Genomic DNA, 67616 nt, shown 5'->3' on the forward strand with positions numbered 1-67616 from the left:
GCGCCGGAGTCATCCTGACAGGACCAGGGGGGCTGAACGTGGAATACGCATTGAAATTCAACTTCAAGGCCTCCAACAATATGGCGGAGTACGAAGCACTCATCGCCGGCTTACTCCTCGCCATCGATTCAGGGGCTGACAGTGTCAACATCTTCAGTGATTCCCAGTTGGTCGTTAACCAGGTCAATAGCAGCTTCCAGGCCAAGGACCAACAGTTAGCGGCATACTTGGGGTACGTTAAGACACTCCTCAAGAAATTCAAATTTCATAACATCACACAAATCCCCAGGGAAAAGAACGCCAAGGCTGATTCACTGGCAAGACTGGCAACCGCCCAGCCACATCAGAGTCCAGCGGACACAAGAGTGGAGTGTCTTGACAAGCCAAGTATCACAAAAACCCTGGCGGAGATCTTCAACATTGAGGTCAATACCAGCTGGATGGACGAAGTCATTGAGTACAAGCGCAACGGCACATTGTCGGAAGACAAAGTTAAGGCGCGACAACTCAAGCGGAGGGCAACCCGCTACAACATCCAGAACGGCAAGCTGTACCGCCAGGGATTCACCCATCCCAACCTCCGCTGCCTAACCCCAGAGGAGGGAAAGGTTGTTCTGGCGGCAATTCATAGCGGAGAATGCGGAAACCACTCAGGCGCCAGATCCTTAGCCAATCGCACAATGCGGCAAGGCTATTTTTGGCCTACTCTCGGCGATGATGCCCACCAGATGTCGAGATCATGCCACAAATGCCAACAATTTGCTGATCTCCCACATGCACCGGCGGAACCACTATCGGTCATCATCGCTCCATGGATTCACTCAACTTGGGGCCTGGATCTTATGGGAAAATTTCGAACCGCCAAGGGCCAGTTCAAGTACATCATAGTTGCTATCGACTACAACAGCAAGTGGATAGAGGCGGAGCCACTAACGGCAATAACTATCGCCAAGGTAATTCACTTCCTCTGGAAGAACATCTACTGCCGTTACGGTGTCCCACACACAATAATCACAGACAACGGCACACAGTTCAACAACAAGGAGCTCATCTCTTTCACCGCCAACTTGGGTACCAAGATGAGTTTTTCATCTGTCGCCCACCCCAGACCAACGGTCAGGTCGAAGCAGCAAACAAGATAATCAAAAAGCTGCTGAAGAAAAAACTCGACAAAGCAAAGGGTCTATGGGCGGAGAAACTCCCGGAAGTTCTATGGGCCATCAGAACAACCCCAACTTCCGCAACTGGTGAAACTCCTTTTTGCATGATGTTCGGAACGGAGGCTGTCCTGCCTATTGAGGTTACTCAACCTACCGCCAGAGTCGAGGGCTACCGCCCAGAAACCAACACTGACGGCATCAACCTGGACAAGGACCTCCTGGAGGAAAAGCGACACAAGGCCCACTTATGCAACCTGCAAAACAAGCAGCGGGTATCGCGTTTCTACAACGCCAGAGTCAAAGCCCGGAACCTCCAACTGGGGGACTGGGTAATGAAGGAAGTCATTCCACCGCCAACAAAGCTTCGCCCAACTTGGGAAGGTCCATACAAAATTGTGGAAGTCGTTAGCCCAGGCACCTTCTACTTAATGGACAAGGATGGCGTCACAACGACCCACCCTTGGAATACCGAACACCTTCGGTATTATTACAAATAGTCATGCCGCTACCCAAAGGCATCTTGACTTAGCTAAATTTTTGTTCAATATTTAGCTAAGGGAAGCTACCCAACGGGTACTACCCCTCTTTTGTAAACGCTGATCAGTCAGCTATCAATGAAACGAGGAATTATTCAAACCATTGTTACCAAGTCTAGCACTGAGGGCAACTGGCAACGCCAGGAATCGTCAGCGGACCACGTCCGCTACGTTGTGCACTTGGACCAATTTTAATTCCTTTAATGTTTCATTGCTTGGCAAAAGAAAAATCTCTAAGTCAAAACTCTAGCGGTACAAACATATCATGACAAACATCAAACTTTGAAATTTCATTTCAGGGCTGAGACTCCCCACCCAAAATTGTTCATTACTTCAAAATGTCGAAACTCAGCCAACAACAACAAAAAAAAAAAAATAAATAAATAAATAAACAACACATGTAGGAGCTCAGCTCTTCGGGTTGGCTTCAACATCTCCACCTTCCGCAGGCGGCTGTGGTTGTGCGCGGCTTGTCTGGTCAGACCCTCTGGCGGTAGGACTTGGAGTCTCTATGGTGCCATCCGGACGAGTGTGTGCCGCCAGGAAACCGGCACGGGACACCTCCGACTGGGTAGGCAGAGGAGTCTGCTGAGAACCATCCGCGGGCTGTGCACCACTTTCCCCGCTTCCCGAGCGAACACCTTCAGGCTGGACAGGAACCGCAGCTTGCACCGACGGAGCATTTTGGACTGGCAGAACAGGTGGCTGGGACGCCTTCGCAAAGTCAATGGCGCCCCTCTGCTTCAGCATCTCCACGTTGGCTAGGGCGCCGGCCTTCGCCGATTCAGTCATCGCCTTTTTGTACTCCGCCGACTGTTTGAATTTCTCCACAGCGGCGACAGCGGCACGGGTCCCTTCGTCCCGCAGGCGAGCTACCTCAGCCTCCAGTTTCGTCACCGCTGCTTGCTTGGCGGCAGACTCCCGCTGCAGGATATCAATTTTTTTCTCCTTAGCGGCCACCCGCTCCTGCAGCAGAGACATGTCTTGTTCCATCCTGGAGATGTGGTTGTTCCGTTCCACGTCCCGCCGGATTGCCACTTCCAACTTGCCGCGAGCATCCGCGGCGTCGCAATCCGCCTTCGTCAGGCGCCGCTCCACATCCGCCAGCCTGTCCTTGGCGTCCCCCAGCTCTCTCTCGAGACCGCTGATCTCGTCCCTGAGCTGCCGCTCAACCCCGGGCTGCTTCTGCGCCGCCATGAACATCTCATGCAGCCCAACCGAAAGGTGACCAAAAGCTGAACTGAAGGGTGACCCGTCAATCGCCGTTGGGCGGGAAATCCCCGCCAGACCACCAAACCCCAGTATCTCGCAGAGGTGGTAGAGAAATCCCCGTTCATTGTCAGTCATGAACTCGGCATAGGCGGCAAACGAGTCCAGGTCACTCGCAGGCGCCTCTTCTGCAGCGGCCACTGGCGCCTTCAGCGGAGCTTGGCGGGCCTTCTTTCGCTGGCGGACCCCGATAACCTCAGCATCATCATCATCCTCCTCCTCGGAGTTATCCTGCCGACGCTTCCGCAACAACCGCGTCTGTCCAGCGGCCGCAGGCCGTGGCCCCCGTTGCTGTTGACCCACCGTGGCGGCAGCCCCCGCCGGCCGCACCACCTTCTGTGGCCCACGTCGCACGTTGGGCACTCTCTCTGTCTGCGGCGCGGCGCCAGACCCCTCCTTTCCACCCCCCACATTGGCACCTGTCTGAGCAACGGGTAGGCCGTCGGCTCCAAGGTGGGAGTGCAGCGGCATTGGCAGCACCACCGGAACCTCGGATGGGCTCACCGCCAGCGTCACCGGGTCTATCACTGTCTTTTGAGCCGCATCCCCTGAGGCATACATGGCCTCCAAAAAGTTGTCAATCTCCGCGCGGTCCATGGCTTTGGCAAAGGCGTCACGGCTCCTAGCGTTACCTGGCGGCGTCTCTAAACAAACAGAAAGCAACTCAGTCAACCACAGGGCCAAATTAACTAAGTGTACAAGGTAGCGAAGATTTCTTACCAACGGCGCGGGTCAATCGTTGATCGACCAACAGCTCCCAACCGGTAAGTAGGCGAAAGTCCAACAAATTGCGATTCCGCCAGCAACCTTGAATGCGCGCCACACGACACTCTTCTTCACGAGTCAGGTTGTAGCGCAAGCCCACTGAAAAACAAGGGTAAACGTTAGCAAGATTCAAGACTAGGCACAACGTAAACCGCCAGCAATATTCAGCGGAGACCGACAAACCACCTCGGATAGGTTGGAACTCTGACTTAATCCTAAACGCCGGTTCCTCGTCATTGGATTCCGCCTGATATTCCCACCCCGTCGTGGCAACGCAAAAGGTGTCCCGCCAATACGACATAGAATCCCTCAGGTTCTCTATCAACTTGGGGGCTCCCTGGCGGCGACTTAGGTTCACTTGACCTCCACAGCCCTGACGCTTCACATACGTCAGCTCATAGAAATGAAGCACCTCCGCCACGGTTGGTCCCTCACAGCCGGACAACCGCCACAGCGAAGTCATCGCCAACATCAATCGCCACATGTTGGGGCAGATTTGCCCAAAGGCTAGGCCGAACTCGCACACCAAGATCTGAAGACTGGGCACGAGCGGTAGTGTCACTCCCTGGCGGAATATTGCCTCATGCACAGCGGCAAACCCCGGGCGAAGAATTGAAGCCTTTTCATCCACCGTCGGTGGACGCAGTTTAACCGCGCCGGGCAACCGAAACATCCGCTTTATCCGGTTGACATTGGCAACGGTCATCCGCCCTCCCGCCTCGTCAATAGGAATCCCATCCGGAAGAACCCATGCCGATTCGGTATCCTCCCCTGTCGCATCTCCCCCGTCAGCGGAGCCACTGGCAGCGCTGTTACTTGCCAACCGCTCCTCACGCTTATTCTGAGCAGCGGCGGCCTCCCTGGCCCTAGAACTCTCGGGGCGCGAAGCACGACCCATTACTATTTCCCAGGGTATGGTTTGTAGCGGCTCGATGTCTAGCGGTTCTGGCAGTGAGGTTCCTGCACGGGCAGACGAACGCAACAAGTCAATAAAATTCCTATCCGCCGCGCTGAATGACACGTCAGACCCGGAATCCTCACTGCTCGAAATCTCTACGACGCTAGCCATCCCAAACCCTAAAACCCAAACCGGTCAGTTTACACAAGATCTAGCCTTTACCTATATTCGTTTAGTGCAAAAACATCAAGGACAATTACCCAGAAAAATACCAAAACAAGAACAAACGCACACTCAACCCAGATTTGACCATCTAGCAAAACCCCAACTCTCTGTCAAACACCATAACCTCCCTCAAATCTCTCTCTACACCCTCAGAGAACACCAAAGAAGCAACATCACACCGTTAACAGAAGTAGCAAAACCCAGAAACCACCATTGCAGATTCAATGAAACAGGAAAAGGATTCGAAATACCAACCTCACGTCGAAGCTGTGGCGTGCAACTCGTCTTCACTGACAGATATTTCGCCCTCTCGAGTCCGACAGCTCCACGCAAACCGGGGAATCTTCTTCGCAATTCACAGACGAACAAGGCTCGAAGGAGGCGACTCAGATTTGAAGATTTTCCAGAAGTGTCGAAACTCGCTGAGTTCCCTCCCTTTTATGTCAACATCAGGCAATCCTGAGCCGTCCGCTAGAAAACGACATCACGTAGCAACCGTACACGTGTCCCACGTCTTCACTAACTCCCCGGATTAACCGAGGCGTCGCCTCGGTTACGAAATCCATCATTACTCGCATTAATGACGAGAAGACGGCTAGGCTGAGGAGACAAGCCTCCAGACGCTAACCCTCTAGGAGTTGGCCACGTGTCAACCGTCGTCTCCTTTAGCTTCCAAGGGAAGTAACCACTTGAGAAGAAAACCCCCAACCAAGTGGAGTCTCCGCTGAGCGAACCCCGCCAGCGGATCTTCACTTGTCATCCTCCAAGCGGAGTCTCCGCTGAGCGAAACCCCGCCAGCGGATCTTCACTTGTCATCCTCCAAGCGGAGTCTCCGCTGAGCGAAACCCCGCCAGCGGATCTTCACTTGTCATTCTCCAAGTGACGGAGTCTCCGCTGAGCGAAACCCCGCCAGCGGATCTTCACTTGTCATCCTCCAAGTGGAGTCTCCGCTGAGCGAAACCCCGCCAGCGGATCTTCACTTGTCATCCTCCAAGTGGAGTCTCCGCTGAGCGAAACCCCGCCAGCGGATCTTCACTTGTCATTCTCCATGTGGAATCTCCGCTGAGCGAAACCCCGCCAGCGGATCTTCACGTGTCATCCTCCAAGTGACGGAGTCTCCGCTGAGCGAAACCCCGCCAGCAGATTTTCTCACTTGTCATCTCCCAGGTGACAGTCCACTGAGCGAAACCCCGCCAGCGGAACTTCTCTTGTCACCATCGAAGTCTCCAACGAAACTTCTCTCGTCATTCGGTAAACGGGGCGTCCTCCGCTACACAGCAAACCGCTAGCGGACCCCCCTTTCTCATCTGACAAGCTGCGTACTTTATTCAGCGCAATACCGCTCAATAAAATACCACCAAGCACGTCTACTTGACGCTGCTTCCTGCTACATCTAGCGGGGGGACTTCCGCCAGCGGCGGATCCCGAGGCCACGCCTCTCTGACAACGCCGCCACGCGGAGTTACGGTCAGAATGTCCCTACGGGACACGGGGACTAGTCAACAGTCTACGACAGCCCTGATCAGGTACGTTGACCCCCGTCACTTGGGTGCTAAGATTGGGCTCGCAACCCAACACCCTCTGCCCCGTGCAGCTCCCCCTCAACAAACAATAATAGCGACCATCCGGAGGTCCATCTTAGCCGGGGAGTGGGGGACTCCCTGGGGGGCCTAGCAGGGGCCCACCCGAAAGGGCACAAAGCGTTTGCTCAGTAAATCCATGGTTGACGACGCACTGACGCTAATTATGCTTCTGCAAAGTCTAGCGGGAGAAACGCTTCAAACCGCCGATCAACTCCCCAACCAAGATTGCCCTCCTTGACTGGGGATTTGGGGGACTTGTACATACATGTGCATTTGCAAGCATAATTAGCTATAATGAGCCACGCTCATTGTACCGCCAGGGGTACCAACGCCCACCATATAAGTGACTGGCATAAAGACAGCTAGCCGGGTTACCGCTTGAGCCCCGGATCAACCCCAAAGCACCGCCGACGCGCCACCACGCGCCGTGTCAAGTTAGCATCAGAAGCTACTGAAACTGGGAACTGAAGCACATCAGTCCCACATCGAAAACAAGGAGAAGATCATCCTCTTCCTCACCTATAAAAGGTCCTCTCCTCTCTCCTCATTAATTACGCATTTTACTACTCATTATTGTTATGCTGCCTATATGCATTGACTGACTTAGGCATCGGAGAGTTGAAGACCGCCCAGCGCGGTCTCCCTCTAACGCCCTGTCTTGTGTTTGGTAGCTAGCAGTAATCCTCAGAGCGGCAGAGTAGCGGTCCGCCTGCCGGACCAGCGTTAGACCAAGGTTTGGCTACCGCCAGACTTTTGAGCATTAACACACACATTACGTCAATATCCTTCAACAACAATCATGCACAACAGAAGGAGAAAATTAAAGAGGATTTCTTGGCTTTTGCTATGTCCTTTTGGAGATGCCATCAACCGGCCACAAGGTATATTTACTTCATTAACTTTAATCTGCAGGTCACAGCAGGACCATAAATTTCATCCTAGTCAAAGAATCCCTTTCCAAAAGCAAAAATGGTGGACCATAACATGCAATTCTGCCTCCCAAAGTGGCTCTTGCTTTCATGATTTACTATTACTACTTTCAGCTGACCCTGTCTTCTCTTGGAGTAGTCTTGTGTTTTCTGTACCATTGTACGTATAGCATTCTTGGAAGTTCAAAGCTCAGCTAACTATATGATTTCATTTATTTTCGACAATTTGTTCAACTTGCAGAAAGAAATTGCAATGTGCTTTGATCACCAAACCCAAACAATAGAGTCCTATATTTTAAGAGAAATCAGAAATCTACAATGCCACAAATTTCTTCTTCGTTAAGTAGTTGCCCTTTTGCAATCAAAAAAGAAAAAGCACTTCCCTTTTGAAAAGCTTAAAGTGGTGTGCGGTGACATGGATGATGGGCCCTTCCAGACTCATGGTCTTCTTCTTTAACTTGAATTGAGGGTGATTCAGAGCATATGGTAGCAAACAAAGATTTATCACTGGGAGTTGCTCACTCTGAAATACTACTACGTTGTAGCCTTTCAGAACTCGAAGCACTGCTGCAAAACAGAACAAATTTTCAATATTGGTAAGCTCCCAAAACAGAACAAGTTTTGTGTATGGTATTTCTCTATTTCTTATAATTGTTTAGACTTTAGAAAGACTCCTGAATTCTGTTTCTGGGTCAACATTCCGTATTTGCATGTGACATTTTATTATTGATTCTACTAGGTGTAGTAGTTTTAGTTTAGGATTTTGGACCCTGAAAAACCATTAGTTTTTCCTGTTTGTTACTTTATTGCGTTTTAGTCTTTATATCTGATGTAAGAACTTTACTTCAAGCTCGATCATCTTCATCGCTTCAATTTAAGCAGGAAACAACATATATTCTTGTACCAATTGCTCATGGAGTTAATTTGAACTAGGAAACAATAACAAAGCTGAATTTACATCTTATCTTCCATGGCTCAAGAAGTATCAGATGCGAGGAATATCAGCTTGAAGGCATTGGTGGACAAGGGAAGAAACAGAGTAATCTTCGTAGAGGCCGATAATGATTTCATTGATGTTCTCTTCAGTTTTTTGACAATACCAATGGGAAAAATTGTCAGGCTTGCTCGCGACCATTCAACAGCACTGGAAATAGGTTGCATAAACAAATTGTATCAGAGTATTGAGAAGCTTGATGTGCAGGTTTTCAGGTCCAATGTATGTAGAGACGTGCTGTTACTTCCGCACTGTGCAGCTAACTGTCATTGCAAGAACCTCAAATTGAAAATTATTGACGATGTGGAGCCAACACGGTTTAAGTGTGATAATTTTGATTATTTCCCTTGGTTAAGTTATTTTGCAAATGTTCCTTGCCCTTCCTGCTCACATACCTTGGGTTCTGAAGTATATCTTTCAGTGGACGATTCTCAAGTTGGAGGGGTATTTGTAAAAGAAGGCGCTAGTGTTATAATTACTGATGATTTACAAGTGCTACCCCAATTAAGTGCAGCTAGCATTTCCCTGTTTACCAAGCTTGGAGCCACGAACAGCAATACCACTGAGGAGCTAACTTTTAATATTGGAGTCGAGCAGGTAATTTTTTAGCATGCCTCATTTTTTTGTTACTACTATACCTGTGCCATGGTTTCTGATGTTAAAGTATTTTCCAGGTTTTGAATTTGCTTGTGAGCTCATTTGTATCCAAAACTCCATTCACTGAAACTCTGCTGAAGCCTAATCCTGTACCAAAATTAGGTTGTGTGAATTCCAGTCAAGGAAAATGTATTGAATCTCAAATGTCGGGGGACTCCATAGACGAGGAAAAAGAAAAAAACATCTCTGTCAAGCTCATAGTGAGTAAATCAAAGAATGTGGTTTGCTATGCAGAAGTACGAGAGGATTTTGTTAATTTGATCTTCAGTTTCTTGACTCTTCCACTTGGGTTTATATTAAAGCAGATGCTGGATTTCCCTTGGAAAGGATGTATTGATCAGTTGTGCAAGGGTGTCCTGGATTTTGATGAGCAATTTTTTAAGTCAAATCACCACAAGGAATTGCTATGCAATCCCAAACTTGTTCCTGGGTTCAGCTTTGAGAACAATCTTTTAGGAATTGAGGAGGCCGTGTACTATAGGTTTTATGATAATAAGTATAAGTGGACTTCTGATAGTTCCATTATCCCTTCTAACCAGTCCTCAGTCGAAGTTAAATTTTTGGATCCCAAATCCCATGGTGATAAAGATAGAAATGCTAGGGGATTCTTAAAAGAACCAGCGATTTTCACAGTAACTGACAATTTGGATGTAAGGCGAGCATCTCCAATCTTTCAACTGTCTGTTCTTAATGATTTGAAGGTACATTTCACTGATATTGAGGACCGAACTGTGCATGTTGGCAAGAACGAGGTGAGTTGAATAAAATTTTCTTTTAAACTCTAATCTAAGCCATTAGCTAGGCTGATCAATTTATTATAAATTGTTATCCACTTTGCAGGCTTTGCGTCTTTTGGTGGCTTCTGTTGTTTCTGACTCAGTTCTAACCAATGCTTTCCTACGGAAGCCACAGGAGCCATCGATTAAGCAAGAGCAATGAGGAGTACTTAAGAAGAGGTGTTGCTTTTGTTGCTACTACCTCTAAGTACGCGTTTTGGTTTTTAAGAACAACTTCAATTTGTAGTGACCTGCATAGTCTGCATATTTAGGGGCGAACTCTTTGGTCATGTTTTCGTTGCGTTACTTTGTGTTGTAAGAATATGTATTTCGCTATTTTGTCGAAACTCGAGAGCTCTCTCTGTGCGTCTCTCTGCTTTCATCAGTACGTAAATATGAACTTGTACTGGCTATTATAACTGAAGACTTGTTAAGTTGTGTTCTAATCGTATCTAAGTACCTTTGTTCCTAGATGGTTCTTGATCAGCTAGCCATGATATGCTCAAAGAAGAAAATCTCTTTTTTTTTTCCTTTTTTTTTTTTTTGAATAAATCTCTTTTCTTTTCAGTCACTTATATATGAGATGCAATTCACCTCTCTCTCTAGAAATAGTGGTGTGGATTGTGTTGTGTTGATTCACAACAAAATATTTCAGACCTTAGAAATAGGACTTGATTCCCATGTGCAAGATCAGTTTGCATCATTCTGAACTTTTAAGTAGGACTTGCTTCTCATGAACAGATCACATTACATCATCCTAAAACAACTTGGCCTTTTTAATTTGTTAAAATTTCCATCTCATTCACTTCCTTCAGTTATTTTGCTCGGTGTTGTTATTCCAGGCTTTGCGTCTGTTGGCGGTGTCTTTTGTTGGTGATTCTGTTCTTACTGATGCCTTCAAAAGGCAGCCCCATGTAAGAAATGAAGAAAGCTTGGTTATCTAATACAAAACAGAACCACCAACATGGATATTGTGTTTTGCACTACCTTCACTGAGGGTTTGGCTTCGGCATGCTTGTAGTTTAAGCCAAATGTTATCCGATGGTGTATTTAAAATGCATGCTTTCTACTGCTTAGCCAGTCACAACCAAGTATTTATCTCTGTTGATTTCACAACAAATATGCACACAATGTGGTATTTTTCAGATTTTGATATGTAAAAAAAAGAAGAAGAAAGGTTTTTTCAAGGCAGCTGCGCGTTCTCTCTCTAAGCACAACTAGGGTTAGGGTTTTCTCACCGTCTGCAGCTTTTTCTCTCAAAAATCAATGGCAATTGATGCAATGGCCGCACGTCGCTGCTTCTCTAGCTCTCGCGGAGGGGAAGAGGCCCATGGACTTGCGTCCGTCCAAGGGATTACGACAACAGGAAGCTTTCATGGTGGGAAAGCTACTCACAGCGAGAGACTACACTCGCCGCTCATTCATGGGGATGTTCTGATCTGCATGGAGGGTGAATGACACTCTTAGGGTTGAGGAAACTGGAGAAGATGATCGAGTTCTCTTCTTTTTTTCGGATCCAACTGACAGAGCTAGGGTTTGGAAAGGAGGACCATGGGGCTTCAATACGGCTCCTATAGCAATTGCAGAGTATGATGGTGTCGGCCAGATCTCGGCGGTGCCATTAAAGATGTCGTCATACTGGATGACGTTATTGGGTGTTCCCCCTGCCTTTCGATCTGAAATGATTATGAGACTCATTGGCAGTACCTGGGGTGATTTCAAAGAATATGATAGAACCGCTTTCTGGCAAAGGGTACTGCGTATAAGAGTTGAGATCGAGTATGCTAAGCCATTGTTATTCAAGCAGCGATTCTGGGTTGAAGATGATGTGTAGTTTCTGGTGAAGTTCAAATATGACAAGGTTTTTGGGCATTGCGGGCGGTGTGGCTTTGTTACCCACGTTGGCCTCCCATGTTCCTGCTCGAAGTTGGAGGAGGTTGCAGGTGTGGTGGCGCAACCATCTGCACTAGCGGTGTTGCGAGATGAGCCAGGAACGAGTTCAAATGCAACTAGGGTTTTGGCAAATAACCAAACCCAAATATTCAAGGCCAAGTTACCTATCACCGTCCCTGATTTCTGTCTTCCTGCGGCACTGGCAGCAGCTCGAAGGGAGAAATGACAGGTGCAGATTTGAGAAATCACATAACCGAGACACCAGTTTAAGCCTATTCTTGGTCAGCGTCAGGCTAGGGATGCTGATGAGGTAACTATTTCTCCTAAAAAACTGAGATTGAGTTTAGCTATTGGCAAAAAGAATTTGGATGCAGTGACTATGGGAATATTGGAGGGGCCAGCTGAACATGTTGAGCAGCAGAAAAGGAAGAGAGGCTGGCCTATTGGAAGCTTGAATAAATTGCCTTATGGTATGGCGGGGAAAGGAAAAAATGGCAAGAATGAGGATGACTCGGGTAAGAAGGTTCCAAGGAAGAGCAGGAAGACCAACTTGATGCCGAGGTTGTTAGCTGCTGAGAAGACTGACGAGGGTACTACCTCCAACCCTAAGGGGAAGGAGATAGTACTTTCCTAGATTCCTATGGTGCCTAGACATCTGGATGAAAGTCTTTTAAAGTAGGAATGATCTCTATGAGCTTTTCTAAGATGTTTCTAGTTTTTGTTTGTACCACAATTGAGTGTTGGCAAATTAGGCTAGATGATTGATTTTTCCTTAGGAAGCGAGTTATTCTTGCTTAATTAGGCTTGCTCTCCAGCAAACGTCCCTTTAGACTTTAATGAGTTTAGTATAGACTTAGATAGAACATTTGGTGTTATACCAGGTTCTTAAATAAGTGCTTGTTAGACTCAGGCCTGTTTCATGACTTTGATTTCTAATAATATCAAATCATTTTCAAAAAAAAAAAAAATGAAATAAATAAAGCATGGTGGGTATTTGTAGGGTTACAGAAGGTTCCTAGTCCAAACTCATTGATGAGGCAATCAAAATAATAGCATTGCAGACTCCTTAGATAATCAATTGCCACAACAACCACAAAAAAAAAAAAAAAGGCTCTTAGATGATCACATATGAATGATTCAGTGGGAAAGATTTAGCTCCATATCAATTGTTCATTTGATCAACAACATTGCCAAATGCCAAGAATCTACATATTTATACAATCTAATAATTAATTACAAGAGTCTAATCTAAATGGGGATCATTCCCCCCAGAGCTTAGAGTTCATTTATAGGTCTGTGTGAGAAAAGGCAGGACTCAGAGTTTGGGAACAAAATTTGAACGAAACAATGAATGTCGACCTTCAGCTATAATCTCCCCAGTTGCTTTGTTTTTCAGCACCACTATTGTTCCAAAATAACGTCCTCTTTGTCCTAACCTCTTTGAGGTGATCTCTAATTCATCCTGCAATTCGACACCAAGAGATGTAGCTGTTACAGGTTTCTTTGGAAAGTCCAATAACATAACAACGTATAGACATCATAAGTATCCCATATATAGCAGCAAAAATCAAATCCAAATGCAGACCATATGCTAATTACCGTGAACATGACAATTGAGGCAAATCCCACTACTACAAGATAATAACCAAAGTCTGGAACAAAGTTCGAAGATCAAGAGATATCAGAATGCTAATTCCAAGAGAATTACTACTAATCCAGGAAAGGTTGTTATATAAGTACATACATGTATGACAATGACCAACTCAGAGGCTGAAATGGACCATATGGGGATATTAAGAGGAAAGCTGCTTACATCGATCTTTGCCTTTGACATATACGAGATGGACATGTCTATTGAAACATTCATAGGGCGACCGAGACAATAAACTGTAGAATTACCAACTACATCAACAAGGTTTGCAATTGCACCAGTGGCAAAATTTCCAGCTCTGTCCTGCAATAAACCTTATAACTTTAACCGGAGTCTTGAAGAGGTCTAATAATTAGCACTTCAACATAGTTACATTAGTCATTTAGTTCAACCAATACGAGATGATCCAAAGCTTAGACACACGCATTATCCACATAATAACATCCAAAGCTTGGCTTGTTATAATTAACGGGTGATTCCCCTTTGTACAATCATTGTTATGAATAAGAAATTTTTTTTTGTATGAAATTTAAAAAAAAAATTTCGACACACGTAAGGAAAATATAAATACGAACTAAAGTTACTAAGCAAAACAACACTAAACTTCAAACAACGTAATCGAGTAGTGAAATGACCTCAAAGAACCTGTCTTTCCCTTCATTTTTGAGCATCTTGAGTTTTCTTTCCACCGAAATTTGGGGATGAAATTTAAATGTTAAACAACCTCTTATTTTAGAAAACCCAGAAATAAAAACTGTCCAAAAAGAAAAAGAAAAGATCCAAAGAAACTTGGGAAGCGAGTGAGAGATGTAGAGAGTAGGAGACTCACGGTGAGGCGGGGAGGGACCTTAAAAGAACAAACGACGAGTCCGGGTTCGACTCGGTCGACTCGGATGCCTCGAAGAGCGAAGACCTCGTAGAACTCGACCCCGGCTCGTTGAGCTGCAATGTCGAGTTGCGATACGGCCTCTGAGTCGTGATCGGTCAGATCCAGGTACTCCTTGGCCATCTGCATATTGTGGGATCCGTCCCTGATCGACTCACTCACTCCGACGTGAAAGAAGGGCATGCTGCCTCGAACTAACTCTCTGTACGTCAATTTAACGATCGACGGAAATGTGGGCCTGATGGGCTCCAAATGTTTCCGTCATGGGCTGCGAATAAGCGCAGGATGTTTTTTTTTTTTCGGCCCCTTCTTCCTTGCTTAATTTAAGTGCAATAATGAATCTTTTAAGTGCAATAATGGATCTTTTAAGTGCAAACACCCTCCTCTTGAAGGCTTGATTTTGTGTTCTGCCTTTGGGTTGTTTTATTCTTTGTAAGTTGATTTTCGGTTTGTTTTAGGCTTGTTGTCTCTGTTTAGTTCGTTTAGGCAGAGAATTCTTATTTTGTTCCTTATGTTCTTCTAATAATCTTGATTTTCTAAAAAAAAAAAAAAATGTTTCCTCCTAGCAAGGGAAATGGATGATGCAGGCAATATGTGCCTCACACCAACAGTAACACTTATCTAAAGACTTTTTTAAGGCAATTGTGATATGAATTACACACAAGTTAGGCCATTAATTTAGGATACAAATTACATACAAGTTAGGCGCCACCACTAGAAACCATGTCAAAGAAAGAAAAAGAAAAAAAATAATCGATGTCTCCATAACATCTATTCAGCCATGTGTATGAGAACGAAACAAGGAATGTCGACCCTCTGAAATAATCCTTCCGGTTACCTTGTTTCTTAGAAGAACTATTATTCCAGAGTAACCTCCTTTTTGTCCTAACTCCTAACAACCTTGAAGTTATCTCTAACTCATCCTGCAATTTCACAACAACAAAAATCTAACACATTAGAAATTCAAAGTCTTGAGAAGCATTCAATCTCTATTTATTAATGTTATGAAAGTCGCTAAGCGGTAATTGTACGGTGGGAAAGGGGCCTAGCACCTAGAAACTTAGGTAGGCATGTAGGTTGATGTTTATTTTATTTTATTTTATTTTAATTTTACTGTTATTACACAACACAAAAATCAGTGCAATTAAATATATATATATATATATATATATATTTAGCACTATAATTAATTGAAAATAATCAAATATAGGAAAAAAGTTAAACATATAAATATATAATGAGTACTTAGAAATAAAAAGTCATTTATTCAAAAAAAGAAATAAAAAGTCATAGCTTTTTAATATTAAGGAATAAATATTTTGAACATTTTTATAAACCCGTCTCACTTAGGCACTGTCCAGATTAATTGAGACGGCTCACCGCAATTTATATGGGGCATAGTAGCCGCCCACAGACTAAAATGTTCTCCGCATTATTCAATACTTGAAAAATGTCGAATTTGAGTAGAAGGAAGAATGCTTACATCAAGCTTTGCCGTAGACAAATACGATATGGACACCTCCATCGTGACATTCATAGGTGCACCGGAAACATAAACCACGCAACTACCAACTACATCAACCAGGTTTGCAATTGCACCACTTGCAAAATTTCCATCTCTATCCTGCAAAAACAAACCAAAACAACACCAAAATCTCAAAAAGTTTCCCCAAAAGGCCAAAACACTAACTCCAAGTAAACTTTCAATAGATCTATGTTTCACACTTACAAGGAGTCGTAGAGGGACCTTGAAAGTACACACAACCAGCCCTGGTTCGACTCGGTCGACTCGGATGCCTCTTAGAGCCAAATGATCATAGATGGTTGCCTCACCGAGCCGGAATTCTGGTAAGGCCAGTCCCGACACAGTCTCCGACTCTTGCTCGCTCAGCTCCAAAAACTTCTTTGCCTCGTTCTCCATGTTGACTTTCTCACGTTCTTCTTCTTCTTCCTTCAGATTCGTATCTATGGACAGACACTCACTCCAACGTGTTAGTAGTAAGGAAGAAATCAATGACCGCTGAATGTTACTAATATATATAGTAGCAGTACCGAGAATGCAGCCCCTGCTTTGTTAATAGTCTTTCTAAAAAATCATCTCACAAATTGAAATATAATTAAATAAATATCAAAGATCAAGTGAATTGCCAGTGCATAACGTACAACGTGGTACCCTTTATGATTTTAAATGAGATTATGAGCTGAGCATGGATGAGGATTGGCTGTTGTACTTTGAAATCAGATTAAACTAAATTGGATCCTGACCCAAAAATGTGGATGAAATTATCTCCTCACTGCTTAAGTATTTATTAAGCAATAACTTGTGTGCGCCTTGATTGTCTTTCATTTGAAACCATAACCATAAAAATGTGTCTGTAAAATTGGAAAATTATAATAGAACTGATCTGTTAAACAAAAATCCGGAATTGTCATGAAGCCTGTGAAAATAGTACTGAATTTTCCGGTTTCTTGTGCTCAAGTCAAATTTTAATTCATAACAATTGAAGATCAGCTTTTGATAGTTCCATATAGCATTAAACAATATAACCATTATCCCAATCCCGCTTGTAATACAGATGGTGATCAAAGTGCGTGTGATAATCTCATGTATAAGAGATGTTTTTAATCGGCTAGCCAACACTTCAGCAGGAATTAATTTTGTAACATTATGATATGGGGTAAATGTAATTTCAGCATTTCTTCATGAGGATCCAAAATAACCTCTGCTACTACATACCTAGACACACCTAGTTCTGAATCCAACCACTCAAGATTAGTAAAAACATCATAGTACGTAACCAGAGGTTAAAGAGAGGTCTGTGTCTACAAGATGTAGCGAACCAGTTACAAGGAGCTGTATCAACCGATCACACTCCCAATTATACAGGCTATATTAAAAGAGTAGAGACATTTTTTTATCTCCTCAATAATTAATTTTGGTCCATGACAATCCAAAGCAAAATTAACATCAAATCTAATCCATCACAGAAACGTTGATGCCACAAAGGGCCAACTACAGTCTGCAGACAACAAACTCTCTCAGCATTACGTTGAAGCCGAAAGCAACATGGTCTTTGCTCTCTTTGTGGAATAGAAGCAGTCCTTGCTACTTAATGACACATCAAGGTCAGATGCTTGATCCTCATCATGTAACAGGCTGATGATAATTAATTACACACGTCTAACCTAATGGGATCCAACCCCAACTTCCATCATATAGAGTTCCTTCATACAACCGTCTGCCTGTGGAAAGGACTAGGAAGACTAGAGTTTGGGAACAACTTTTGAAAGAAACATTGAATGCCGACCTTCAGCAATGATCTCCCCAGTCGCTTTGTTTCTCAGGCACACAAGTATTCCAGTATAACGTCCTCTTTGTCCTAACCTCTTTGAGGTGATCTCTAACTCATCCTGCAATTTGACATCAACAAAAATTAGCCGTCATATGCTTCTTAATTTGGAAATCTGTTAGCACTCGAACGACCGGGAGATCATATGTACATAGCCCGAACTATCATATCCAAATGCAGACCATATACCAATTACCATCAAACACCAAACGACAAGTACAGAAACAAATTTCTGAAACCAGATGTGAAGTAACTTTTAGTTACATAATATGGAAACGAGGTTATATACAGAAACGATAACGACAGATTCAAAGGAATACATAACACTTGAGACGAAAGCTTCGGTTGCTTACATGGACCTTTGCAGTTGACAAATACGAGATGGAGATGTCTACTGAAACATTAGCAGGTTGACCCACAACATAAATTGGAGAGTGAGCTACTATATCAACAAGGTTTGCAATTGCACCATTAGCAAAATTTCCAGCTCTGTCCTGCAATCAACTTTCCCAAAATGAAATAAAAGCTAAACCCTTCCACCAGAACGTACAACCAAAATTGTATCGGGCACATAGTTGAACCAATATGCAAATGGCAAGCTTGAATTTTAGAGAGTGAGAGACAACTACTCACGGTAAGGCGGGGAGGGACCTTGAAAGAAGAGACGACGAGTCCGGGTTCGACTCGGTCCACTCGGATTCCCGTAGCAGCGAAATAATCGTAGAGGCTTGACTCGTCTGCGAGTCGCTGAGCTTCAATGTCGAGTCGAGACACGGCCTCCGTCGACTCTTGTTGGGTCGTCGGCAGCTGCTGCAGAGACGCGTTGACCCGCGTCTCCATATTCGGATCCATTTCTCCTCGTCAAGACTTTTACTGCAACTAGTCAACTAGTAAAGCAGGACGGAATCTGGGCCTTATGGCCCAAATTGTTGAGGCATTGGACCTGATAAGACCCTTTTTGTTTTTAGAAGAGCGAACTTCATTAATAAATTTGCTACCCTAAGTTTTAGTATAGTGCTAATTTGCTACCCTGAGTTTTATTTCTGTTAATTTATTTCCTTAAGGTGGTGTTTGTTACACGGGATTAGATTGGATTGGACATTCTTATCTAGTCCAATCCCAGTTATCCCATGTTTGGTAGCAAGGGGACTCTTATTAATGAGACTCCACAGTCCCAAAAACCACCCCGACACCGTCTACCACAAACCCACCAAAAACCATGGGATTGTGGAAGCCACTCTCACTCGATCTACTCTTCCCTTCCGTTCGTCATTCTCTCATCATTCTCAACCTGCAATTCAACGTCAACCCATCTATTACTTCATTCCCACACCCCTATGGCGGCGCCGTTACTAGCCACCCAACCAAACACAGCTCCCACGTAGACTGGGTGATGGAAAACCTCAAAAAGGATCCCGAAATTGAGCCCTCAGCAGTGCGATTCTCTCTCCACACCCACCAATCGGACCAGCTGAGGCTAGAGGCATGTCGGTGACCAGAAGACGGATCGAACCCAACAGGTGCACCTACCCGAGGTGGCCTGACGGCAGAGTTCTGATTAGGTCATCGTTCGGAGCTTTGCTGGTTTTGCAGGTTGGTGGTGTTGAAGCTTTGCTGGTGTTAAAGGTGTTGCAGGTTGGTTATATATTTAATCCTGATGGCACCAAACATGGGTCAAGGCACTCTATAACATAACCTGGCTTGAAGAGTGGAGGACTCTAAAACAAATTAAGCTGGGGGTAACACAATCCCCCCTAACAAACGCGACCTAAGTTTTTAAAATTAGCCGACTCTTGTTGGGTCATCGGCAGCTGCTGCAGAGGTTCTATGACCCACTTCTCTATATTCGGATCCATCTCTCTCCAAAAGAAATTAGTGATTCAATATATGGAAAAAATTATCCGCTTCAAAATTTTATATTAACATCTGGCTACGTTGAGAGTTTTTCATCCAATAGATCTCTTTTTTATTTTTTAGGGAAACGAAATCAAGTTCCATTAAATAACAATGTCACTGCGTTAAGCTAGAGAGTTTCAGGAAACCACTAATAGTATTTTAGTTTCAAGAAAAAATGACCCCGTTGTGCAAGAAGCTTGCAGACCGCCTCGCAGAAGTCGTCTCACCGCCGTTTCTGGTCTGGGGACCTCACGGTCGCCGCTACCGCTCGAAGTCTAGGTTCACCTCTCAAGATCACTCCGTAAACTATTGAGGCCTCGTGAAAGAGAGAGAAAAAAAAACATTAAGATTCCCGTCCTTTTAACTTCATATGAAATAGCTATATCCAATGAGAAATTTTATTCACACATCCCTAAATACTTAATACACACCTCTTACTTAATACACCACCCTTTTGATTTCATATTCTATCATTTTATTAAATACACCACTCAAACTACCTGAATTATCCTCAAATCTCAAAAGTCTATATGAAATCACTATATATAAATTAATATGAAAATCATCATGCCAATCTTTATCATAATCACAACATTCTATATATATCATAATGAATTTAAATGCGTTTAATTATCAAAATCATCATAATAATTTTAATTTTCTTTCAATTATTATCATAACACATGTACGATCTTAACAATTTTGTTATTCAAAATTGCTGGTAGTCAAGATTGTTGAAAATAATCAAGAACACATGATGAGGATCCCAACTAGGTTTATAACTACATTGTTGTTATTTTCTCTCCATTAGTTCTCATGAAACAACATATACAATCATAAGGATTTTGTAATGCAAAATTGCTAGTAGTCAAGCTTGTAGAAGAAGATTCCAATTAGGGTTTATATATATCATACTAGTTTTTATTTTCTTTCTATCTATTAATTACCATGAAACAATATGAACAATCATAAGAATTTTGTAATGCGTAATTTATAACAATATTAAAAGCTATTAAACATATTCCAAATATAGTTCCTTTTCTAATATGGATGTTTTTTTAGTCATTTCATATACCAATATAATCTGATTTTAAATGTAGAAAAATTTCAATGTGTATTAAATATTTAGGGACGTGTTAATAAAATTTCTCGTATACAATAGATCTCTTGTTGATTGCTCAACATTTGAATTTACTTAAAATATGACCCTAATTGAGAATTTTGGTCAAATTGATGCCTTTACAAAGTCCTTGCAACCAAGGCATTCAAAGAGTCAAATCAAGCACAAAATCTAATTAACTCAAGGCCTTCAAAGAAGTCAAATCAAGCGCAAAATCTAATCGACCCTCCCCTAGCCGATTGGCTGCAAGTTGGCACGCTCGTGTATAAATTGAACTGCAAATCACTCGACCGCCATATCTTGGCCAAAGAGGATTTTGAGACAGATACAACATGATAAATCAAAAGCAGCATTTGCTAAGAAAGAAAAAAACAAAAGCATATGAATCTTACAGCTTGCAAGGAAGTTCCTATATATAATGACATTAAAGTTTGATTTTTATTGGTCACCACTTGCTTAATTTACTTGCTTATGAGGTGGAATAACTAGTCCAATCAATCAGATCACAAATTAAATCACTATACGATATCCAGAATGTATTCTGTATTTGATTCTTCAGCTAAAAAAAAAAATGATTTTTTTATTTATGCCTTTATCTTGTATCATGTGGTTCGGGGTTTAAACGCCACCTCTCCCAATTCAAGATGCTTTTGTTATTTACATTATTATTTTTTTTTGAATAAATTGTTATTTACATTTATAAAAGAGGAGAGATTTTTTGCTTTGCTTGGACTAAAGAAAAGAGCCAAGATGCTTAAAATTTTATGCCTATAACGTCTCTCAAGTTTACAATTTATGCTTACTAGTGTACGATCCTCCACATGTCTCTCTATAACTTCATTGTAACATTCAGGAGAGATTTTCCATCCCTCTTCTAGTTGTTTCAACTTATTAAGCATTCTGTTCTTGTTTCGACTCTTGACTCTCTTGAGTAGGATCGATGGCTGAATATCTTACATTTGCTGTCCAAGAAATGCTCATTAACAAAAGAAATTAGTTACAAACTTACAATCTGAGTTTAAGACATCTCTGCCAAGACAGGGGAAGAACAATGCATCATCGGGAACAATTGTAGTGTTCACGAGCCTCCATGGTCACTGGTCAGTATGACAATCTTTCTAGCCTCATGGAGTATCAGAGAATTTGTAGCTCCATTAGTAAGTTGTGTACATGTCATTTAGTCTGACGTTTGTTACAGAGTGACCCGTTAGTGACTTCTATCTGTATCATTCATACATACGCCACTGATTGACATGGAAGGATCCACACCATACTCCCCAGAGTTTATAAGAATGCTCCCTCTGATTGCTTTTGCTAACATTATGATGGCATTGATGGGGGTAATTACTTGATCAGTTGATCTCAAAGAAGGTGATGTATATATTTGTAAAGAACTTAGAGTTTGTGAGTAGACCGTGGACGAAACATTGAATGACGGCCCTCAGCAATAATCTCCCCAGTCGCTTTGTTTCTCAGAAGCACTATTGCTCCATAATAAGCACCTCTTTGTCCTAACCTTTTTGAGGTGATCTCTAGCTCATCCTGCAATTTCATATCAGTAGATATCATGAGGTGTTGTAGATTTGTTTGGAAAACCCCGAGAAAACATTCGATATATCAGATGCTATATGCATGTAAATGAGCTAAAAAAAAAAAAAAATTAGTGAAATAAAAATACCAGGGGATGAAATATTTATTCTGGATTCAAAGTTTCAAACCAGATTCGAAGTGTTTTTGAGCCACACATTCAAGAAAGTTTGTTCACTTGATGAACATTGACATGGATGATGACTATGATCAATTCAAAGGCTGGCTGCTAAGAATCACCGCGTAAATGTCAAATAATTGAGAGTTGCTTACATCAAGCTTTGCAGTTGATATATAGGAGATCGATATGTCTACTGAAACATACATTGGGAGACCCTCAACATAAGTTACATAACCACCAACCATGTCAACAACATTTGCAATGGCACCTTTAGCCAAATTTCCAGCTCTATCCTGCCAAAAAAAAAAAACTCATGAACACTAAAGGATATTTTGTTTTTTGTTGGAACAAAACATTTTATTACCAAACTCTCAAAGGCAAATATACAACGGATATAAATACGGTAGAATATCATTGTGGTCCATTTACATACAAACATGAAAACTAATGGATATTAGACTCACATTTCTATTACAAAAAGAAAGAAAGAAAGAAAAAAGAAGAAAGAAGAAGACACCTTTTCAATGAATCTCTGTTTTAAGAGATTTTTGTATCAAAATTAAATAAATAATATCACAAATTGCAACTGAAGTCTGGTCTAGTGAGAAGACACCTAATAATAAGCTTCAATTAGGCATATGCTATATTCCAATTTCCATGCTCTGAAAATTTGTGATAGACTTAGAATGGTAAGTTACAAGCTAATTCATGGTGTTCCCTGAAGGACATTACTTTAAGAAGACTGCTTTTTCAAACAAAGAAAACCAGTTAAGGTCATGACTCTCTCTACAGCTGAAATTTTGACAAATTAAATTACAGATCAAAGTTAGCAAACCAGTTAAGTATCTACTCACGGTGAGGCGGGGAGGAACCTTGAGCGTACATACGACGAGTCCGGGTTCGACTCGGTCGACTCGGATGCTTCTGAGAGCGAAATCCTCGTACAAACTCGCGGTGCCTGGTCGCTGGGGTGGAACAACGATTCGTGACACGGCCTCTGACTCGTCCTGGCTCAGCTCCAGAAACTCCTTCACCTTCTTCTCCATCTAGCTAGCTAGCTCTATCTCTCAAAAATGTCACTCTCCTCAACAATTAACCGAGTAGTAATATGCTGAAGGACCACTACCAAGTACCAACAGAGACTACGGTAGCCATACTAGATTTTTGTGGTTGTGGGATGGACCAACACCAGTCATATAACTCTGACCGAATTTACACGTTTGTCCCTCCCCCGTCTAGGTAGTGTCTTTCCTTTTTTTTGTTTTGCATGTGTTCCGTACCGTCAACTTTGCTCCACCAAGTCAATAATGGCCCCAACCCTGTATTCAAGCAGTTAATTTGCATTCTTCTTCGGTAGATGATATTTCAGATTCAAATTATTAATGGAAGTCTTCCCAGTTGCTTTGGTTCGCAAAAGCACTACTGTTCCAGAATAACATGCATCTTCTTCTTTGTAAACTTTTCAAAATGATATCTGACACACTCTGCGATTCGACTTCGATCAATAGATATCAGATGCTTGTTATAATTTTCTTTGGAAATCCGTGATAAAATTAAACTGATACAAAAATCTTTTTTGTTGAAAATATAAATCTCACATAGAAAAATGAGAAATTTGTTTATGAGTTTATAAGGATTTGGGTCAACTTGAACAATTGCCGGTTGGTTTCGGACGTTAAACTCATCATGGTATGTTCAAAACTCCAGATGTTATCATTAAAAGGGAATAGATATATAAAAGAGACCCCAGAATCATTTTTTCAAAGTTTGAATGCATTAAGGGTCCTAGATCTTAGGGGTACTAGTATTTCAGTACTGCCTCCATCATTCAGTGTCCTAACCAACCTCCAAGCTTTGTATTTGGATTATTGCTGCAAGTCAAGAATTGACATATATATCCATACTAGGCCATCTGAAGATGAGATTATTAGTATGAGAGAATGTCGTATTAAGGAATTCCCGAAAGAAATAGGACATTTGACCAATTTAAGGATGTTAAAGTTCAGCAGTGGATTTGGTATTAAGAGAATTCCATCTCAAGTGATATCAAGGTTGAAAAGATTAGAAGAATTATACTTGCAATGTAAGTTTAGGGACTGGGGTAGTAAAGTTGATGGAGGACGCAGTTTGATTTCTTTTGGTAAGAATGCTGAGTTTCATGAGGTAACTGGCTTGTCACATTTAAATTTTTTGGAGGTTTCCCTATCTGATGCACAGTGCTTGCTCAAAATGTTGAGTTTGATCTAAACTGGGTATGGTTTGATATATGTATCAACAAGTCAGCTGGATGGCCCATACCATCCAGTTCGGAACATGACTTTCCACATCCTCGTTCAAGAGCATTGAGTCTTAACACTCCCATCAATACCATACCAGATTGGTTTAATAATGTTGTGACAAAGAAAGCCGAGAAACTAGACTCTGTAGAGTGCAGAGGCTTAAATAACATTCTTGACAAATATGATCATGGGAGATTACATGCATTGAAATATCTCGCATTATATGGGAGCCATGAGAACATGAAAGAGCTGATGAACACCACAACAAGGGTTTCAAATAGACCTGTGTTTGAGAACTTGGAATAGTTGATTTTGAAAAGGGCGGATTGCCTGGAGGAGTTATGTGTTGGTGAATTACAACTTGGGTGACTCTGCAATCTTAAGTTATTGGTAGTGTCATATTGTCATAAAATTGCGAATGCACTTTTACCCCTAAAGTTAGTTTCAAAACTACAAAAACTGGAAACACTGATTTGCCACCATATGAATAGAATGGAATGTGTTTGAATTTGTAGGGCTGGAGCCATAACAAGTTATCTTGACAAATTTGAGAAAGATGAAGCTGATTGTTCTAGGGGCACTAATAAGCATATGGAAAGATCCTGCTCCACATGCAATCTTCCATAATCTTAAAAGTTTGGAAGTTTATGAATGCACAAAACTGAGAAGTCTCTTCTCATTGGATGTAGCGCAATGTCTTTTCCAATTGGAAGACCTTTCGGTTGAGAGCTGTAGTAGCTTGGATAGAGTTATTGAAGCAAGCGAGGCAACAGCGAATAAGAAGATTGTTCTTCCAGAACTGAAGGACCTACTTTTGAAAGATCTTCCAGAGCTCACAAGATTCTGTGGTAGTACTACTGGAAGTGTTACTATTGTTATTCAGTGCCCTTCATTGGAACACTTGTACTTGAAGGAGTGCCCTCAATTCTCAACCTCTGCTTGGGATTTCCACAGCAAGAAAGAAGTCCAAGTCAATGATGGACAACACTTTAATAAGCGGTAGTGAACAGGAACATATGTAATCGTCTCAAAACCTCATTTGCTTTTCTTTACTAAACGGCCTTGGCCATCCATGTTAAGATGGATGATGGCTGGACTCCTTTTAATATCTATGTGAGAGTTCTAGGAATGATATAAAGGGAGAGGAAAATGATCTGAATTGTACTTGATCTTATTGAATTGCTACAAGACAGAGTGGAAGAGAAGTTGAAAACAGGGGTCCTCGTGATTTGTGATCCATTATATATTTACATATTTTAGGATAGGGCTTGTTTTTGGTGTGCCCTATGGACATTGTCACTTTAGAGTGTAGAACTTACTACCTTCAGCCTTAATGCTAGATTGGAAAGCTGAATTGACTTGATCAATATTGGTTTTCTAGAAGTTCTGGTATTCTGCTTGTATTGAGTTGTTTAGGTTTGGTCTGAGGACTTCTCGTCCTCTGTTGTACTTTGACCCTTCTCTAATAAATCTGTTTCCCCTAAAAAGGAAAAGCAAAAATGGACTTCTTGGTTGCATATATTGTATCAAGTACTTGATCGATAATTTCTTGTGAAACATAGGGTCCAGTACTTTGTAACATAGAGACTTAATTCCAGTACTCACCAAAGAAAAAGAAGAACAAACACTTTATTAAACTTAACGTCAAGCAAGTACTGAATAAAGGTCTAATTTCTCATCAAGATTGAACATGTTTTATTTGTCAAAAGACTCAAAACCAGGTAATTTATCAATTTTACATTTGCAACTTACATGTATGAAAAACTCCAATCAATGGCATGTTACATATATTTGAAGAGGATTGTACTATCCAGTCGGATTGTATTGTGCTGAATACTATCACAGATTGGGTTTTGTATGAGTAAATAAATTGTATTGTTATGAGAAGTCAAACTGGATTACCAACCTATATAATAAGGCCTCAGAGTTTAGCAGCAGGACGAAACATTGAATGTCGACCTTCAGCAACAACCTCTCCAGTTGCTTTGTTTCTCAGAATCACTATTGCTCCAGAATATCCTCCTCTTCGTCCTAACCTTTGAGAGGTGATCTCTAACTCATCCTGCAATTTGACATAGAACAGAAAAGGATGTTATTTTTCTTCAGAAATATCTGATTGGAATGTCTCTGTTATAGACAGAATTATCCAAATGGAAATCACATACCAAACAAGCATGACAAGAAAGGTAATTCCCATCAATAAAAACACAAAATAATAGCTATGGTGCAAAAAAACAAAGTCTTCAAGATTAACAACTAAATGTGGCAAATACCAAAGGAAACATTCACAATCAATTGAAAACCAGATTAAAAGTGATTTTTAGACACATCTACAAGAAAGACTGTTAGACGTGTATCACCAATTCAGTGGCTGCTATGGATCACTGTATATGTCAAAGAAGGGTTGCTTACATCAAGCTTTGCCTTTGACATGTAGGAGACAGATATGTCTACGGAAACATTCATAGGGAGACCGTGAATATATGCTACAGAAGCACCAACTACATCAACAAGGTTTGCAATTGCACCTTGGGCCAAATTTCCAGCTCTATCCTGCAAACAAAGAAATGAAGCTCAATTGTAATGATCTCTCAAACATGGAATATAAAGCCTTCTAGGTGGAGAATATAGTAGTACCAGGCACTAGGTTAAACTAATCTGATATCTCAGCTAAGCTACATGAATGCACTAGTGAGCTTTCTTTAAGTTGTCATGGACTCTTCACTGTGGTCTTCGACTCTTTGTCTCCCCCCCCCCCCCCCCCAAAAAAAAAAAACCCGAAATTTTCATATATTCAGCACAAATCTTTAAGCTTTACATAATTTCAAAATCCAATTGAAAAGTTTATGCTGTATCATGTATTGAAGAAACTCTATAGTTTAACAAACAATCCTTGCCCCGAAATGAAAAGTAGCCATTTCTCCTAATAACCTGAGATAGGCAAATTCCCAATGAACAAGCAACCATTTACAATGAGGATCTCAGATAAACAAACTAAAGGGTAGAATCAGATATAACTTCATGGTAAAAATACAACTACATATATCATAACAGCACTCATCGCTACGGTGCTACCCGCCATAAACCAGAGAGCAGTAGTATTGGTAGCATGCACACAAGTGACACAACAGTACAATACCCATAAAAACGTTAAATTGCACCATCCTATCCGCAAAACATAACACCAAGAGCTACATTTCATGAAATCAGAAATAAGAACGCGAACAACGAGGTCAGGATTTAAGGTTTAAAGCTAATCTGCTACAAGTGCTGAACAGCTAATTCCATCAAAGTCTGAGAATGTTGATAGAATTAGACGCTCCAGCAAAACACCATTGAATTTAACAAATGGTCATATGCTACAGCTGAAAGTACTTGAATTTGAGGCTAAAGAGTTCTCAGAAATCAAAACTACTATTGAAGAAAAATGGAGGGAGGGATTTAAGATATGAATACTACTCACAGTGAGGCGGGGAGGGACCTTAAGAGTACAGACGACGAATCCGGGTAGGGCTCGGTCGACTCGGATGCCTCTAAGAGAGAACATATCGTATATGCTCGACTCGCCGGGTCGCTGAGCGGGTACGACGATTCGCGACACGGCCTCTGACTCGTCCTGGCTCAGCTCCAGAGACTCTTTCGCCTTCTTTTTCATATTCACGTCCTCGTCTTCTCCTCCAATCGGAGCCATCTCAAGACTCGCTTTCCATAACTACCAACTAACTACCTAGGGCCTACACTTCCAATGCCATTGGCTGTTTCTATACCCCTTTCTTTCTTCTTCTTTCTTTGCCGGGGGTACCCCCAATTTTGACCCAAGTTCACACTTTTGTCTCTCTAGCTTTTTTTTTTTTGTTTAACATCCGTCATCATCTTTGGTCTAAACAAGGTCGGCCTTGTTTGTGAGTGAAAAACATGAGTTTGAACAAGTTATGATGTTGATTTGGAGTGTTTCTATACTAGATTAGATTGGTCGGAACTTTCCTTTTGGTCCGTGTTACATCATATTGAACTTGATTGTTCTGTATTGTCTTCAGTTTTGTCCAACGTTTTAGGCCTAGTTTGAAGAGTATCAAAACCAAAGCAGGAGGGTGTAATTAACGGTTTGAACTGATGGTGATAACGGAATGAAACAGCAAGGACGAAAAGCAAGTCATGTCAAAAACACACTTTGAAGTGGATTTATGTTGCATTAATCAGAAAAGAAAGATTGGCTTCAACTTATTAGGTTAGTTAAAACAGATGCAGAACTTTCAATAATGCAAACATGAATTGTTGCCAAGAAAAAAAAGTACTGCATTAATTTTCATGATCTTGAGCTGAAAGATCAGGTAACACCACAAGATTGCACTGCTTGAAGTTTGATCTATATCTTAGACTTCAAAAAAGCTTTTATACAAAGTCCTGATACAACTTTAATAGTAATCCACAGTGACCCTAACTACAGATATCGCATACCATATAAGTTGGTACTCCAGTTCGACTGTATATAGGTTGGTTAATATTGGAGATCTGAACTGGAGTAATCTACCATATCACATCAAACAACCCGATAGTAGTAATCTATATAATATCACATATATGCAGTTGAACTGGAGTACCAACCTAATGCTCTTTCATATATGTGACAAGGTCTCAAAGTTTCGGAGCAGTGTGTAAACGAAACATGGAATGTCGACCTTCAGCAATGATGCTCCCAGTTGCTTTGTTTCTCAGGAGCACCATTATTCCAGTGTAACCTCCTTTTTGTCCTAATCTTTTCGAGGTGATCTCTACCTCATCCTGTAATTTGACATCAAGAGATATCAGATGTTTTAGTTTAGCATATCTGATCAATTTGGAATGATACAGATCATATGCCTCGCCTGTTCAGACACAAAACTAATGATAGCCACATAGCATAACAGAACTCTTAACATTAAGAGAGATCAGATGCGACGACATGCAAGGGAATGAGCCAAGCGTACCAACCAAAATCAGAAAATGATGAAAATATGATTTAGGGTACATGTAGGACGTTTGAACATCTACATGTATGACCAAACCATTCAGAGGAGTGCTATGGACCATGGTGTTAAGGAAAGGTTGCTTACATCAAGCTTTGCCGTGGACATGTACGAGATGGATATATCTACCGAGACATTCCTAATGAGACCACCAGTATAAGTCACATATGATCCAACTACATCAACAAGATTTGCAATTGCCCCATTGGCCAAATTTCCAGCTCTATCCTGCAAACAAAAGAAACACAGTTCAACATTTCAGATATCAGATTCATCTTTTCTCTATCAGGAAAAAAAAAAAATTAGTTTTCGATGGATATACTATTGTGTTGTATTCAAGTATCAAACATAAAGGATTGACATATGACTACTCACAGTGAGACGGGGAGGGACCTTGAAAGTACAGACGATGAGTCCAGGTTCGACTCGGTCAACTCGGATACCTCTAAGAGCAAAATTCTCATAGAAGGTCGACTCGCCAGGTCTCTGAACTGGAATGACGATTCGCATCAATGCCTCTGACTCGTCCAGGCTCAGCTGCATAAACTCATTCGCCTTCTTTTCCAGACTGGCTTTCTGGTCTTCTCCTCCATTAGGCTCCATCTCTCAAAAATGACACTCCATCCAAACGTGGCTATTTAAATACTGGAATACTAGATTGTTTATCTTTTGTTCCACTACAGATGAATAAAGAATGACTCGATTCTTCAGTCAAAGTAAACACTGTTGAACGAATCAACAAATTTGTATCTCTAATGTTCTCTTTCCGTTTTCGCTTGAGCTCATTTCCACCAACTTTTTGGTGTAATAATATTTTTCTCTATAAATGAGGTTTCCAATCCACGTTACTTTTCTTAAGATTAGCAAAAGAAATCAAAGTAGAACATCAATTTACGAAATAGGGTTCTCCCGGTGAATCACCGTGTACTTACACAAATAGAACCAGGCGGGGTAGATGAGAAAATGAGTGTGAAACTGTTCAGCCTATAGTGGGAGTGTATAACAGTATACGTTATTGAAGCTATACAGACAAAGCAGAAAGAAAGATAGCTTCCTATTATCCAACGAATGAAAGAATGGTTAGAACTCCTTCATGTATAGATTGCGACCTGAGGCTCGTAAACAGCTGATATCATCATATATGCACAGCCACAAGAAATAAAACAACAAGCAAATCATTCTTCACTCTAGCAACGATAACTCGGATTAACAATTATAGAGAAATCTTCAGCATAATCTGATCCAAACTCGATTGTGTAGTATATCATCACAAGCTTGTCCGTAATTTCCAGTATCTTAGCAGAACGGTCAGGGCCAACCACAAGCTTGTACTGCTTGGAGTTTTCCATCACTTCAAGGCAGCCTTTATACAGAGCCTTGATACAACTTTATTAGTAATCTGTAAGGTTCCTAACAACTAAGATACTCCACCACTGATGCTCAAAATGATACACAGCCCTGTAATTAAATTCACATAATAGAGATCGAAAGATCCTGGAAATGGAGTCAAACTTGAAGTTTACAAATGCACTGCAGATTGACTTTGTAAAATTATATGGGGTAATGATTATAAACCATGTTTTAAATAAAATAAAAAAACCAGTTTTTGTTGGACGAACTCCCACATGGAATTAATATAAATCCTTACGTGACTCCTTAACTACTATATTAAGTTTGAGACTGAGACCAAGAGAATCACCCAATAAAGGTGAGGAAATTAGCAATGAAGATTGGGGAGAACTTAGGAGGCAGGCAATATACAATGTTGGGGCAAGAAAGTAGAACAGATATACACCGTTTTACTAAAGACTTTTATTGCCAAAGATTCTGAAACTTTATTTCATCAAAGAAAAGAAAAATACTACAATGAGATGAGATTCAACCTATTCATCCAAGAGTTCCCTCTAGATATAGTTTATAACTTTATATTTACAAGTCAAAGTGAAAAGGACTTAGAGTTTGCTAGGATGTCTACCGAACAAGGAATGCCGACCTTCAGCAATAACCTCCCCAGTTGCTTTATTTCTCATAAGCACTAATGTTCCAGAATAACCTCCTTTTTTTCCCAACACCTTTGAGCTGATCTCTAAATCATCCTGCAATTCGGCATCAAGAGATAAACACACATTATAGACAGAAACATCATGTTCCAAATCACATACCACAGATCACGACAACCAACAAGTTATGAAGGTAAAATCATACAACCACAACTACAAACACAAACTCAGCCAAATTTTGAAACTAGCCTTACTTCCCATCCTAAATGAATAGAAACAGTCCCAGAATACTGTAGAGGATCAATCATCATTCTAGTACACAAATTGTGCAAATAAAAGTGTGAAAGCAACCATTTCTAACAAATCAAAACCAGAGGCAAAATCAGTTACAAATTAGCCAAGTAGATTCAATAAAAGTCGAAACAGTCTCAGCAGCATTGTTGATTCATATTCAAGAAGTCTATCACATCCTACACATGCATGTATGACCAATCCAAACCCACATAAACTTCAGATAGAAATGGGTATATTCTGATTCTAAAGCTCTGCTTACATTAAGCTTGGCAGTGGACATAACAGAAATGGACATGTCCACTGAAACACTCATAGGTAAACCCTCAACGTGAACTACAGCATAACCAACTTCATCGACAAGATTTGCAATTGCTCCATTTGCCAACTTCCCACTTCTATCCTGCAAACAAAACAAACCAAAGTTCCAAAATTGCACACATTCAGCCAACAATTTCAGCGATTTCGAGTTAAAGAACCAATTTTGATGCTCTCAGTACAAAAATTCAATCAAATATCAATAAATTAATGGAAGAGATTAGGGGCTTTGGATGACTTACGGTGAGGCGGGGAGGGACCTTGAAGGTACAGACGACGAGACCGGGTTCGACTCGGTCGACTCGGATGCCTTTGAGAGCGAAATCCTCGTAGAAGCTCAACCCGGAGCCGACTGAGTGAGATGGAACGGGGAGTCGAGACACACACCGTGACTCTTCCTCGCTCAGCTCCAGACGCTTCTTTGCCTTCTCCATATTTGCCGATTCACTTCCACGTCACGTGCTGTTAAGGAACTGGCTCAAGCTGATAAAAAAAACTCTATAGTGTAGGCGTTAACATGGAAAGTTTTGACCAGAACAAGAAAAGGGAAAAATAAAAAATAAAAATGCAGTCAATGTCTGACATTTGGTCCACTCATAATGTAGTTTTTTTAAGTTTGAAAAACATCACAATGGGACTCGAGATTTTGACCTCGACTCAACATTAATCCCTAAAATAGCGTCTGCTAGGTGGCATTTTTTTAAAGAGTATTTTCGTCTTTCTCATGTTCCTCTTCTCCAAAGTTTATTAGTTTTTGTTCTCCATCTCTGGCTGATCTGCTAGCTTTTTGGTGTTGTTCAGTACAAGATCGATGTGGCGTGACCTCGCTAGCACCACAGGAAAATTTTGGATGAAGTGTTGTTGCTTCGCTCGGGCCTGGCTCTTTCTGTCCTCCTTTAGTTGGAGATTTTTGGCTTTTTCAGACCTTACAAGTTTCATTTCGTGAACCTCTTTGGGTTTTAGTCTTCATTTAAGTACTATGAGTCCAAATCCTCTGTTTTCTCTGGACATAAACCTGACCTGAATCTAGGGAAGTTTCAAAATTCAACCTTGAATTTCTATTTGTCCTCCTTAAAATCATCCCCAAATGTCTTCGTGTTTTAGCAATGGCGGAAGAACCTATGCATTTGAGCTTGACATAGTCAAATACGCTTGTAGGTTAAATGTTTAACCTACTTGTACCTTATTTCAATTCACTTTTTAGATTGCAGTGGGCCCCACAAAGTCATTTCGGAAGACCAGAGTGGTGGAATTGAAGCCTCGGATTTATCACGTGTCAAACATAAGCGTGTTTATTAAACAATCCTCCGGGAATTCAAATACAAAATCCTAGAGAACATCAGCCCAACAACCAAGTCTATACTTTGGGCCTAGATCCAACTCCTAAAAGTTTCAAGCACCCATTTAGTTCTAGACACCCAATTTGATTTGCGCTACCCAAACAGCAACACCTATTCTCTTTTAGGGTGCAGCTATTTGTAACGTCCCGAACCTAAATTCATCGGTTTAATAGGCATGTGGACGGTAAACGACATTTACTTTCACTTTTACTGTCGTTTCAGTACTTTTAGTGGCCCTAAAAGTTGACTTTTCGTTCGGGTCAAAATTTGAGAAAATGTTCTTCATGGAAGTTGTAAAGGACGTTAAACCGAGTGCGTGCATATGTGGTACGTAAAATCAGAGTTCGTATGCAAAAGTTATAAGAGAAAATGTAAAAGTTACTGTTCACAGTAAGTTTCTATAAATATAGGAAGTTACTGTGGTAAGTTTCCATTTTTGGAAACCTACCGGCTTTTCTCTCTCCTCTTCCCCGACCCTTTCTTCCTCTTCGGTCCAATTTCTTCTTCCTCTGATTTCTCCCTTCTCCGGCCTACCCACGACGGAATCTGGGCACCGGCAAGCTCGCCTTCTCCTCCTTGTCACGCCTGTTGTGGTGTTTTTCGGTGACTCGGCCGGAGGAGCTCGGAATTGAGCCGCGAAGATTACTGTAGCCGAACGGAAGTTTCGTCGATTTCCAGCGATTCCGGCCATATTCGGCCACCAAACCGGCGTCGAAGGTGCGGTTTTTGCCAAGGATCATTTCCCCCTAGCCTTGAGCCATGATTTGCATTGTGGAGGTCGAATCGACGATTTCAAATTCTAGGGTTCTTGAGTTTTTCTGGAAAAATTTCACTGGCCAATTTGGATCACTTACAGGTAAAATTGGAACTTGTTGTAGTTGTGAAAAATACTTGGACTGTTGAGTAGGTGGTGCTGCCAAAATTTGGTAGCCATCGGAGGTGGTGGGCGCCGGCGCGTGGGCCCTACGCACCGCCACTGTAGGTGGCGTGTGGAGGCACGTAGGGCAGTTTTCTTGTTTCGATTTTTAACCAGTTAAATCCTATAATTGATGCAGAGCTCGTAAATGTGAATTTGGTTAGAATTGAAGAAGATTTGAATCGATTTCTAATTTCCAAAGATTTAGGATTTCGATTATCGATTTACTAGAATCCGACTATCGGATTTCTCTCGGTTCTGCCCTAGAACCTTTAAACGAATGAGTGGGTATTAAGGGTAAAGTTGGATTCAATTGGAAAAGAAATTGGAAGTTTGATTTAGGAGAATAAGATATTAGAATCGTATTTAATTGCCGAATCGTTATTCACGAATTATAATTGTATACAGGGGGATATACCGAGCTATTGCTCGATGAAGGAACTCATATGCGTGATCGCCTAAATAGTATTGTGAGTGGACATTTGTTTTTAAATTAATTATGCATGCAGTATTATTATTTCCTTCCAATTGAGATTTAAATTATGTTTTGAATTATTGAGTTTTATGGTTTATTGAGCGTTGATTTATCGAGATTTATTTATGAATTACGAGATTAGTATTGAAATTCCTTCCCGAGGGCTTTTAGTAGATTTTTGAGATAGTTATTCAGGAGTTATTGAGTTGAGAAATGATTTTCGGGAAGTGACTGATTCAAAAAATATTATGAGAATTATGGATTTCAAATATCAGTTTTTATGAGGATTCACCAGTACGAATGTTTCATCAAATATTTGAGCATGATTGAATTATCGAGATTTATTGAGTTTTGAGCTCCGCACTTATCAGCCTTGAAGTTAGATTGAGTTTTCTTTCCGAAAGCATTTATTGATTTACAAAGTATTTGATTTATGCTTTCGAGGATTTATGGAGATATTGAGGTTTGATTTAGCGAGATAATCCTGAGTTATGCTTTCGGTGAATTTTTAATGTTTTATTGAAGTAACAGCGAGTTTCTTTCCGAAAGCAAGTAATTGAAAGAGGTTGTTCCAGTTTATTGAGGAGGCTATCAGTAAGGGCATGCATGCATTACCTAGTTGGCAGTCCCTTCTAGGTAATAGTTTGGTTGGCAGTCCCTTCCAGACTACAATCCGGTTGGCAGTCCCTTCTGATGCATCACCGGGTTGGCAGTCTCTCCCAGGTGACATGAGGTAGTAGTTGGCAGTCCCTTCTCACTACCTGTGGTTAGTTAGCAGTCCCTTCTATCCACCGCCTCCTGTTCCGGTTGGCAGTCCCTTCCGATGAGTCATCTGGGTGTGACTTGGGTCATAAACTCTTCGCAAGCGTACGAATCGTTGTCAAGTAAGAGAAGTAATTGGACCTTAGTTTATCGTACCTCAGGGATTAGGTGTTGGACCTAACCAAGATAATTGGTCGTAGGATACTAAAAGCACACAAGAAAAATAAAAAGTAAAATAAGACTATAAACAATCAAGGCACCAAGCCTTGGCAATGCTTGGCTTAGCTCACACCAAGCCTATTCAAAGCCACTAACTTGTAGCCTCAAGATGGGTATACACAAATGAGTCGATGGATTTAATGTTTGAGAATGGATTTGAACTTAACAAAAAGTAATAAAATGTAAAGCGATTAATAAAAATGCGAGGAAATTAAACTAGAAAAGTGTGAACAAGATAATGAGAATGTCGGGTGCTAGGGAGGTTCCTTCACCCAAATCTCATGTGTCGGAAGCTAATCTAATGTAAATGCAAATTTCCTACTTTGGCGGCAATCGTATCCAAGGCGGTTCAAGGTTCAAGGACCAAAATTTCCTTTCATGGTATTCCTACTCCGGTTCAAGGGTCGTAGGAACTCACTTGGCATGAATTAGAGCCGGTTCAAGGGTCTCTAATTCACATCAAGAGGCCTAAAGATCGAGGAATTAGACTACTAAGTAACCCGCCCGCGCATTCACGCAACGGGTGTAAATCACCATGCTTATAACCCCTCGAATACGAAATTGAAGGTTTCTAGCTTAGGAATTAGAGGGGGTCAAGCCTCTAACTCAGTCCTAGACATACTCAAAATACACACCCTAGAGTTGACTAGGCTCCTAGACATGCATTTTAACCCAACAAAAATATATATAAGCATCCATCATATGAAAATTGCATCATTACATTAAAATAAGCATCTTTTACACAAGATTTGGACTAGGGCACACAACCCTAGCCCCCAACAACAAATCTACTCACTACCCATCATTAAACAAACATTAATATACATAATTTAAAGAGGAACAAAGTGAAGAAAAGTAGGAGTAACAAGAACAAGCCACAAATTGCTATAAAGCAATTATGGCTAGCCTTGAATTATGGCTCCCCACTTTTACCAAAATTTGATTTGATGAAGATTTTGATGCTTGGGCTTCCCCTTTGAAATTTGTGGAATTGATGAGAAGATGAAATCTTAGTGAGGTAGATCTTGGTGAGATGAGGATGGATTTTGGTGAGGAAGAAATTTGATGAGAAGGAGGAGAGAGAGCAGTTTGGGCTGCTGCCTCTGGTTTGGTATGTGAAATAAAGGGGAAGAATGGGATTGAATAGGGTGAGGTCTGCCACTGTTCGTCTCTAAGAGAGAGGAGAGAGATATTAATTGGTGTGGCCTCCTTTTTGTGGCCAAGAGAGAAGGAGAAAGGATCATGGTCATGTGCTGCACGTGACCAGAAAGATAAAAAAGAAAGAGGAAAAGATGGCTGAAACGTCATCAGCATGCCATCCCACAATTAAGCTTAATTGTTAAGGGTGATGTCATGATGACATCATCCATTAGTTTTTTTTTTAATCTTTTCTTCTTTCTTCCTTTTTCTTCTTCTTTTCGTCTTCTCCTCTTCTCTTCTCAATATAGTTCTGCACATAATCGCGGAGGCAATTAGATTCCGCTCCCTTGATGATGTTGACCACGGTTGACCCACATTGACAATTTCGTCCTTTTATCGGAAACTCCATTTTGCTCAATTTTCGAGTCATTTTCTTTCGATTTCCGCAACTCCGCTTATTTTCTACAAGTAAATAAAAATAGATTAATTACATTATAATTGACTTGAGGACTAACTAATTTATCGTGTTTTAGATACAATTACATGCATAAAAATGCGTGTAATCAGGGTGGCAGTCCCTCCCAGATGGTATGAGATGACTAGACAGCAGTCCTTTCTAGTCATCAAACGAACCTCTTGAAAAGGATGTTTTAAAAAAAGATTAAGGATGAGATTTTAAGAGATTGCAGTAAAGTTGATGATTGAAAGTATTTCTAAGATTGTTACTGCATGCGAGGTTTTAGAGAATAACTTGGGAAAGCATTAAGTTGTACTTATTCATTCGAAATTACTTAATTTTCGTCCACTCACTCTAACGGATTTTAAATGTTTTCCCCTGGGTCCTTTGGTTTTAAATGCCCAGTGCCCAGTTTGCAGGCCAGTTTATCTGGAGGTCAAGCATACATCGAGTTGAGGCATAGCTGTTGTAGCTTCCGCCTTATAAAAGTATCGGTTCTTTATCTTATATTTTATCATATTATACGTCTGTACATTAGATTGCTCTGATAACCCATGATATTAATATTCTTAAGTTTAGAATTGTTGTAAATGGGAGATGTTGTGATTAAGGGAGCATGGTGGCTCCAGAAGATTAAGGATGGAATATTTTAGAAGTGTAAATGTCTTTCTACAGGTTTTTGGGTTGTCCACTTTTAGAGGGAGTTCCGCCAAATTTTTGGTAGAATTTCTTCTAAGGTGGACCCCACAGGGCCACTCTGGATTTCAAGGTGAAATCCGGGGCGGGTCCTGTCACTATTGTCACCCTATCATTTTCTTTGTTCACCCTATTTGCTCATTACACCCTACATTTTAATTTCAATTACTAAATTTACTTATCTGACCCATTTATCTTTCCAGGAATATCCTTATATGACATATCCAATTAAAAAAGAAATTTTGTTTAATTAAAAACAATCATTTAATTTATTTCAATTAAAAAAACTAAAATATATTAAAATTTCCTGATAAAATCATAATTTGATTTATTTCCATTTTTTTAAATTTTACATTCAGTTTCAATGTTCGTCTATTTCAATCCATATCAAAAAATTAGTAAGTTGCCAACTAAGAGCAATGAATGAGAGATTTTTTTTTTCATGTTTTAAATTTTTTACTTTTGGTGCTCATAAAGGGCATTGCAAAGATCATAACGGAGTCTTCAAGTCTCAACGGTCCGGGCATGGAGATCATGTCGGATTCGTATGGGATAGCTTGCTGGTTGAGGCGGCGCGTCATTATGCGTCGACTGAAAGCAAGGCGGAGCTAGGCGGTGTGCAACGTCTTGCAGGGTCAGTGAGGAGATTGACGACATCGGCACTAGAATGGAAGGCCGGTATTGCTATGAATCTACTGCCTGAGGTTGTGAGGCAGACCCTGGAGTGGAGAGTTGAGCCGACCCACGAGTCTGTTCGTACAATGTTGGTGGCAACGACGGTGCGGTGTGCAGACGGCGGAGCAACGACGGTGAGGCTGCAAATTGGGTGCCCTTCTGTGGGTGGGTGCCCAAATCAGTGTTGGCGCCCAAGTCTTTGTTCAGGCTCAAACCAATATGGGTGCCCAAGCATAACACAGTTTTTGGGCCTAATTGGAGATGGGCTTGGAAGTGGACTTAGCTATGGGCTCTATGTTGGACTCGGGCTATCTCATGGGCCAAATTGATGGACTCTAACTCTCTAGGGTATCGTATTTGGGATCCTGGAAGTTTACTCAAACAGATTCCGAGTATGTTTGGCATCAATGATACTATTGGATCTTCTGGAGTAGTACTAAAGGAGGATTCAAGCTATTCTATAATGGCGGAGCATGAAACATCAAATGAGTGGATCTATTTCTATGTACTACCGTGGGTACTACCATATCTTTTTATTATGTCAGTACATGGCAACAGAATGGTATTTAATGGCCACTCTGGCCTTAGGCTAAAACAAATTTCTAGAAATTTGATAACACTTCATGAATGTTATCTGGACGTGTTACGATATGATTGTAACCCAACTCTATTGAGTTCCTATCTATAAAGCTATTTCCTTGATTCAAAAAAAAAAGGATTAAATACTTGTTACTCCTCAAACTTTTTCCTGAAAAACAGTCTAGTCCCTCGTCTTTTAAATTAAACTGGATAGTCCTTATTCTCTCTAATTCTCACACAAATGGTCCAAAATGACTATAATACCCTCACTTCTTCTTTATATTATTTTTCTCTCTTTTTTTTTTCCTTTTTTAAATATTTTTTCTCTTTTTTTTATTTTTTTTATTTTTTTTCTTTTTTCTAGCTCTCTCTCTCTCTCTCTCTCTCTCTCTCTCTCTCTCTCTCTCTCTCTCTCTCTCTCTCTCTCTCTCTCTCTCTCAGTTCATATCCGACTTTGAGTTCATCCACAGACGGCGACCCATCTCTTCTCTTTCTGCAGCGACAACCCTGCCCCATTCTCTGATGGGCCACTCCACTCAAAACGACGCCGTACTCCTCGGCGGCACCCATCCCCACCACTACGCCTTCCTCACCGCCAAGCCCCTGCCAAATTACGTCGCCTGGCTCAGATTTTGATAGGTCCAAGGCTCCGATTGAGGTCAATTAATCTCGACAAGATGCTCTTGAAGTCAGCTCCACCCCAACCTCCCTAACTCCACTGGCAAACCCAGGATTGAAGATCGAGAAAAAAAAAAAAAAAAGGTTTACGCCAGAAAGTGAGGCGTCCGGTCGCCACTCAAAACACTGCCACCACCAAATGAAAGATGGGTCGAAGGTGACTCAAGCCCAGGCAGGATTGATGCATGGCATAGATCCTAGCCTCCACAGGCTCGCCTCAAAACTTCGACGCCTCTGCTCATGTTTTCTTCGACTTCCGGCCACCGCCTCGCCACGCTGCCACCATCGCTCGACCCAGCAAACATCAGCCATCCTACTTTTGAATCCTCACCCCAACCTCCCCATCCTACTGTTGAGCTCCGATCCAAGGCCGAGAATGGGTTCGGCGAGAGAGAAAGCTGAGAGAGTTTTAGGGGAAAATAAATGGGTACAGTCATGCTCGTAGGAAGGAGGGAGAGAGAGAGAGAGAGAGAGAGAGAGAGAGAGAGAGAGAGAGAGAGAGAGAGAGAGAGAGAGAGAGAGAGAGTATAAAAAAAGGGAAGAAAAACTAAAAAAAATAGAGAAAAAATAAAAAATAAAATAAAATAAAATGAGGAAGTGAGGGGTATAATAGTCATTTTGGATCATTTTGGACCTGTTGTGTGAGAATTAGAGAGAATAAGGACTGTCCAGTTTAATTTAAAAGGCAAGGGACTGAACTGTTTTTCAGGGAAAAGTTTGAGGAGTAACAAGTATTTAATCAAAAAAAAAAAAGGGTATTGCAAAGATTTTGATGAAGTTAACACTAATGCTTTTGTGAATTGAATAACAAATTAACGATTAGGAGGCAACAAAAAGACAAAAGAAAATAGTAATAAATTCAAATTTGGGTGGGGAAGATGAAGATTAATGTTATCCGATGAGAAATTAATTAAGTAGTTTTGTACTTAATTAATTGGTTATGTATATAGTTTTCCTTACATATTTAAATTTTAGAAAATTAGTGTACTTATTAGTCATTTTGTATTTAGGTAATACAGTCTTTCAATAATTCAAATATTTGTAGGGTGAACAAAGAAAATGATAGGGTGGCAAAAGCCGCACCCTCTCTTTTATTGCTAATGATTTCTGTCAAAAACAACACGGTCTCTCGCTACACTTGCAGATTGGTGCACAAAGGTTCTTGCGGCAGTGTTTCGGAGAACAATATCTCTCACCATAGCCACTCGTAGAGCATAGCATCTCGACATCGCCTCTACAATTTGGAGCGTAACCTTCTTGCAGCCTTGCTTTAAGGGCACAAGAAACGTGCCACTACCATGATCGAACTGCGGCACCGTTGCCACCCGCATCTAACATGATCCAATGATCGCCTGCAAACCAATCCCTCTTTGCCAATCGCCATAGGCCTTAAGCCTTCTCTACGTGGTCAGACCTGACTTGAATCATTCGAAGTGGCGTTGCTTGCTCGCATGTGCCTCGCCACCTCCTCCGTACTGTAGACGATTTTTATTAATATTAGCTTTCATAAGAATTATATACTTAGCAATTTATTAAGGGGAGTGAAATTTGCACTCCCCAAATTGCAAACCACATTGCACTCCCCAAATTGCAAACCACACTCCCACTATCTAAATTTAATCTATTTTATGATTTTATGTGTTGCACTTCCTCTTTTTCCTTTATATGAAACACCAAACTTATCATCTTCATCTTCAACCCGAGCTATGATCATTTACCCAGAAAAGTAAAGAGAACTTCAACCTCAATCCTATCACCTAATCCATAAACTCGATCAAATACCAATTTACTGTCTCTATTTCTCACTCTCTTCCTAAAGTAGAGTTTTTATCTTTTCTGCGGTTATTTCTCGCTATAGCCTTTGTTGAGATAGTGTTGATCGGGTTTCATTGCTTTGTCAGAAGTGGTGGTCGTTTCTTCGTCGTCTTCTTCGTCATCATCATCATCATCGTCTATTGATTGAACCGGAGGGCCATCAGAGGACTGTACAACCTCCTGGACATCAACGTCATCATCATCCTCGTCTTCATCACCGTCCTCTTCCTCGTCTTCAAGGCCGTCGTCGGAGTCAGAGTCGGATGACTCAGAAACGGACTCGTACTGCTCCAATTCCCCGGTAGTCAAAGGCTTCACTTCGTTTTCCTCCACAACTTCCTCCATCACCGTCATCTTTCACAATTTCACAGAGAATTTTGGTCTTTGTTTTCTGGAAAAACCGAATTAGAGAGAGAGAGAGAGAGAGAGAGAGAGAGAGAGAGAGAGAGAGAGAGAGAGAGAGAGAGAGAGAGAGAGAGAGAGAGAGAGAAGCTTCTTGGTTCGCTCGAAGGTGGAAATGGTGGTGGCTACAGCAAGGGATTCAAAGGTTTTTGGGTTGTTTAATCTGAGGGCAAGGCAAACAATCAGAATGCTCTTGTTCATCATTTTCCATCAACTCTGTCATCGACACATGAGAATTCATGAATGATCTCGATGATGAATTTGATTATGATTTTGAGGTCAGTCCTCTAAGTCTAGCTACCCCAACCTCTTTGGCTTGGCCTTCTCATTCTTCCGTTAGCGTCGCTCTTGATAGATTATAGATTAAGTGATGGGATTGATTTTCACATATGAAGAGGAGACAAATAGAGAGAGGAGAAAGGCATCTTGCTATATTAACGAAAACAAGAGGCCAGAGAGAGGACAAATTTGATGAGGGGTATTTTGGGAAATGAAAAAGCAATAGCAGATAAAAGGTATTAAATATTTTAGTGGGAGTGTGGTTTGCAATTTGAGAAGTGCAAATTTCACTCCACCTTATTATTGAAGGTGACATTTTCTGTGTTCTTGCACTTGAGAGAGTATTACAAGATTCTCAAAAAAAGGGAAAAAAAAAAAACAGAGAGAGTATTACAAGCGGCCGGTAGAGGATCGTATGACGTTTGTGTGGACAGAAACAAATTTGACAGATCAAGATATATGAAAGCAACTGATGACTGCAGAAGAATAAGACAACATCCCGTGAACTCTAGATCTTCACAGTTCCACACCACTAGTGAATATGAATCATAGAAATTACCTCATATTTCAGACCAAAAAAAAAAGAAGGGAAATCAATACCCTTGCTTTCAGTACACTGACATTAAACTTGAATCCTCCATATATAGTGCTCGAAGCAGCAGAGATCTAGACAAAGAGAGATGGCTCAATATGGCGGAGGAAGATGGTCTCTTGAAGGAATGACTGCTCTCGTCACTGGTGGAACCAAAGGGATTGGGTTAGTAGGTTGCACACTTTCAATTTTCCTCATGTTTTGTTGTGCTTCAGTTCAGTACTGTTTGGTATTTGGGTACTGTTATGGTTATTAAATTTGTTTATCGAAATTTTGTTCGCACAGGTATTAGTTAGGTTCACTATAGATTATCATTTATTTCTGATGTAGTACACACCGAAACACCAACACATACGTGCATTACCAATTTGACAGCCACAAAATTAGTGAATTAGCTAGACCGTGTATCTGTTGTTTCTAGGTTTGCAATTGTTGAGGAATTGGCCGGATTAGGTGCAAGGGTACATACTTGTTCTCGAAATGAAACCCAGCTCAATGAATGCTTGAGTGAATGGAAGAAGAAGGGTTTACATCAAGTCACTGGTTCAGTATGTGATGTGGTCTCAAAAATCCAGAGAGAGGAACTAATACAGAAGGTCTCATCACTGTTTCATGGGAAACTTAATATCCTTGTAAGTATTTCAATCATCAATCTGTTGAAAGCAAATACAACCACATAGGGATCAATCTGTTGAAAGCAAATACAACCACATTGGGTTCAGTAGTAATAGCACCAAGGTAGTTTAACCCTATAATTATGACGAAGAAGGTGTTTAGATTGCAAGAGCAATATTAGATATATTGTGCTTTCTTCTACATCATTGAATGATATTTCCTCGGCTCCTCGCTTTGTCGAGGTTTTGATTAAAAATAAAATAAAATAGTCTAATAGTTGTATGGTAAGCATGTGATGGGTTTTATCTGATAGGGTATAATGATAGATCATCTGAGATTAGTTAAAAGATATAAAAAGAAACCCAAATCAACTTGTTAAAATATATTTTGTAGATAAACAACGTGGGAACTACTAATGCAAAGCCAACAACTGAGTGCACAGCCGAAGACTACTCATTTTTCATGAGTACCAATCTTGAATCTGCTTACACTATGTGCCAACTAGCACATCCTCTTCTCAAAACTTCAGGAGCTGGTAACATTATTTTTCTGTCTTCTGTTGCTGGTGTGGTATCAGTTGGGCAGGTTGCGAGTGTATATGGTGCAACTAAAGGTACACTTTTAATTTCCTTATATATATTCCGCAAAATGTTTTACACCATAAATTGAAGATTAAATGTGGTTGCCGATCTCTTCTCTATTCAATTTAGGAGCAATGAATCAATTGGCCAAAACTTTGGCTTGTGAGTGGGCAAAAGACAAGATTAGGATTAATAGTGTTGCACCTTGGGTCATCAGAACTCCTCTTGTTGAATTTGTAAGATACATTTGTAGATGAATGATTTCAAATGTACGTGTTTGAAGACCTTCATTTTCCATCTAATTGATTAAAGACACTGATTTATTTATTTATTTTCACACGCAGATTTTGAATGACGAAAAGTTAATGGAGGCTGTCAACTCTCGAACCCCATTAGGACGTATAGGAGAGCCTGAAGAAGTGTCTGCCTTGGTGGCATTTCTCTGTCTTCCTGCAGCCTCATACATAACAGGGCAGACTATTTGCGTCGATGGAGGGATAACTATCAATGGCTTCCAGTTTCAAGCATAATGAAATATGCTTAAGTGGGTGTATTATATTTGGATTTATGTGGACTTTTTTTTAAATAGATTTGCTATGCATAGATCCTATCCAGAGCGAGGCATCGCTTTGAAATTTCAGAGCGAGGTTAGGGTTTCGGGTTACTTTTCGGTCTCATATCCACATCTCAACCGTTCAGTTTTTAGGTACTAATGTATAGATCATCTCTGCAAAATTTCAACGAAATTGATGGTCTTTAAGGTATCTAACTCGCTTAAACCAATGGACGAACTGAATCTGTCCAACCTGAACCGTACTAGCTTTAAGGCAGTTTTCAATGCCTTAACGACCATCAATTTGGCTGAAATTTTGTAGAGATGATCTATGCATTAGTACCTAGAAACTGAACGGTTGAGATGTGGATATGCGACCGAAAAGTGACCCTAAACCCTAACCTCGCTCTGTAATTTCAAAGCGATGCCTCGCTCTGGATAGGATCTGTTGCTATGCATATCTTTATATATAAAGCATGGAGGAGGCTAGAATGCGCAAGCATGTAGTTTTACAGCCTCTGACAATTGTCGACGTGGGGCGAGGAGAGCCACACAATTGGTCAAAGTAGGGGCATTTTGTAATTTCTCGTAGACGGATGTTAGGGAGTAAAACGGATGGCCGTTGAGGTAAAACTTCCGAGGGATTTTGATGTCTATTCTCACAAGGACTACAATATAGAGAGAGTCGTATAGCCAGCCACCACTTGTCTTGAATTTTCTCATCTAGTCATCTCAGGTTCTCATTGACCAAATGAGATGAAGAAGAAGTTCCAGTTCATCAACCCACCTCTGGGCTCTGGATGTGCTTTCTGCGTCGAAGAGGACGAAGGCGATGAAGAAGACACTGCAAGATCTTTCAAAACTATGGTGGGATAACGAATCTGGTTCAACTAATCAATGCCAAACAGATCAAAAATCTTTGCGGACACGGGTCCTAATCCCTTTAATTAGTTCTCAAAAGGTTGTAGAAAATGCTTTGTGATTGTTGATAGGCCATCGAGGAGAAGGACGAACGGTATGGCTCTGGAGAAAATGGAGGAAGGAGATGAAAAAATTGGATTTTTGTGGCTGATGCACCAACGAGGACGGTGGTAATTAAATGAGTTTTACCCAGATTAATTACTGTGAGTGGAATTGTCATTGCTACCCCTCCGTCATAACCGACGTTGGCTGCGTAAGTTGCAGCCTGCGTATTCCAGACTTCCCCCATAAAGCAAATGCTAAAGTACTGTTCATAGTTGGGCAAATTTTTGAACTTTTGATTTTGCCCTTAGACAATTTGAATAATGCCCAACAAATCATTTGGCCTTTTTATTATTATTATTATTATTTTATTTTTTATATTTTTTTTAAAAAAGGGTTTTAGTTTGATGATCTCTTCTTAATACATTACTTTTGGTATCTTTTTTAAAATTTTCAAATTGCCTATAGCCAATTTTCTTGCCATACAGACCATCACACACCAAGAAATTTTGTTGCTAGGGTCATTATTTTGTTAATTTTGAACAAATTTTAAAGAAAAAACCACCGAAAGAATTAGAGATGACATAAAAAAAAAATACAGTAATTTTGCTTATACGTTTTCATTTCACCATGAAAAAAAAAATTGCACGCAATAAGATTATAGCAAGCAAAGTTTTTTTTAATTTTTTTATTTTTTATTTTTATCAAAATTAACAAATATCAAAATACACGAATACAAGTTTGAGTGTATAAATTGTCATAAATTTATATCAAATACACTTAAACGATAAAAAAGACGGTTCGCACGTGAAAGCACGCGCGTGCGAGAAGGCTAGTGTATATATATGGGTGAAGCTTCTAGCACTAAATAATAGGCATTAATATATAAGTGGTGGGAAATTCTCATTTTTAGGGCAACCATTGCATAGGAGCGATAGCGAAGCCAAGCCATATAAAGGCAAGCAGTCTTTTAGCAATAGCAAATGACACTTGCCTACTAGAAAGTCCACCTTTTCCGAATGCCTTATGTCTTAGAATATGGTGATCAAACACGGGTTATGTGTATATCGTTTATGTCAATTGTAGGTCAAACTAAATCAATAATAATTGTCTTTTGAAGTCTCACTTTTTTGTGTTCCTTGTAACTGTTGGAAATAAAATTAATTTAGATGTTGAGAGTTATATACAGTGAAAATAATGGTGAGTTAGTGGCTTCACAGGTTATGGGAGTTAGGAAGGTTTAAGGTTAGTGTAACAGTTTAATATTGATGTCCATTGTAATTGTCATACTTTTGACATTGTCTAGTATAGGCTTATATAAATAGGGTAGTCTAGTTGAATAAGGTGAGTAGATGATAGTATTTTGTAGAAGTTTTATCGAAGTAACTTTGTTATCATGTATTTTAAGAGTCTCCTCCATATCTCTCGTTAGGAGCTCTGTACATGCCTCTAAGCTGTACATCTCCTCCTGCATCATATCTCCCTATCCAAACATGCCTAAGATTTTTTATTATTATTATTATTTTTTATCGAGATCACACGATATCTTCAAAGACTTTCTAGTCCTAGAGACTAATTCGTACGGCGCTGGGGGGGGGGGGGGGGTGGCTGGGATGGGAGGGAAGGAGATAATGTCAAAACGCTTCATCCCCCCCGGCCACCAAGAATGGATTAAGATTTTAACTCCAATCAGCGTTGGTGAAATTCGAACTCAAGTGTTGAGACTTTTATCAATCAACCCGACCACCTGTGATGGTTCAACATGTCCTAGATTTATCAATGAAGCAAAAGCAGTGACATGACATGAAGCACTCAAAATTCAAGATAAAGATATGCAAAGATGGAGTTATTGAACATTTTTAATGATGTGGCAAGCTTTTAGTGGATGTGTGATGCCAACTAATCCTAGACCAATCAGAAAATTCAATATTGGCTTTCGTTTGAAGCAAAGAAATTAGAAACCTAAAAGGAATCCACGATGGTGCTAGAAGCAATATAAATAATCCTTGGGATGTCAGAATCAACTCTTACGTGCGAGAATCAAGCAAGAAGTTCAAGGAGAGAAGTAAACAGATGCTAGTCCAACTAGTTGAAGCCTGCCTCCCGACCAATCAAATTTGATAATTCCCACTTTCAGTCTTTGATTTTTTTGGTTTTCTTTTCTATGAACTATTTTAGGTGGCTTTCATTTTGAACCATGAGTAAGTATTTTCTTTGTAGTTTAGAGGTTGTTTGAAGCCGCAACCATGATTGCACTACAGGAAAAGTAATCTTTCACGGCACGTTATTTACGGCGTGTATTAAATGCATGCCGTAAATGATGATCATTCACGACGTACAATAAAAACACGCTATAAATAGTACTCCTTTCTAACTTTTTTATTGGCGTGTACTAGATGCATGCTTTTAATGATATAATTTTTTCGTTGTTTAAGATAGACCTTCCCTGCGCGCTGTAATTGTGCAGAAGCGCGGAAAGCGCGGAAATATTTGGTTATAAGTTAAACTTCCCTCTCGAATGAAAAAGAAGAGTTAAACATTTGGATTGAAAGAATGATCAGACCTAAATCTCAGCTCTCTCTCTCTCTCTCTAAATGTCCTCTCGATCTGCCGAAAGCCCAAGCGATATTCAAAAGTCTGACACCGACTCAAGGACCGATGATGCTTCTAGTTGATGACGGTGACGAGGAGCGTAGCGATGTGAGCTCGTCGGTGTCGTAAGCCCTCTTTCCATTCATCTCCAAACCATAACTAACCAATTAAACAAATTATTTCTAGATTTGTATGTGTAAGCATCAGAAAGGCAGGGTATCACCAAGGCTGTGACGTGCTGGTTCTCTATGTCGGCCAGGAGAGATCGGAAATCAGGGATTGAAGAAGAACCTTCTCAATGAAAGAGAAGGCTTCGGAACCCCCAAAGAGCGGTCACGAGGTTGAAGGTGCGTGAACTTCACTCTGTTTTTCTTTGTGCTTTTCGAATTTGAGCTTTTCTAGAATCATTTTGATTGCATTGGATTGAAATTAATTGCGATTCTATTTGAATTAAGTACATTACACTATTTGATTTGAGCGGCGCTAAGGGTACGCCTTTGAAGTTCACTCTCGGAAAAGGTGAGGGAATGTTTGGCCTTTCACTTGTGACTGCTGTAGGTGAATTGTTGAATTAAGCTTCTGAGTGGAGTTGATGCTACCCCACCACATAGCCACATCTTCGTTTTTGATTACTTCCACACTTTCCATCACTCGCCGCAGTTACGGTTGGCTTCGAGAAGGTGATTTCATTTACTCAATGTGTGTGCTTTAGATTTATGTTGGAATGAGCGATTGTTCTAGAGGTGATGAATGTTATTGTTCCAGAGCAATAGTGGTGCCTTCTGGATTCTTTAATTTGTCTTGCTTGTCTGGTAAAGTCCACATAGTTAGTCTGGATTTGTCTGGATATGCCACTTTTCCAATTAACAATTTATCCATCCTAATATTATACTTATTTTCACTTTGTTAAGATGTAGTACTTGTAACATCCCTTAGGGACGGAATGAATCTAGTCAGTTATGAATATGTGGCATTGCCAAGATGCAAAGAAAGGGGTCATTATCCTTAGTGAGGTAATAACTATAAACTTTCATGGTTCCTCCTTTTTCTTCTCATAGTTTGAATTGATTTTGTGTTCTATTTGGTCAAACTAAAAGTAGTACAAAAAAGAAAGAAGATACAGTTCACGACTCAAATAAGCTTGAGATTCTGAAATTATGATAATTGGTTATGTAAAAGTGTCTCTTGACTCTGTATACAAAGAGTTAAACTTGTATCTGATGCCATGGTTGCTGCTCACTTGATATCCAAGTGAATGAATAGTCAAGTATCATATCATTCAGTACTTTTCAGTTCTGACTTATCACTTAGCTTTTGTCCCCATTTGGGAAACTATGAGTTACCCTTTCTTCGTCTAAGGATTTACATGGCTTGAATATGAAAAGGGGAAGATTAGAGGCTAGAACTGAAAATTGGCAATACGTGAAACCTTTTAGAAATGGTATGGAACTTTAGTATGAGAAATCTATTGCAATGAAGGACTTGAAGAGTAGAAAGCCATCTGTATTATCTCCGTTGCAATTTAAATATCATCAAAAGATGCAACTCTGAACTTAATTTTTTAAGGATTAATTTTAGTTTACCCCCCTGAGGTTTGGGGGTGTCATCATTTCACCCCCTCTACTTTCAATTTTGAATTTTTACCCCCTAAACTTTCCAATTTCAATCAGCCGTGTTCAATTTCTACTATTCCGTCCAAATCAGACGTTAAGTTTGACTTTTAAGGGCTAAAATGGTCATTTCAACATAAAAAATTAAAAAAATTAGAAAATATATATATTTTCTGTTTTTTTTTTTTTTTTTTTCTTCTGTTTCTTCGTTTTTTTTTTTTTTATAATTTTTTTTTATTTTGTCTTCAACCTATACACCACAAGTTACAATAGGTTTATAAAAACAAAAAAATACTCTAGGTGGTTGAAAGCTGCTCGCTGATCTACGATATTTGTGATATATCTTTGATAAAGTGAAGAATTTTAGGATATATCCTCAATAAAGTGAAGGAATATTTGTAAAAAATAATTTTACACTTTATCTGTAAATAAATATCTGTATATCCCCAATAAAGTGAAGAAATATTTGTGTAAAATCATTTTTTGTCTACAATATTTGTGATATATCTCCAATAAATTGAAGAATTTTATGATATATCCCCAATAAAGTGAAGAAATATCTGTAAAAAATGATTTGACACTTTATCTGTAAATATCTGTATATCCCTAATAGAGTGAAGAAATATTTGTGTAAAATCATTTTTTACAGATATTTATTTACAAATAAAGTGTAAAATTATTTTTTACAGATATTTCTTCATTTTATTGGGGATATATCCTAAATTCTTCACTTTATCGGAGATATGTCACAAATATCGTAGACCAGCGAGTGGCTTTCAACTACCTAGAGTATTTTTTTGTTTTTATAAACCTATTATAATTTGTGGTGTATAGGTTGAAGACAAAAAAAAAAAAAAAAAAAAGAAATAGAAAAAAAAAAAACTAAGAAACAGAAAAAAAAAAAAAAAAAAAAAACAGAAAAATATATATTTTTTAATTTCTTTATGTTGAAATGACCATTTTAGCCCTCAAAAGTCAAACTTAACGTCCAATTTGGACGGAATAGTAGAAATTAGACACGGCTGATTGAAATTAGAAAGTTTAGGGGGTAAAAATTCAAAATTGAAAGTATAGGGGGTGAAATGATGACACCCCCAAACCTCACGGGGTAAACTGAAATTAATCCATTTTTTAATTTAAAAAGTTTCTCATTTTTTCAATTGCAATGAATGAATTTTTGTTATCAATGTTGAACCATATTAAGCTTTCAGTTATCAAGTGGTTAACCTAAGACCTTGTCAAGCTTTCGTTTTGTGAAGCTTGCAATTGTACCATCAAATTATGAAATGTTTATTTATTAACAATTATAATTTTTATTTAATTTTGATGAAGAGTTTCATTTACATTTGGTATGTTGCACTTCTATTTTGTTACAGTAAATGTCTAGACATGATATGGCTAATGGCTGCAATATTGGGGTGACCTTGGAACAACTGGACATGATATGGCTAATGGCTGCATTGTTGGTGTGACCCTGGAACAATTGCAATATTACTTTGTCTAAACTTAGTTTATCTGTTAATAATTCGGGGGTTTTCGTGTAGGACTGCAAGTGTAGATGAGTAGTCTGGTTTTACTCGGAAGAGAATGAGAGCTTGCATTTTCAATTTATGAGGTATTTGATATGACTGCTTTTGATATCTCCTTTTGTTTTGGCACTGATCCAACATCTTCATCACATTAGTTACTTGATATATATAGTTTCATAATTGCAAGGTTTAATTGAGGAGTGGCTCCAATGTTGACAGCAATAGGTTTGGCTCTATCATTTCTGGCAACAGGTTGAGTTCATATGTTTGTTTTAGTGAATAAGTTTGTACTTACATAAGCATTTGCCAAGCATAATTAGCTATAATGAACCGCGCTCATGCTACCGCCAGCGGTACCAACAATCACCAATGGTATGACTTACGGAAACACAGCCAAGTAGGCTATCACCTGAGCCTCGGCTCACTCCCAAATCACCGCTGACGCGCCGCCACGCGCCAAGATCGTCCCGCTGAAGTATCAGAAGCTGGGAACTGAAGCATATCAGTCCCACATCGAAAACAAGGAAGAAGTCAGCCTCTTCCCCACCTATAAAAAACACTCCTGTCACGCCCTTGATTTTTTTCAGGAAAAATCCCATATATACCAAAATGGAAACTTTTTTCAATGACTATAACTTCTTCATACGAACTCCGATTTCCGCGTTCCGCAAGTCTACGAACTCGTATCGACGCGCTCTACAACTTTCATGAAGGAAGTTTTCGGATAAACCCAACGTATAAAAAGTCGACCTTTACAACCAACCCCCCCCCCCCCCCCCCCCCAAAAAAAAAAAAAAAAAAAAAAAAAACCATATTCTTCGACTAATAATTCGTTTGAAACACTTCCACTCCGTCCACGAGCCACGCAATAACCACAAATTAGATTCCGGAAAATCCTCGAAAAATAAATACAAATTTCCGGGGTATCACATTTCACCCCCTTAAAGAAATTTCGTCCCGAAATTTAAACGTACCAAAGCAACAAGTACGAAGAAACTCATCCCCAAAAATCTAATTCTCATTCCTCAACAACTTGTTCTTGTCTCACTGTGCAACATACCTAGATCAACAATAGATATAGGTACCCTACCCAGTATCACAACACTAGGAATCTTTACCACTCCGCTTGGTGGTAACCCAATCATTCCATGGATCTCATCCTCGTACACTATCTAGCAAAGACTCTGTGATTGCAGCACTACACACAGATCACACAAGAGTCTAGAATCCTGTCATCACGACAGTATCTGTATCACATGCATCATCGATAATGCAAAACTTACATTACAAGAATTGAAAATGAAACCTTCATTTCAACTCATACCGAGTGATTATATCAATACTGAAGAGCATCAGATGGGGATCCGCTGCAGACGGGCCATCACTTGAGTAGTATTGATTATCACCAAATATGTACCTTATGCTCTAATACCAAACTGTCACACCCCTGATTTTTTCTGGAAAAAATCTCATATATACCAAAATGGAAACTTTTTCCAATGGCCATAACTTCTTCATACAAACTCCAATTTCCACGTTCCGCATGTCCATGAACTCGTATCGACGCTCTCTACAACTTTTGTGAAGAAAGTTTTTGGAGAAACCTAACGTATTAAAAGTCAACCTTTGCAACCTCCCTAAAACCATATTCTTCGACTGATAATTCATCCGAAACACTTCCACGAGCCACGAAATCATCCAATAACCACAAATTAGATTCTGAAAAATCCTCAGAAAATAAATACGAATTTTCGGGGTATCACAACTCCTCTCTCCTCATTAATTATGTATTTATTACTTATCTACTGTTATCCTGTCAACACAAATACATGGACTAACTTAGACATCGGAGAAGAGAAGACCGTCCAACGCGGTCTCCCTCTGACGCCCTTTGTATTTTAAACATTAACAAGGTTGAAAGCTGGAATGTAGTTTTCTATAGATTAGGATCAACAGGTATTGTTATTATATATGTATTCTTACACTTCAGTAGTTTTGTAATTGAAGTGGATTATTAACATTCAATGAAGTGTTTCTTTGTTTGATCTACTCTTAGTCTGTTATACATGTTTTCTTGGACGGAAATGAATTGATATTTGTTATTTTAATTTTTTTTTTTTTGAAATCAGAATGACATTTACGACGTGCAATGCATGTCATCAATTTAACTTATTGACGATGTGCAAATTGCACGCCGTAAATTTTTGCACTCGTAAATTAAAAGTATCATTTACGACGCGGTCTTTAAGGGCCTGTTTTTGCGCGCCGTGACATTTACGGCATGTTTCACGCGCCATAAATGACATTTTTTCTTGTAGTGTTGTAAACATGCTTTGACTTTCAATTTTGGTTATTTTTATCATATGGATGAGAACTTAATTGCCATAATTTCATTTGATAAATTCTTTTTATGTCTGCTTTGGTGCACAACTTAGTATGCATCATTAGGATTTGAATGCTATGAACATATGTTGCATGTTCCTTGATTAAATAGGGTTTCTAAAAGACAATGGAGCTATAAATGATTTCAATATATGATAATCAGGTTACATGGCTCTATATATAGAGGTCTCTCCAACGGAAGATAAACATATACAAGGAATTGGACTCTTGTCTAACATATTAGATAATTACATAGTGAATCTAAATGAGCTATCAACAAGTAACAGAAAGATAAACTCATGTATATCACAAGATATACATTCTATCTAGGAGACTCCAATATCACGGACAACAGACTTGGTGGACAGTGTTGCACGCCGGTCAGGAGTCTTAGAGAGATTAAGCTTTGCTGTGGGACTATGCTTATCATCCCCTGTAATTAAGTACAAGATTTTGTACATGTTATTTGTTGGCATTCCCATACAAAGTTAGTGAAGTATATCATGACAATTCATCACTGAAGAAGCTGGAAAATGGCCTAATATATACTGATCTCAGAGACGTTACAGGTAAATGCATCTCATGAGTCAACATATGCATTGGGATTGCAACCTGTGTTGCAATGCTCGAGTCAGTCCTAGGTTTTAGGAAGTTTGTTTTGGGAAAGTATCTTTCTATTCTTAAGTTTTATTATCCAAAGATATTTTCCACCATTTAAAATCATCCCTTTGAAGACCTAATTGATTTAGGTTTGTTTATTTTAATTGGCAATCTTTTGTTAAAAAGATTTTTCCTAATAGGAATCAACTTGGGTTAGGCGCATTGATTGTACACGATTCTTTTTCCTCCATATAATTCTGAAAATATGGTCTAGGTTTAGAGAGCTTTTAATTTGCATATCATATCAATTTGCATGTGATTGATGCATATATTGTGGGACTATACTATTTGCTATCTTATAATGGTTAAGGAAAGAAGTTCAGGAAGTCTTATTTGCATTTAGAATGGTTATGATTGCTTATCAGATAACTTTCCTTAGAGATGACAATTACATGATATCCGTAAGGATTAATAGTTGAGTCTCACAATGTGTTTAAAAAAACCTTCCAAGCTTATCTCAATTTGTGATTAATGTGATTGGATTGAGGGGGAGTCTTTATCTTCTATAAAAAGTTTTGAAACTGCATTGTGGTGGTGAGAGTTTTTGATTGAGAATTTTAATTGTGCTGCATAGTCTGCACTAACTGTTTTACAAAACTCTCATTGTTTGTTTGATTGATTGATCATATTGCTTGTTCACTGCATTCATCACTTGCATATGTGATTGAGATCAGTGAGGCTTCGAGGCAAGATTGAATTTGAAGGCGTGTCCAGATTTCTTCATCTATACAGATTGCTTCATAGTTGTTTAGAATAGGTCTTTTACAGTTGTGAGCAAGTTAGCATTGTTGCTAGTCAATGTGGTTGAGTTGAATACCACTACTTGTGATCTGTAGCAACCTTGATTCCTATTGGATTTGATTCTCGTGAAGGCTAAGTACACAGCCTCGGAGTGAAGTTTCCTCAGTGGAGAGGTTTACACTGCGTCAACAATTTTTGTGCTCTTTTATTTGTGTTGTCGCTTGTTTGAATAACTGTCATTACTCAAACTCTATCAATTTTGTTCCATCGAGTAATTACAATTGTCATCAAAGTGGGTTCTAAAGGTTTTTAGTACATCCGACTACAGGATGGAACGTGAATGTGACAGAGCAGCTGGTTTGATAAATTGTCTCTCATACTTTGATGGTGAAAATTACTCGCAATGGAAGATCATGATGGCGTTCAAGCCCAAGAAAACGGTGCCAAATGTTGCTTTCTCTTCTGTTAAAATGAAAAATGTGGATGAAAGTGGTTCTATGGATTTGGCTTTACTAACCAAAGAGTTAAAAATTTTCTTAAAAATAAAAACTCTTCTGGTAGTACTTCAAAAGGTATATCTGAATCAAAAAGGGGAAAATTATCTGAAAAATGTTTTGACAAAAACCCCAAAGTCAATAATTTTGATCAAGAAGAAAGCGTTGTTGAAAAACCTAAATGTCATGAATGTGGTGGTATTGGTCATATCTCTTCTGATTGTGGAAACGGAAAATATAGCTCACAAAATGACAGGACTCTTAAGTCAACTTGGACCGACGTTGAGGAAGATTCTCAAACCGAGAATGAAGAAGAGAACATTGCATTCACCTGCTCACTTCATCATAAGGCATCTGATGATTTTGACAATGAAGGTGAGATTTTTGATGTATCTGATGATGAGACTAATGATAAGTGCAGGGAACTGTATAAAGCTTCAAGAGTGATGCCCAAAAGAAATCTCAAGCTAGAGAATGAGATTGAGCAAGTCAGAAAAGCAAAGGAAAAGGCCGAGTTAAATCTTGAATCATGCAAAGAAAAATGGGAAGGTGAACACATTGCTTATACTGACAAAATTAATGTTTTACAGGATAAGATGAATTCCCAAACTTGGGAGGTGGAACGTACTGAGTTGATTGACAAGATTAAAACCCTTTAGGTTGAAGTTAAAGCTCAATCGAATTTGAATGTCTCACTAACCTCTGAAATTGAGAATTTGCAGGTTAAGCTTGAAGAGTCTCAACAAAACTTTTCTAAATTCTCAATTGGGTCAGACAAAGTGTCTAGAATGATTGGGATGGGAAAATCCGAAGGTGACAAAAAAGGCATAGGTTCTAGTTCTGATGAGAGCTCTAAATCTTTGAAATTTGTGAAGAGTTCAGGTTTCCTTCAACCTGAAAATGTCAATGATAGAAGGGGCAGAGAGTTTAGTTCTAGTGAGCATGATAGACATCTAGGTCACATCAGACCTAAGTGTAACTATCTTTGGAGAAATGCACAAAGGGTCTGGACTCCCAGAAAGAGTAATCAAAACCTCTCTCTGCAGACAAAGTTGAAAGAACACTTGAGAGAAATTGGCAGGATTGCTTACTTGGTTTCAATCCCAGCGTCTTGTATGCCTCAGATGAAACAAATTTGGAGAAGAAAAGAACTTCATCACCCTACGTTTTCTTGTACAGGTGATTGAACTTCCCTTTGTGTTTTTGCATATGTAACTGTTTGGCTCCAATTTTGTTGCAGCTGGTTAACAGTCTCTTTTCTTGCGCGGGCGTGCCAGCACCGTCGGGTACGGTCGTCGGGGGTGTCCAGCACCTGACTTCTGTCGAGCGATTATAGACGAGGAGAGCACTAACCTCGTCGCGGGATTCTTTGTGCCTCGTGGCGAGGACTTTTGCTGAGCTTCTTGAAAATCACAATGGATACTTGATGTTATAGATCGAGCAGAGCGAGAACCACTAGGAAGTGAGGAGAACTTGCTAAAGCATGACTTTAGCTTGGCTGGGTTGCTAGGGCGTTACTCTTGCTTGGCTGGTTCTGTAACCGTTGTGGTTGCGGCACTACCGTCGGCTCCCGAGGAGACTAGGACCGAAGTACGTTGGCAGAGGGTTTGGTGGCACTGAAAGTCGGCTTCTGAGAAGACTAGGACTAGGAGTGTGATCACTGGTAAGAGAAAGAGAAGGAGAGGAGTTGCTCTTAAAGAGGTTGCTCTAGAGAGAACTTAGATTATCTTAGAGAAGTTTTGATGTTGTGAATGTGTGTTTGTGATGAATTTGTAACCTCTATTTATAGGCTACCATGCCAAAGCAGTTGGCATTAAACAAATGATAGTGGAGCATTAATTGGAGATAAGAAATGATGAATTTTGGAGATAAAGAGATAAAGAAGCATAATTGGAGATAAGGAATGATGAATTTTGGAGATAAGGAAGCACTTTCGGCTCTTTTATTCCTTCAATTATATCTCCATCAAGAATTCAGATATTGACCGTGACTTCTTCATAACAAATGTTCCACTATGAGTGTAGATCATACAGCTTTGCTTCTGTAGAAAATTGAGCTGATTGTTTGAAGGCTTTTCACTTGAAACTAGATCTTGCACTCTTCATAAGAAATTATCCTTGGGATGTCCAGTATTAATCTGGAAAGTTTCAACTTATTTGGATCTTGTTTGGTTAGTCTTCCGCCCCTCTTTCCTTGTTTAGCTCGGTTTCTCCAAGCCGAAGTAAGAAAATGTGCTAAAGTTGACTTTTCATTTCCATGCTTCCATCATTTCCTTTTCTTACAGCTCGCATAATTCTCTATAGTAGGCTTTATTTAGCCTCTAAATAATATATTTCGAACTTGTCGACAATATATAGCTTGAGCCACTGACATTGGCTCAATTTCTCCAACACATGCCTTGTCAGGCCAAAATGCTCATTTTGGGTCCAAACATTGCCCCCCAGACCTCGAAGTCAAAGGTCCTCGTCTTGACTGAAGAGGTTTTGAATCAGTACCGCTCTTATAATGTCGTTGCTTCAAAGCCGTTGTTCCAAAGCCACTTTTATTGGCTTGAAATTGCTTGACTGATTCCATATAGGCCTCTAAATAGGCCATAAAGCTTGAACACCACAATTTGAATTGCCTTTGTCATGAACTGACGTTTTCTTTATCAACTTTATTGCCTCTCATGTATCTGATGTCTGGTATGCAGTGAATTGGTGAAACTTGGGTAGGTTGTAGGAGATCAGAACTTTAGCGTGCCACTCCCCCCCCCCCATGCGAAGGAGACTGCTTTCTATCGCGAATGAGGATCCTTCTCTTCCTTGGTGGTAACTTCGCCATGTGTATAGCAGCAAGTATCTGCCTTGTTCACTGGCTCTCTGTTGATTTTCTCAAATGTAGGTGTTGGAGCCACTTCGCTGGCTAAATCAAGTTTGATCAAGGCCTACGTACTTGGCGAAATAAGATGCAGAATAGCAAACTGTTTGCTGTCATTTAATCCTTCGCGAGTCTTATGCTGAAGAGGATGATTGGATCATGGCTATCAACATCATGACATGTACGTGACCAAGCAAAACCACCATACTTGCTGCAACTTTAGCATCTAAAACCGCATCGATTTTAATCATGTTTTAATTAAAAAACATCAGGCCACTATGCTGGCCTTGCGGTGGTTGGAAAAGGTGGAATATCTTTATTGTCGCCTGAGATGCGATTCTCAAGATGGAATAATGATTCATTAATTATCAACTAGGGCCACTCACTGGCCCAGCTAATAAATTAGTCTCTAAAATATCTAAGCTATAAATCAAGGTGTAATGGAGAAGTATCTTCACTGTCACCTTAGATGCGATTCTCAAGATGGAATAATGACTCATTAATTATCAACTAGGGCCACTCACTGGCCCAGCTAATAAATTAATCTCCAAAAATATCTGAGCTATAAATCAAGGTGTAATGGAGAAGTATTCTTTGCGACCTAGAAAAGGCATCCAAGAAACCATTCGTTATTGATTAGGCAGATGAAATCACTGAGAAAGCCGCATTCACCTGGCGGACTAACATGAGTGTTCAATGTAGAAGTCAGATCAGAGAGGAGAGAAGTCGACTGATGGGCTTTGGTGGCGGTGATAGTCAAGTGAGTCTGGGTCCCACACCTCGCGATCGTTTACCAGATGATGCTATGGCCTATTATGGGGTTCCCATCCGCCGTCCCATAGCGGCTCTTTGGCAGGTGCCTGGTGATTTTAGCAGTTGGGGACCAAGGAGGAAAGTGGGCTTCTGGCCTATCATCGCTCCCGAGGAAAAGGTTTGGTATCAGGAGGTTCGAGGGAGAGATTTGGCCCGATGGGATGCGGTGCGTATCACCCAAACCATCGATCTATGCTTCTGTCTTCCCCATAATACTAGCCCTGCACTGCTAGCCGCCGCTCTTTGCTTCTGGAACACCTCCAGCAATACATTCGATTTCCGGTTTGGGCAGATGAGCATAACTCTGCTGGATGTTCTTACCATCACGGGGTTGCCCATTGACTTTGACCCCTATGTGCATGGTCAGTTTGATGACATTCAATTTTCTTTGAGAATGGATATGGCTAGTCGGGGGCATCACAGCAGATCCTACCCAATCTGGCGCGACTATTACTGCAGCCAGCATGACCATACAGGAGGTATCGCATTCCTGGAATTCTGGCTTTGCAAATTTATCTTTTGCATTTCTTCCAACAAACCTACTGGGCCTTGGAATTCTCTGGCCACTGCTCTCTACAATGGTACTTGCGTTGGCCTTGGGCAACCTGTATTGGGTGCGTTATATCGTTCCCTTTATAGGCCGGTAATGCGCCCCTTCGATACTTACATTAGTGGCCCTTTCTGGATTCTTGCCTTTTGGCTGCAGATTTATTTCCCTCGCTTCCGTCGCGATGATATTCCAAAGGAACCTCCAGTCGATTCCCTTTTGGGGAACTGGCTTTGCCGCAATGTAAGGTATCGAACTCCTCCATACTCCTAGTGTTTTATTTACTTGTACTTGCTGGGAGAGATGCCGGACCCAAAAATAGTCCTTTCTAGGCGTTTCCCTCCTCCCCTTGACGATGGCTTTCTACCCAGTGGACGGGATCATAGCGAAAGAGCCCTCCTGGCCTTTCGTCACGCCATCTCCTGCTTGGATATTCGTCTTGCCACCGACTGCGTAAGTTATGAGCTCTATGCTCTTAACCACTTCACTCGCCAATTTGGGTTGGCCCAGTTGGTACCCTGGCCTCTGGTTGATTCTTCCAATTATTACACCTCTTGGCGGAGATTAGCCCCACCTGGGTCTGCCCCCTTTCAGAGTCAGTTTACTTTGATAGTGATTCCCCCTTGGGTCAGAGCGTTGTACCCCCTCAACAATGTCAACGATGATTATGCTGATTGGTGGAAAGAAGTGTCCATGAACTGTTGGGACCTGCCACATGACGAACTCTTCGTCCTGATCTTTCGTGGCATGAGTAGTCCTGGTCCGGAGGACCGCGAGATTCTTGAGCGCTTCTCCAACCCTGCAGCACAACCCCCGCGACCTATTCTTCCTTCTCGCTCATCGCGTCTAGGGATACAAATCCACGAGCTTAGGGCAACAGTAAGTTTTTGTCTTTCTTCACCATTCCTTTTCCTCATGAAATGATTTTCCCGCTCTTATTCCTGAGTGTGTTTTGCAGCAAACTACCTGGAGCAAGACAAACTCTATTCAGGCCGGGGAACAAAGGGTAATAGTAGAGGAGACTCCTGATGGAGAGTCTTCTCATGATGAAGATCCTGCTGAGGTAATTTGGTTAAGAACGATCTCAAACTTGCATATTTGGTGCTTTCTCCCTTTTTGAATTGTGATTCTTTTCTCGTACAGGCCACTGCTGTCTTTGCTTGCAAACGCGATAGGTCTCAATCCGTCGAAGACAGTTTTGAAGATGATGAACCTCTGGGAATGCGATTGGTAAACTCCGGCCCCTTCTTATTCTATTTAAATTTTAGAATCTGGGCATGATCTTCATTATATATCTTTTGACAGGTCCATCAAAGGACCACTGATCCCTCTCGCTTGAGCGAGGCTGGATCCTCAGCCGCTGCAGAAAAGCCAACTCTCTCGCTAGTTCAAGCATCAACTAATCCCTTGGCGCCTCTTTCGTCTCCCAGATCTACAGAGCATCTGCAAGGTCCTACCATTCTAATAATGATCTCCGATGACGACTCCTTGGAGCATGAAAGCGTGGAAAGCCACTCTGAGGCTTCTGCCGCTTATGAGGAACTGATGACGACAGAGATTCTCGCGCACTAGAGGTCCAAGAGCTGAATGAGGTGAGGCCTCTTCCTCTTGGTGACCACGTACCAGATATTGACCCAACAGCTCGAGAGGTAAGCCACTGTTGGCCAATGCTTTCCATTTTCCTTTTTGATCCAACCCCGCTCTCTGACTTTCTGAATCTGACTAGGATTCTGTTTGTACCGAGGAGGTGGCTACAAACACTGAGGGCCCTATCGGCGGGACAGTCGCCCCAGAAATGGAAAATGATACTGACGGTGGTGGTTCCCCCCAAGTCTCGCGAATAAATTAGACAACCGTCGAAGCCGAGGGCCCTGTGCTTGAATCTGCTCCACTTGCCCATGGTGAGCCGCGAGTTGAGTTTCCAGATTCTCCTGCGGCCGAAGGGATAGACCAACCTATTGAAGATGAAGAAACTGAGGAAGCTGTCCACCCTTTTGCATTGGTGGTTCGTGATCCCGTGGCACCTCTGCCGCCTCCTCCTCCTACTACCAGATTCGAGAGATTGATGAGGGTGTTGGAGGTAACTCCTCCTTCTGCTGTGGATGAGGTTAAGATGGTGCTTCACGAACATCTGGGCCCTCAGGTATTAGAGACTGACATCCTCCCGCGAGTCTTGGAAGCTCTAAGGTATCTTCGCCAGGAGAAGGCTTTGACTCCGTGGCAATTTAGTGATATCGATTCTCTGTTGAATGAACTTGGTAAGGCCCGCCGACATCAATCGGCCGCGAACACCCAGGCTCATGACTCTCAAGAGGCTTTGAATAGTGTCTCTCGAGAAATGGACATCTCCCGCGATATTTTAAATGAACGAGCCATCCGCCTGCGGGAACTACAAATCCAAAGGTCTGACTTCAAACTTCAAATCAAGGACCTCCAAGCCCATTTAGCCTTTGTTGAGAATGCGATAGTTGCAGAAGAAGCTCAACTCGATGAACCTTTGGCTGCTTCTGAAGAAATGGGCCGCAACCTGGCCCGTATCAGAGATCGGGCCACTCAGGCCGAAGCTGGTGCCATTGCGGTGAAACGCCATGTGGAGGAACTTTGTTTGAAATTGAGCTTTGCGGGCCAATCTTTGTAGGCCTCCTCGAAAACAGTTTGGTCTCCTCACATGCTACTGATCCTCTAATAATAGCTAAATTCTCAAAAACCGCTCCTCACATGCTACTAGTCCCCTTTTTTCCCGAGATTTGGAATCACTAATCTCGATTTACTGACATTGGTTTGACTCTTTAACCATCCATCCAAGGGTGTGGATTTTCCTGAAGTCCCTTTAAATAGTTGTATTTTGGGCAAGGAATACTCACAACAAATTTTCTGAAACATTCAAGAAATGGCCTTTCAGTCCTTGCTTCTCTTTCTCCTTCTTCACAAATCTTCCCCTCATGAAATGACCTTTAGCCTCTAAATATTAGGCTTTATGGCGTAATCTTAAGCCTGGGTTAGGCCTTATGGCGTAATCTTAGGCAACCCCTTGTTTCGCCTTTCTGGAATCTTGCAACAACAATGCCAAGCTTTAGATTGGTTTAGAAACACGAGGGGGCTCCGAGTGTGAGATCCACGATCATGCGAGATTGACACGCTCAAAGCAAGCACATAATTTAACCCGATAAATATCATTAGTAGTATAAGCAAGTAGGGATCGTTCTATTCCGGGGATTGAGGGTACACCTGTCAATGTAGGACAATTAAACAATTAATAAAGACATAAAGCATATTATTTACAAAAATAAAATAAAGTATATACATAATTACAAAATTAAGGGGGGATTTAGGTTTTGGTTTTCAGAAATAAACTAAGTAAAGAAAACAAAGAAAACTAAAAACATAATTACACCAATGGAATGAGAGAACAAATATCAAAACCGAAACTATGATCAAATTTGATTAAACCCTAGTATTGTTCATCTAAGTCATGAGAAAGGAGTTGATCATGTGAAATATTCGAAAGCAAATAATTTCCCATTTTTTTACTTTTCAATGCTAATTAACCTAAGTGAAAGCACAAAGATTAATCCTATCAAACATGTAATCAAGCCCTAGAAAGCTAGTCAATCATGACATGTTTAACACATGAAACACATAGAAAGGCTATCAACTCAAGTGTGCAACTTAGTATGAAAAAGTCCACCTAATTGCAATCCTCTTTAATTAAATTCGGTTTTTGTCCAAAACCTTTACTACTTCGATTCAAGTTACACAAAACAAAAAGTTGATTTCATGTTCTTAAATCTAGCACCATTCATATCAAAACCCTAAGTGTTTCGAACCACATAAGATTAAAATACAAAAGATATCTATAAAGCAAATTTAATTAAACAAACTCACATAAGCAACTCTCGAATTACAATAATAGAATCTGAAAATTTCATTCAATCATATAAAATTTCAGAATTGAAAATTTTGTTCAAACATAAACGTCAACTAGTACATAACCAACGAATTGAAAACAAGGTTTACAAAGGAGAGGTCGAATTACACCGTGGATGGAAGATGAAGATGGATGATTAACATTGTGGTCTCTTGAAACTCGAAAGCAAGCTTCAAGGATGGGGATGGATGGTGGTGCTCACGGCTTCTTCTTCTTCCTTTGGCCTTGCTTGAACCCGTGGAGATGACTAGAGGATGGAGAGAGGAAGAGAAAAGCTCATGGCTATGCTAGGTATTTTCTGAATTTTTCTAAAGTGTAAAACGTAAAGGAGAGGACCCTTCAACGTCTAGAATGAGATGTATATATAGGAGCACGGCTAGGGTTCACAAAGCAATCAGAAATTTCCACATCACTTCAACCAATGATATGATGACAAGTAAGCCCTTCTTTGTTGTTCAACCAATCACAAAATTCCAAATTAATTCCCTAATATATGGTTGCCGAAATTCCTTGTAAATATTCTGATTTTTCTCTTTTATTTCGGCCAAACTTCCTTTAGGGAATGTAGGAATGAACCTAGACACCTTTTTAGCTTTTCTTGGTCTCCACCTTTTTCTCTTTCCTTTTATTTCTCCCTTGAATCTCTCTTGGCGTCATCTTCTTAGGGTTTCTTTGATTTTCACGTTGATTCCCCTTTTTCTCTTTCCATTTACACGGCAATTTCCCAATTAAATCCTCCAAGAATATCTCCAAGACATATCCTTCCTTGTATGGCGTCAATCACCTTTATCTTGATTGATTTTGACGCCAACTTTTTCTCTTCCTCTTAGGTTTTCACGGCAACATGGCTTAGGTCTCTAAAAATATCTCACATGCATCACAAAACCCTAATTCCTTGGGCTTTTATCCATTTGCCGAAAATCCAAGTCATTCTTGAGAGTTCTTGGGCCTCCATGCGCCACCTTCATGCCATGTCATCATCAAATGTCTTCAAGAAGCTTCTCTCATGCCATGACACATCATTTTGCCGATTTCCTTTCTTGGTTGGCTCAAGAGTCTTGTTTTGGCAGGGTTTCCTCTTCTGAGTGGAGTTTCCTGGTTGAAACAGGAAAGCTTCTTTTCTTCATTTCAGCTCATTTATGCAGCCCTTAGTGGCTTGTCTTTACTCCCTCCAACATTGGCTAGCTCCTCTTTCCATTTATGAGCTCATTTCAGCTCATTTATTCCAAAGTCCTGAAAATAGAAACTGTTACAAAAAATAGAAACTTTCCTAAAATGAAAAACGGAAACTTTTAGAAACTAAAATGGGAAACTTTCTAAAAATGAGAAATAGAAACTACAAAACAGAAACTTTTTACAATTAGGAACTTTCCCAATCAAAGAATGGAAACTTTCCTAAACAGGGTTTTAATAAGGAAATAACGCAAGAAATGTAGGGAAAAGCAAGTAAAACGTCGCATTAAAATGCTTCTATCAGAGATCATCTTTATTAGGATCCCCCACTTGGAGCAAATCGGGAAAGGGAGGGAAGCCAAATTGAGGTTCATCTTCCTTCCTCTGTTTCCTTCCTTCTGGACCCGGCCCATGTTGTGCCCTCCAGATGGAAGGGGCTTTGGTTCTCACCTCCTTCTCCCCCTTTCTCTTCTTGATACAATCTTGGAGGGATGAGAAGGGATGGACTCTTTGAAGGAATGGGTTCAAGCTACAGAATGGCTGTTCCTATACTTCACGTCCAACTAATGGTGGTTACCAAGGCTAGAGGGGGTGCCGAGACTCAAGCTGATATTCGGTTCCTTCACTCTCTGCCCCTCCTTGAGATAATGGCGCGGCTCAACCCGGCGTTGGATTCCCTTCCAATTAAGGGGGCTTGGAGGCTCCATTTTCTTTTATTGGAGTCTACCCTTCTCATGGATACTGGCGTTGGCCAAGCCTTTGTTGTATTCCTCTGCCGCTTCCATGGAAAGGGGGTGCGGGGGCTCCGTTACTCCTCTTTTTCTTCCTGAAGTCTGCCTTTCCTTGGGATAATGGCGCGGCTCAACCCGACGTTGGATTCCATAGCTGCTTCCACTTGACCAAAGATTCAAAAGATATCCACAGATTCCTGTTTTGTATTCTAGCCACTTTTGGCTTTGTAATGAATGTACTGCTTTTGGCCGCAAAACCACCTTATGAATATAATGCTGTTTTCTTATCCTGATATTCAAATATCCGTGAGGAGCCAATAATTGTGTCTCGCAAGGCCCCAAATATAGGCCCCAACTCAAAATTCTTGGAAAACTCCACCGTGAGAAGATAATATTGAAAATGGAACATTTACCTCCTCGAAAACCGTTCGGTTCCCTCACGCGCCAATAATTCCTTCTTTTCCGAAATTTAGGGCAACTTTAATCACGCTTTACTGACACTTGACTCTTCTCTTTGACCATCCATCCACGGGTGGACATTTGCATGCCTATATCTTCCTCCACATTATAAACCCAAATTTCCAATCCCAAAATCGTTTCATCAACAGCAATCTTTCTTAATTACTTATCATCATCACTCTTCCATTCTCACATTCTCTCAATCCATCATCAATGGAACCACAAAACTGGCATCCAACCGAGGATGGAGGAAGCAACAAAGCAGCCGAGAGTAGTCCTAACATGCATTGCAAGCAGAGTAATACCAGGTGGCTTCCTACTACAGATCAGATAAGAATCCTTAAGGAGCTTTACGATGACAAGGGAGTTAAGTCCCCCACTATAGAACAGGTTCAGAGGATCACTCTCCGGCTAAAATGGTACGGACAGATTGAGAACAGGAACGTCTTTTATTGGTTCCAGAACCAAAGGGCTCGGGAGAAGCTGAAGAAGAAAAAGCTCACTTCGGATGTTCAAGTGCCCAAGCAAAGATCAGGGCTTGTTGGTGGATCCATTAATCTCAATTTTGGGTCAACTAGTTCTGCTGGTGTTGGTGGATCCATCATGGAACAACGAGGAGAAGATCACCAGGAGATTAAAACCCTTCCACTGTTTCCCATGCACAGTGAGGGCATCTTTGGCAACATGAGGACTACTTACGATGGAGGTGGCGGTCACGGTGGTGGCTCTCACACTTCCCTTGAGCTCAGCCTTTCCTGCGAGGGCAAAGCTGAAAAAAGTTTCCGGAGCCGCTGACTCGGCTTCGTAGCTTCGCGAGTGTAGGAACACTTAGAATTGCCCCTAAGAGTTGTATTTATTATTATTATTTTTTAAATTTTTTTTTTTTTTTATAGCCATAATTGTTAAGCTAAATGGGCTTAGTATTGTATAGTGTTGCCCCCTAGTGTTGCTAGGCATAGCGAAGAAATGATTATGGGCCTTAAAAACAGGCCTTCATGAATGGGCTTCGCGAGTGTAGGAACACTAGAATTGTCCCACGAAGGCTTATGCGAAGAGATTGACTAATAAATTAATTCCTCAGTGTTTTGACTCCTCAGTAATTTGTGGATCGCACTAATTTTTTATTATTTTTTATTATTATTATTTTTTTATAAGTAGCTGAATTCAATAA

At 40.6% G+C, this 67616-nt stretch overlaps 10 protein-coding genes and 1 long non-coding RNA gene across 27 annotated transcripts; 3 read left to right on the forward strand and 8 right to left on the reverse strand.

Annotated features, from left to right (window-relative positions):
• Window positions 1-2104: 2104 nt before the first annotated feature.
• On the reverse strand, window positions 2105-5067 carry LOC121049271. Its single transcript, XM_040505972.1, has 2 exons — window positions 3686-5067; window positions 2105-3609 (listed from the first exon to the last, which is right to left on the reverse strand). The coding sequence occupies exons 1-2, from the start codon at window positions 4797-4799 to the stop codon at window positions 2105-2107; spliced, it is 2619 nt and encodes an 872-aa protein (XP_040361906.1). The 5' UTR covers window positions 4800-5067.
• A 2733-nt stretch (window positions 5068-7800) lies between these two features.
• Window positions 7801-10278, forward strand: LOC112166201. 4 transcript variants are annotated; one of them, XM_040505361.1, is made up of 4 exons: window positions 7801-7961; window positions 8248-8956; window positions 9034-9768; window positions 9857-10278. In XM_040505361.1, the coding sequence occupies exons 2-4, from the start codon at window positions 8336-8338 to the stop codon at window positions 9953-9955; spliced, it is 1455 nt and encodes a 484-aa protein (XP_040361295.1). In that variant the 5' UTR covers window positions 7801-7961; window positions 8248-8335; the 3' UTR covers window positions 9956-10278. The 4 variants fall into 4 exon arrangements, with proteins under 4 accessions (XP_040361295.1, XP_024158742.1, XP_040361296.1 ...); XM_024302974.2 differs by having other exon boundaries at window positions 7804-7961; window positions 8299-8956; XM_040505362.1 differs by having other exon boundaries at window positions 7805-7961; window positions 8346-8956.
• Window positions 10279-12812: 2534 nt separating this feature from the next.
• Window positions 12813-14499, reverse strand: LOC112167255 (acyl-coenzyme A thioesterase 13-like). 2 transcript variants are annotated; one of them, XM_040506982.1, is made up of 4 exons: window positions 14166-14499; window positions 13430-13639; window positions 13285-13337; window positions 13024-13147 (listed from the first exon to the last, which is right to left on the reverse strand). In XM_040506982.1, the coding sequence occupies exons 1-3, from the start codon at window positions 14403-14405 to the stop codon at window positions 13317-13319; spliced, it is 471 nt and encodes a 156-aa protein (XP_040362916.1). In that variant the 5' UTR covers window positions 14406-14499; the 3' UTR covers window positions 13024-13147; window positions 13285-13316. The 2 variants fall into 2 exon arrangements, with proteins under 2 accessions (XP_024160025.2, XP_040362916.1); XM_024304257.2 differs by lacking the exon at window positions 13285-13337 and having other exon boundaries at window positions 12813-13147; window positions 13499-13639; window positions 14166-14439.
• Window positions 14500-14923: 424 nt separating this feature from the next.
• Window positions 14924-16383, reverse strand: LOC112164042. Its single transcript, XM_024300286.2, has 3 exons — window positions 15952-16383; window positions 15706-15846; window positions 14924-15145 (listed from the first exon to the last, which is right to left on the reverse strand). The coding sequence occupies exons 1-3, from the start codon at window positions 16141-16143 to the stop codon at window positions 14924-14926; spliced, it is 555 nt and encodes a 184-aa protein (XP_024156054.1). The 5' UTR covers window positions 16144-16383.
• Window positions 16384-16986: 603 nt separating this feature from the next.
• On the reverse strand, window positions 16987-18473 carry LOC112166562 (acyl-coenzyme A thioesterase 13). Its single transcript, XM_024303437.2, has 3 exons — window positions 18206-18473; window positions 17926-18066; window positions 16987-17633 (listed from the first exon to the last, which is right to left on the reverse strand). Exons 1-3 carry the CDS (start codon window positions 18422-18424, stop codon window positions 17487-17489), a joined length of 507 nt encoding a protein of 168 aa, XP_024159205.1. The 5' UTR covers window positions 18425-18473; the 3' UTR covers window positions 16987-17486.
• A 3064-nt stretch (window positions 18474-21537) lies between these two features.
• LOC112166973 (acyl-coenzyme A thioesterase 13) lies at window positions 21538-23444 on the reverse strand. Of its 3 annotated transcripts, none has more exons than XM_024303912.2 (3): window positions 23169-23444; window positions 22449-22589; window positions 21538-22130 (listed from the first exon to the last, which is right to left on the reverse strand). In XM_024303912.2, the coding sequence occupies exons 1-3, from the start codon at window positions 23340-23342 to the stop codon at window positions 21984-21986; spliced, it is 462 nt and encodes a 153-aa protein (XP_024159680.1). In that variant the 5' UTR covers window positions 23343-23444; the 3' UTR covers window positions 21538-21983. The 3 variants fall into 3 exon arrangements, 2 of the variants coding, with proteins under 2 accessions (XP_024159680.1, XP_024159679.1); XM_024303911.2 differs by having other exon boundaries at window positions 23151-23444; XR_002923518.2 differs by having other exon boundaries at window positions 22007-22130; window positions 22267-22589; window positions 23151-23444.
• A 2742-nt stretch (window positions 23445-26186) lies between these two features.
• On the reverse strand, window positions 26187-31236 carry LOC112201739 (acyl-coenzyme A thioesterase 13). 8 transcript variants are annotated; one of them, XM_040519589.1, is made up of 4 exons: window positions 29957-31236; window positions 29669-29809; window positions 26988-27128; window positions 26187-26637 (listed from the first exon to the last, which is right to left on the reverse strand). In XM_040519589.1, exons 1-4 carry the CDS (start codon window positions 30182-30184, stop codon window positions 26497-26499), a joined length of 651 nt encoding a protein of 216 aa, XP_040375523.1. In that variant the 5' UTR covers window positions 30185-31236; the 3' UTR covers window positions 26187-26496. The 8 variants fall into 8 exon arrangements, with proteins under 8 accessions (XP_040375523.1, XP_024198419.1, XP_024198418.1 ...); XM_024342649.2 differs by lacking the exon at window positions 26187-26637 and adding an exon at window positions 29181-29357 and having other exon boundaries at window positions 26997-27128; window positions 29975-31236; XM_024342648.2 differs by lacking the exon at window positions 26187-26637 and adding an exon at window positions 29181-29357 and having other exon boundaries at window positions 26997-27128.
• Window positions 31237-31391: 155 nt separating this feature from the next.
• Window positions 31392-32673, reverse strand: LOC112201741 (acyl-coenzyme A thioesterase 13). Its single transcript, XM_024342652.2, has 3 exons — window positions 32433-32673; window positions 32135-32275; window positions 31392-31677 (listed from the first exon to the last, which is right to left on the reverse strand). The coding sequence occupies exons 1-3, from the start codon at window positions 32622-32624 to the stop codon at window positions 31534-31536; spliced, it is 477 nt and encodes a 158-aa protein (XP_024198420.1). The 5' UTR covers window positions 32625-32673; the 3' UTR covers window positions 31392-31533.
• Window positions 32674-41969: 9296 nt separating this feature from the next.
• Window positions 41970-42296, reverse strand: LOC112164043 (calsequestrin-1-like). The gene has a single exon (XM_024300287.1). The coding sequence runs from the start codon at window positions 42294-42296 to the stop codon at window positions 41970-41972; it is 327 nt and encodes a 108-aa protein (XP_024156055.1).
• Window positions 42297-43164: 868 nt separating this feature from the next.
• Window positions 43165-46083, forward strand: LOC112202215 (tropinone reductase homolog At2g29150). 2 transcript variants are annotated; one of them, XM_024343156.2, is made up of 6 exons: window positions 43165-43380; window positions 43637-43847; window positions 44224-44443; window positions 44541-44647; window positions 44756-45007; window positions 45399-46083. In XM_024343156.2, exons 1-5 carry the CDS (start codon window positions 43304-43306, stop codon window positions 44939-44941), a joined length of 801 nt encoding a protein of 266 aa, XP_024198924.1. In that variant the 5' UTR covers window positions 43165-43303; the 3' UTR covers window positions 44942-45007; window positions 45399-46083. The 2 variants fall into 2 exon arrangements, with proteins under 2 accessions (XP_024198924.1, XP_040375435.1); XM_040519501.1 differs by lacking the exon at window positions 45399-46083 and having other exon boundaries at window positions 43165-43388; window positions 43615-43847; window positions 44756-45021.
• A 2253-nt stretch (window positions 46084-48336) lies between these two features.
• On the forward strand, window positions 48337-52067 carry LOC112167017. Of its 3 annotated transcripts, none has more exons than XR_005799073.1 (4): window positions 48337-49532; window positions 51506-51595; window positions 51674-51744; window positions 51831-52067. It is a non-coding gene; the product is annotated as an uncharacterized LOC112167017 (long non-coding RNA). The 3 variants fall into 3 exon arrangements; XR_005799074.1 differs by having other exon boundaries at window positions 51846-52067; XR_005799072.1 differs by having other exon boundaries at window positions 51674-52067.
• The last annotated feature ends 15549 nt before the right edge of the window (window positions 52068-67616 follow it).

Source organism: Rosa chinensis, chromosome 5 (genome assembly GCF_002994745.2).
Source record: "Rosa chinensis cultivar Old Blush chromosome 5, RchiOBHm-V2, whole genome shotgun sequence".
NCBI classification, from domain to species: Eukaryota; Viridiplantae; Streptophyta; class Magnoliopsida; order Rosales; family Rosaceae; genus Rosa; species Rosa chinensis.

Coding starts and splice junctions, on each gene's coding strand:
- LOC121049271 (XM_040505972.1), bottom strand. CDS start 4,799: ATGGCTAGCGTCGTAGAGATTTCGAGCAGTGAGGATTCCGGGTCTGAC. Junction 3,610..3,685: donor ACGATTGACCCGCGCCGTTG/GTAAGAAATCTT, acceptor CTGTTTGTTTAG/AGACGCCGCCAGGTAACGCT.
- LOC112166201 (XM_040505361.1), top strand. CDS start 8,336: ATGGCTCAAGAAGTATCAGATGCGAGGAATATCAGCTTGAAGGCATTG. Junction 8,957..9,033: donor TTAATATTGGAGTCGAGCAG/GTAATTTTTTAG, acceptor AGTATTTTCCAG/GTTTTGAATTTGCTTGTGAG. Junction 9,769..9,856: donor TGCATGTTGGCAAGAACGAG/GTGAGTTGAATA, acceptor TCCACTTTGCAG/GCTTTGCGTCTTTTGGTGGC.
- LOC112167255 (XM_024304257.2), bottom strand. CDS start 14,405: ATGCCCTTCTTTCACGTCGGAGTGAGTGAGTCGATCAGGGACGGATCC. Junction 13,640..14,165: donor AGGTCCCTCCCCGCCTCACC/GTGAGTCTCCTA, acceptor GGTTTATTGCAG/GACAGAGCTGGAAATTTTGC. Junction 13,148..13,498: donor TGTCAAAGGCAAAGATCGAT/GTAAGCAGCTTT, acceptor GTCGAATTGCAG/GATGAATTAGAGATCACCTC.
- LOC112164042 (XM_024300286.2), bottom strand. CDS start 16,143: ATGGAGAACGAGGCAAAGAAGTTTTTGGAGCTGAGCGAGCAAGAGTCG. Junction 15,847..15,951: donor AGGTCCCTCTACGACTCCTT/GTAAGTGTGAAA, acceptor TTGTTTTTGCAG/GATAGAGATGGAAATTTTGC. Junction 15,146..15,705: donor TGTCTACGGCAAAGCTTGAT/GTAAGCATTCTT, acceptor GTGAAATTGCAG/GATGAGTTAGAGATAACTTC.
- LOC112166562 (XM_024303437.2), bottom strand. CDS start 18,424: ATGGATCCGAATATGGAGACGCGGGTCAACGCGTCTCTGCAGCAGCTG. Junction 18,067..18,205: donor AGGTCCCTCCCCGCCTTACC/GTGAGTAGTTGT, acceptor AGTTGATTGCAG/GACAGAGCTGGAAATTTTGC. Junction 17,634..17,925: donor TGTCAACTGCAAAGGTCCAT/GTAAGCAACCGA, acceptor GTCAAATTGCAG/GATGAGTTAGAGATCACCTC.
- LOC112166973 (XM_024303911.2), bottom strand. CDS start 23,342: ATGGAGAAGAAGGTGAAGGAGTTTCTGGAGCTGAGCCAGGACGAGTCA. Junction 22,590..23,150: donor AGGTTCCTCCCCGCCTCACC/GTGAGTAGATAC, acceptor TTTTTTTGGCAG/GATAGAGCTGGAAATTTGGC. Junction 22,131..22,448: donor TATCAACTGCAAAGCTTGAT/GTAAGCAACTCT, acceptor ATGAAATTGCAG/GATGAGCTAGAGATCACCTC.
- LOC112201739 (XM_040519589.1), bottom strand. CDS start 30,184: ATGGAGCCTAATGGAGGAGAAGACCAGAAAGCCAGTCTGGAAAAGAAG. Junction 29,810..29,956: donor AGGTCCCTCCCCGTCTCACT/GTGAGTAGTCAT, acceptor TTTTGTTTGCAG/GATAGAGCTGGAAATTTGGC. Junction 26,638..26,987: donor TGTCAAAGGCAAAGCTTGAT/GTAAGCAACCCT, acceptor GTCAAATTGCAG/GATGAGTTAGAGATCACCTC.
- LOC112201741 (XM_024342652.2), bottom strand. CDS start 32,624: ATGGAGAAGGCAAAGAAGCGTCTGGAGCTGAGCGAGGAAGAGTCACGG. Junction 32,276..32,432: donor AGGTCCCTCCCCGCCTCACC/GTAAGTCATCCA, acceptor TTTTGTTTGCAG/GATAGAAGTGGGAAGTTGGC. Junction 31,678..32,134: donor TGTCCACTGCCAAGCTTAAT/GTAAGCAGAGCT, acceptor GCCGAATTGCAG/GATGATTTAGAGATCAGCTC.
- LOC112164043 (XM_024300287.1), bottom strand. CDS start 42,296: ATGACGGTGATGGAGGAAGTTGTGGAGGAAAACGAAGTGAAGCCTTTG.
- LOC112202215 (XM_040519501.1), top strand. CDS start 43,304: ATGGCTCAATATGGCGGAGGAAGATGGTCTCTTGAAGGAATGACTGCT. Junction 43,389..43,614: donor CAAAGGGATTGGGTTAGTAG/GTTGCACACTTT, acceptor TGAATTAGCTAG/ACCGTGTATCTGTTGTTTCT. Junction 44,648..44,755: donor GAACTCCTCTTGTTGAATTT/GTAAGATACATT, acceptor TTTCACACGCAG/ATTTTGAATGACGAAAAGTT.